The sequence below is a fragment of the Chanodichthys erythropterus genome, chromosome 8 (genome assembly GCF_024489055.1).
Source record: "Chanodichthys erythropterus isolate Z2021 chromosome 8, ASM2448905v1, whole genome shotgun sequence".
Classification (NCBI taxonomy): domain Eukaryota; kingdom Metazoa; phylum Chordata; class Actinopteri; order Cypriniformes; family Xenocyprididae; genus Chanodichthys; species Chanodichthys erythropterus.
In genome coordinates, this window is record NC_090228.1 from 32,911,401 (window position 1) to 32,982,361 (window position 70,961).

Here is a 70,961-nt window from a genome sequence, read left to right on the forward strand (position 1 = left end):
CAGTGTGATTTTTCTTTCAAAATAAGAGATTTTTGTTAAAGGTAACACCAGTGACACAACACCAGGGGACCACTACATTCATTATATATTTTATAATATTTATTCAGCATTTGTTTTTTTATGTCATTTACATTATATATTTGATGGTTATGCATACATTATTGTATTTGAAATGGTAGAAAAACCTGTTTCTGAGCTCAAAATAAAGCCCTTTCCCTCTGTACATGACTGAGGACGAGCACTTCTGTGGCACTTTGAATTTATATAATAAATCTGGGTTTATCAAGGTAAATATGTTTTAGGCTTAAGTGAACATTTTGAAATTGTGATTATGTGCAAAATAATTGTTTGATAAGTGATAAGTTATGTGCGATGAGACTGAACGCTTCCGCAGGTGGTTGTGATGAAAAAGATGAAAAGCTTGTTCTTCTATGTAAACATTATGTGCAGACAGACATCTTTTGCCTCCGTATTTCCATTGTCCTGCATCTCATGTTGTTAAAAGACCAAGCAGTTCATGAGTTAAAGGGACAGTTTACCTGAAAAATCTGTTATTTACTTTCAATCATGTTGTTTTTGACATGCATGCATTTCTTTTATGGAAAATAAAAGAAGATATTTTGAAAAATGGGGTGGGGGGTTCAGTGTTGTTTTGCACCCCTTGTTCTTATTATGGAAAGAACATTTTTTCAAGGTTTGAAACAGCATGTGGGTCAGTAAATGATGATTCTCAGGGGCAAAATGTTAATAATTTCTTGACCTTTAACATCCAGCAGTAGTTTTGATGGAAACCAGCGTATTTCACAGTCACTGTTCAGTGGGCCATAAGATTTTCTCAGACGCACCTGGCTTTCATGATACTTATTCTCACAACTTCCTAATAATACTTCAATAATAGTTTATTATATATTAAATAAAAATATTGTGATAAGAATGTGTTGATATCAACTTACTTAACCTGAGAATAATAAATTTGGTGAAGGTGTCAAGTTATGCAACATAAAACAATACACTTTTGACAAGCAAACCACTGATGAAAGTTAATCAGTGTTTTCTGAGAATGAACCTATCATTATAAAAACATACAGCAGATGAGAGTCTCATTCTTACGTCTCGTCCTGCTAGAAGTAAAAGAGATTTCAAAGCTGCTGTTCAACACAACAGTTTCAGAGGAAAGAAAGATCTACAAATATTATTTGAGGTGAGTGTTTCATCTAGGGCTCAAAATACATTGTTATCGATCAATATGGGAAACATATTGATCGATAACAATATATTTTGATATATAAACTGTTAATGCTGCCAGCTTTAACCCTTATAGGGTCTTTGGGGTCTTTTTAGACCCCAAACAACGTTTGCTCAAATAAAAAAAAAAAAGTTCTCTTTGTCCAAATGACATGAAACTTTGTACAGTTGTTAACACTTTCTAGATCTACAAATAAAAAAATGGAGTGATATCTTGTTTTTATGTTAGTGTAGAAAGTGAAAAAAATCACACTCGGGGTCTTTGGGGTCTCCAGAGGCCCAGGCAACAAAATGTAATTTTGTAACAAAATAATTGTTTTTAAAAAAAATATATATATATATATATAATTTTACTCTGTTTATTAATGTTTTTACTTCAGATTTGTGCAGTTTTTGGAGGATTTATCATGTCTTTTAAATTTCTATAAATAAATAAATATTTTTAAAAATAGGTTTTTATAGAAAAATAGCTTTTTATGTAAAATTCACTTTGTAAAAGACCCACATTTCTAACTTTCATTCATGTGGATAACATGGATTATTTGACATGGTTTAGTGTGAGATTTTTGCTCATCTTTTAGAAAATGCAGTTTTAAAAGTAAAAACTTTTACCAGTAAATGGCTGCAGAGTTCCGATTACTTGAGCTGCTCCTTCCAACATATCGAGCTGAACGAGAATGCTACTCTCCGGGAGAACTGTAATGTGATGATTGAATGCATGCATAAGATCCAGGCAGTGGTAGAGCAGATTGACAAGGAGCTGAAGGAGAAGCTGGAACCCACCCTGTATGAGAAGCTGCTAAGCCTGTCTCTGACTCCAGAAGACTTTAAACTGGTTTCAAAAGTTGTTGAAGGAGTTTGTGGTGTTGCAACTTTGGGATCTATTACTTTACTTACTCATTTAATTGATAAAGGAGTAATTCTGGCAAAAATAACAAGTAAGTTTGTTAAAATTGGAGCAGGGACATTAGCTTGTGTTGGGTTGGCAGTGGTGTTCATTGGGATCGACATGATTGTTGAGGCCATTCTTGGGAGCATTGAGCGTGATCAACTTGAGAAGGCCCTGAAAGAGTATGACGAAGCTTTGCCTGAATTCAAACCAGCGTCTTTAGAATATCAGTATAACATTATGAAGGTCCAAGTCAAAATTGAGGAAATTAAGAATTAGAAATGCTTTCTTTTTCCTGCCTGAAATGTTTGCTGGAATTATAAACTAACAATTGTTATAACTTTGTGCTTAAAAACATGCAGAAATATATGAAAATTAAGCTCAAAGTGACATTGTGAAATGATAAGTAGAATATAGATAATGAAAGAATCGAATGAGAAATAAATCAGTTATCAGTTAGTCAGTTTTTTGAGAATTAGGAAAATCTTAATTTAAAAGAGTGTCATACCCAATGTTCCCTCTAAGCTGCGCGCGTGCGCGGCCGCGCACTTCTGAAGCCGTGGCCGCGCAGAAGAAATAATTGCCACGCAGAGAACAGACATGAAAATGATTGTAGTAGTTTAAATGAGAAATAATTGCAGTGCTCTGGTCAACCGCTATAGAGTTATTGTCGCTATAGAGTTGTAACCGGTGAATGCGGTTTACAGGTTTCATAGAAAGAGAACGATTGAGAGCGTGTGAGCTGGCTGGCCCTGAGCCAAATCAGTCGCGGTAAGAATACTGTAATGTTTGCGGACTAAATACATCAATACGAGAGACAACGCGGAACGAAAAGAAATGTGAAATAAAACGTCATGTTTTAATGAAAAGTGGCGGAAGTAACGGATGATGGGCACAGAATGCTAACAAAACTCTGAGACATTTACAATCACACACCCACCACAGGTGTAGCAAGAAAACTCAAAATACATCAGTGATATACCTCCGTTTATTGTGTGTGGTGGTGCTGTGGGTTTCAGGGATGTTTAGATAACTATAAACGAGTTAACGTTCACTTTTCTTAAAAATATTTAGCTATCAGTTTAAATGCTTCAGTTTTCACTGTTTTCACTTTATAATATATTAAAACAAATGGAAGCATTTAAACTGATATAATACTGAATATCAGTTTAAATACTTAAATATTTTATTTTATTATATTATAATGTAAGCCTAATAAAACATTGATCTCACAAGGGGATTGTTTAGGGCTCCTTGCCACAAAAAATCCTGAAACCTCCTGGTATATAATATCTGGGAAATTCATTAGCAATAAACATGTAATTTTGATGGTTTAACACTGTCTGTTGCTAATAATTGACTGTACAAAAACACATTATGGTTGTCCCAAACCATCATTGTAACTGCTCATATTATATTATTGTAAAGAATTGAACTGTCCTGCAGGAGGACAGAAATTAATTTTAATAGAATTTCTTGGTAAAGACTGGTACAGTTAATACAGCAATGTGAAGTAACCTAAAATGTGCTTAATTTAGTGACTGAACTGCTTGTTTTCAAACATATTATTTAATAAATCACTAAGTTACATCAAGGGTCAAATAAAATAGAAATGGCACATTTAAAGTTAAATGTTACAGTAGCATGATAAAACCATTTTTTTGTGTGTGTGTGTGTGTTACGTTCATTGTACAGGTCTGATATAAAGGATGTTTTTGCTCAGGTGGCCAAAATGTGCGCTCAACAGAGAAAAGTTTTGCTCAGCGAGAAAAAAAAATTAGAGGGAACATTGGTCATACCCACATACTGTCACAGACACGCCAGGCTCCAGCATCCACCAATCACAGCGCACACCTTCCCCGGAGTACTAATCACCGCCACCTGCACCTCATCAGCTCACTCATCACCAGCACTATTTAAGACACTCACACACACAGTCACATTGTCCGGTCTCGTTCGTGTCAAGGAATTTACCTCTATGCTTACCTCAAGGACTCCCTTTGCTACTGACCTGTCTCCCGTGTCTCCGAACTCTCTCCTGTGCTCCAAGTCTGTGTGTGAGTGTCATCCGCCAGCATTTTCTCCAGTCTGCTAACACGTCTCTCCAGCATTCAACCTGCAAACCACAAATATTACTAGTAATGGGAAACCAAGGCTTTCTGAAGCATTTGAGGCTTTCATCAAATTGTGCCGAAAAACGGTTCATTACTCGAAGCTTTTAACACAGTGCGCATTAGCGACATCTGGTGGTCAGACTTGTTTTCTCCACCATATCTAAATCATTGCAGAGCAGATCTACGGTTTGATAAGCACATGACCAAAGCTTCAGAAGTCCGTGACATACATCTAATCTGATGTAATCTCATCTAAATTAATTTGTGACAATGAGACCACCACTCGTGTCATGTGTAACCTGGTCAACGGATTCACATATTGATCAATAATATAAAATATACAATTGTGTGATCGTAACTGACACGAGTAGTTAAAAAAAAAATATGTTGGGTGAGCTGTTTAACCTTTATGTTCTGTTCAGGGTCTCTCAGACCCCAGCAATAAAACATGATAAATGCATTTTCCTTTATGCAACTGAAGCGCCAATTTTTTCAAACCAGCTGTCTCGACTTTCCGATACTGCATGACGTTCGAAGCTTCAAACGTCATCAATCACGTGGTATTGTCATGTCGATACAAGCATCGGTACAGTGTGTGATAGCATCAAAGCCCCGGTATCAACCGTCCCATCACTAAGTATTACCATTCATTCACTCTTCATTCACTTATACAACCTCTACAAACTCACCTGTTGTCACTGTTACCTCTGCTTGTGTCCAATAAACAACCTGAATTATCTTCTGTCTCTGACTGGTACATATTGTAACACATACATTGGAGTAAATTGATTTAAAAAAATGGTCTCATTTTACAGAAAGCCCTCTAACTTTTAACACAGTGGTGGAATATTGCATATATTTTATTTTTTTTTAAATCTGTAATTTAGGATCTTTTTGGTCTATGTTCCGGGTCTATGTAAATCTACTTGATATCGCCTTCTAAACAAAAGTTATTTTGATTTTACTGAAAGGAGGAATTGGTGTCTCCAAGTGTACCTTTACCATCTCCCATTTTTGATTTCTAAAAGAACAAGGAAGGCGTCTTGCCATACATTGGAGTAAAAGGATAGAAATGATCTTATTTTACAGAAAACTCTAAATTTTAACATGGTGGTGGAATATTGCATATATTTTTTTTCCATATGTTCACAAGTTTATAATAAAAACATAGTCTATTATTATTATTATTATTATTATTATTTCTTTTCTTTTTTTTTTTTTTTTTTAGTCTGTAATTTAGGACCTGTTTTTTCCCTGCAGGGGAATTCTTTTGAATCTTCTATGTGGCCGTAAATAAATCTTTCCATGACCACCTTCACAAAAATTGAGCTTTAACTGAAGGGAGGCAATGTCTTTTCTGAAGTCTCCAAATTTCCTCCATAAACCCAAATTATTCAAAATGCAAAAACAGGCTTAATACCCGTAAAACAGTATTTATAAGAGAATGATCTAACACATTATCACCTAACTTGACCCATGTGATGTATTACAGTATATACCTGAACAAAATGAGAGTAAGTAGCAGTTCTTGTATTTCATTATTATACACAAAGATAATAAACTGCATGAAAATGTATGAAGAAAAATGGGCCAAAAGAAGTGAAGAGTTAATTTGCAAAAACAGATTTTATTTATTCTCACAAATCACGTTTTTTAATATTGTGCATTTGCAAGTAATATCAATCAAACTGCAGTTGGGTTGTTTTGATTAAGTAATAATAACTCCAAAAAATACAGGTAACTTACAAAATTAAAGTTCATTGAAAATAATAAAAGTTAGTTTTTTGGCAAAAGCAGATAACTCCACATTTCATGTTTCAGAGTTGAACAAAACCATGTAAATGCTTTGTAATTGCATTTAAAACCTATCAAACACACGCTTGTTGGTTTCTGCAGTAAAACGTAAACTAGTGATGCCTTGACCATGGACAATACCAGCTTTTCTGACAAAACGGATTTATGGTTCAGAACGTGATATATGTGGAAAATATTGCACAGTAATCAGTTCATTTTTAGTGCCGTTTATCGGATTTGCAAATTAACTCTTCAAGTGCAAAAACACAAAATACAAATCTAAGATAAAATAATTATATACAGCATATAGTAACTATAAAAATCTCAGTAAGTTGCTATAGAAAAAAAACACAAAGCCAACTTTGAAAATGAAAACTGCTGCAACTGTTGAAAAAACAACATTCTCAAGAGTGTCCATCAGTGTGACAGTTTCTAGATGGCACCAAGCACAGGGTACGCTGCACTTTGTACAGTACATTGGAGTCTATGAGGCCTGAAAGTTTGCGCAAAGCACAAACTCTCCTCCCACTTGCGACATCTGACCCGAAGTACAGCATGGCTCTCCTGCTGCTTTGGCAGATGTGGATGGCTCTGGGGCATCTGAGGTGCTAAACTGTGTGGTCAGCTCAGACACAAGCCTCTCTCTAAATTCCTTCTGCCTGAGAGGACTTTTGTTCTGAGCTTTGGAACGATGCTGCTGGAGAATGAAACTGTTTACCGCAATGGCAATAAAATGGAAAAAAAAGTCTTGTACCATTTTGTGGTTTTGTGCAGGACATTATAGTACCCAGTTAGGGCATCTGATCGGTCCCTACCTCTTATATATTTATTATAGTCCTTCACTGCCGCTGACATTGGGATTCTGCTGCTTTCCCATTCACCCTCTGGATTCTTGACACGCCTAAGAACTACATCACCATCATATGCCTTGTGCATCGTCAAACATACTCCATATAAAAGCCAGAAACTAAGCTTTTTTTTTGCACAGGCCTATCTAAAGGGTTAATGGTGGCACCTGGTGATCAACTGTAAAAATTACAAATTTTACCTCTTCCCAACAGGGAAAACCACCATCAATCAAGAATGCATGATTATATGGTGTCATGGCTTTGCAATCAAAAAATGGCGTTATAATGGAAGTCAATGGGACAAAAACAGCCATGAACAGTAAATGAGGGAGAAAAAATTAAAATCTGATGCTGCACAAAAACTAACAATGCATTAAAACCAATTTTGTTACTAATCTTTCACATGTCCAAGACTGTTATAAAAGGTAAAAAAAAATCCAGTCCACAACCACTTTTTATATTGAAAATAAGTCATTTTGTGTGTGTTTTTGTTTATCCAAAAATCAGTGACATCATTTATAAACTTGGCAATAAAAGACTAAAAATCCTGGATTTTTTTAAACATTCAGTTCAGCAGTTTTGTTCAGGACTGAGGTTGATTAACAGATTTATGCAAAAAAATATGAAAAAAAAAAAAAAATATATCTGATACATTTTTACAGCAGTTTAATTTAGTGGATGTTTTCATCCACGAACAGTAGTAAATTTGAACAATACACAAGGGTTAAAGCAAGAGGAGTACACACTCCGTCACAATACTCTGAGAATACTCAATACTCCTTAGCAGAAACAGGCGTAGCTAGTGGCAGTGATAAAGCAAAAAATCAGCACAGAACTGTGCCAACATGCCAATTGAAAGGAGGCCCAAGCTGGACCTACAACTTCAACAAACACATGGCGCCAGCTAGTGGTTTACAAAGGGGACCAAGCTCAAAGGGGACCAGCTCTAAAACCCAACAAACAGTTGTGGGTAACTAGCTTAACACAACCTGAGCTAAGTCTACACATTCCAACAGGAAATGTAACTAAACACAAACCCTAACCAACAGGGGGCACAATAACATGCTACCATGGTCTGAGGGAGGCCTGAAATGGCCTACTACGTCAAACAGACACGGGCATAAACCTGTGGCAGTGCTAAATTAATTAAGCAAAACTCATGAACATCTACCAATGTTTGTAAAATCACAAGCTAACATGCTAGAAGGAGGCTCAATTTATCAGAGCCTACAACGCCTACAGAAGCAATATAGCTGTTGTGGCAGTGATCAATGCTAAAGGGAGCTAAAAGAACCAAACTGAAAGTGAGGCTCCCTACACTCAACCTGAGTATGCAATCCATCAGGTGATGCACTCAGTGAAACACCACAAACCCTAAAGCAAGGGGAGTACAAAATAGTCACCATGCTCTAAACAGAGGCTAAACACAAGCCTGTGACAGCATTAGGAGTAAAGCTCACACATGTAGGGCAAAAAAAGAACCCAAAGCAAACATAACGCTGTATTGAACCCTAGAGAATTGGAGCTAATTAAGCTAACACCATACCCTCAAACTTGAATGCTAATTCAAGGGGCTCAGGGGAAAGACAAATTCATAGCCTGAATCAAGTTCTAGAAAGTGGGGCCTAGCAAAATATTATAAACTTATCTAGACAAAGATAAGGGCCTATCGCCTAAGACGACTGCATCAGGGAGGCTAGTGACAACCTACTACCTTAGTTGTTATCTTTAGCCATGCATCTACACTATTAACAAGGGGAAATGGGCATATTGCCTAACAACTCCCACAGGAGGAGGCCAGAACTAGGAACTATACAACCTAACAAGGGATAGTAACGATAAAGGGTGAATCATAATAATAAACACCTAATCCTAGTCCTAGCCTAGGCCACAAAGCATAGATCTGCTTTGGCTTCACTTCTGAACTCAACCAGAGAAGAGGAAACTTTAGTAAAGCAATAGGTTTGGAGAGATTTGATACTTGGCTTTCAGACACGTATGACGGTTCACGTGTGACGTTCCCCAAATGCAGTGTAGAGTTCCCTTTCGAAAGGAAATGGAATGCTTCACCACGTCCATGTACCAGAAAATATGTAAATCATCAGCGTTGGCAGTGTGGGCGCTTCACGTCACATCATTGTTGATGGTCTATCAAGCCGAGTTGTTGGAAGAGCTGGGGACTCAGATCTGGGAGGAGATCTCTAACATGACAGACCTCAATCTACGCACCTCACAGGGTGCGGCTCAAAGTTGCTGCCGTACTATGGCTCTCGCTGTTGTGGCCGTGAGGGCGCTTTGGCTTAATCTCTCAAGCAGTGATAGACAGAGGTGCTGTTTATGATGGATGGATGCACTTTCTTCAGCTTCAAACTCATTGGTCCCATTTTCTGCCTTTATAAAGCTTGGATGTGTCAGGATATTTATTAATATAACTCTGATTGTGTTTATCAGAAAGATGAAAGTCATATACACCTAGGATGACTTGAGGGTGAGTAAAGCTTGGGTTAATATTCATTTGAAAGTGAACTAATCCTGTAAAGTGAAATTGCTGAACATAAACATAAAAAAAGCTAATTTAAAAGAAAAGATGTTAGATGGACTTTTTGTTTTGTTTTTTTGCAAAAGGTTTTTGCATTGAAACTCTTCATATATAGGCTTGCTATGTACATGCAAAATTTTTCCCCCGACAACAAAATTATGTTAAATTGGAATTCAGTTAGAATGGACAAGTGTCTGTGACACACAATTTTTAAAAATACCTAAAACATTTGCTCAGTTTTAAATGTGCAAATAGTCAGTGTGCTTGTTTTCCACTAGGGATAAGCCATATTGTAACGGAGCAGACTCAGAGTAATCCATGTGCAGCTTTATTAGAAAATCGTAGTCGTACAGGCTGGGGTCAGATAACGGCAAGAGCAGTATCAGAGTCAAGACAAACTCAGTGTCGGAGACAGGCAAACAGTCAGGGCTGGCGGCAGACAGGGCAGGATAAACCAGAGAACAGGCAAACAGAACACAAGGCAGGCAGCGGGCAGAAACAGAGTAGTCAAGGCAGTCCAGGGTCATACACAAGATAAACAAACACAGGGAAAAAACGCTCAGAAATGTTGGCCGGGGCAAAACAAGACTTCGCGACTGGCTGTGGGTTCATGGATCTTTTATAGTCCAGGAAGATATGGAACAGGTGGTGAGTTAATCTGGTGGGCAAAGGGTTGTGGGTAATGGAGTCCGGGGATAGTTAGTATTCAGGTGATGGCGCCCTCAGGTGGCGATCGGAGGGAGCCACAGAGGTCGTATTCGTGACAGAGCCCCCTCCCTGCGAGCGGCTCCTGAAGCGAGGAGGCGGGCGACGCCGGGGTCTTCCACGAGGTCGAGGGGCCGGACGCTCCGGATGGGTCCTGTGGAATTCGGTGATGAGGTTGGGATCCAGAATATCGTTGCCATTAACCCAGGACCGCTCCTCCGGGCCAAACCCCTCCCAGTCGACTAGATATTGCAGCACGCGGCCCTGGCGCCTGGAGTCCAGCAGTTCGTGGACCTGGTAAGCCTCCTCGCCTTCGATGATGAGGGGAGGAGGTCTCTGGTCACCGACCCCCTCTAGGTTCTCCCCTCCCCTCGGACCACCTGCGGGCTTAAGCAGAGAGACATGGAAAGTGGGTGAGATACGGTATTCAGGAGGTAAAGCTAGACGGAAGGATACTGGAGTGATCTGACGGATGACTTTGAATGGACCCACGTACCTAGGGTTGAGTTTCTTGCAGGGGAGTCGGAGACGAAGATTCCGGGTGGAAAGCCAGACCCACTGACCAGGGCGGTAACCAGGAGCTGGACGACGAGTTCGGTCTGCTTGTTCCTTCTGACGCCTGACTGCTCTCTGAAGGTGAACATGGGCCTCATTCCAGACTGCCTCACTTCTGCGAAGCCAGTTGTCCACAGCGGGAAGATCGGTGGGTTCGCCTGACCAAGGGAACAGAGGTGGTTGGTATCCCAAGATGCACTTGAATGGTGTGAGACCCATAGCCGGCTTCAGGAGTGAGTTCTGAGCGTATTCAGCCCAGAACAGATACCGACTCCAGTTGGTCTGATTCTGGTGGCAGTAGGAGCGGAGGTAACGGATGAGCTCCTGGTTCATTCTCTCTGCCTGACCATTGGCCTCTGGATGATAGCCAGAAGTGAGGCTTATGTTGACGTTAAGCCTCTGGAAGAAGGCTGCCCACAGGCGTGAGGTGAATTGGGGCCCTCTATCGGAGACAATGTCCTCGGGAAGACCATAGAACCGGAATACTTGGTTGCACAGCTGTTCAGCGGTTTCTAGTGCAGAAGGTAGCTTGGGCAGTGGGATGAACCGACAGGCCTTCGAGAAGCGGTCCACCACTGTGAGGATGGTGGTGAGACCCTGGGAGTTGGGCAAATCCGTGACGAAGTCTATGGTAATGTGGGACCATGGCCGTTGAGGTATGGGTAGCGGTTGAAGAAGACCGGCAGGCAGCTGTCGGGGAGACTTGGTGGTTTGACAAATGGAACAGTTCTGAACGTAATGAATTATGTCTGCCTGCAGAGAAGGCCACCAGAAACGGTTACTGACCAGTTGTGCAGTGGCGGCAATGCCGGGATGACCAGCGCTGGGGGATGTGTGTATCATGTGCAGTACTCGCTGACGAAGAGATGCAGGTACGTAAGTGAGTGATGCAGGGCATTCGGTCGGTGAGGGATCTGTGAATTGAGCGTTGGTGATTTCAGTCATAATATCCCACTGAATGGGTGCCAGGACGATGGAAGAAGGGAGAATGGGTTCTTTGGTGGGCGGTGAGGCAGTAGACTCGAATTGGCGTGATAGAGCATCAGCTTTAATGTTCTTGGATCCTGGGCGGTAGGTCACAGTGAATACGAAGCGAGTAAAGAACAATGCCCATCAAGCTTGGCGGTGGTTAAGGCCAGTGTCGCCATTGTTCCAGCGCTGCCTTGATCGCCAGAAGTTCCCGATCTCCCACATCATAATTTTGCTCAGGAGGGGTTAGTTTGCATGAATAAAAGGCGCAAGGAAACATCTTGGGAGGACTGCCATGCCGCTGGGAGAGTATCGCCCCGATGCCCATGTTGGAGGCATCTACTTCTACAATAAACTCGCGTTCGGGGTCAGGATGGTGAAGAATGGGAGCTGTAGTGAACAATTGTTTCAGGTTCTGGAAGGCTTCTGAAGCGGCAATGGACCAGATGAGTCTTGAACTTCCCTTCTTTAACATCGAGGTGAGTGGAGCGGCAACCAGGCTGAAGTTTCTGATAAAACGCCGATAGAAATTAGCGAACTCTAGGAAACGCTGGAGCTCCTTAATGGTAGACGGCAACGGCCACTTCACCACTGCCTGGACCTTATTGTCATCCATAGCCACCCCATCCGCACTGATAATGTATCCCAGAAAGGAAGTGGAAGTCTGATGGAACTCACATTTTTCAAGCTTAGCGTATAGTTGATGATCGATGAGTCGTTGGAGAACAGCGCGGACCTGCTGGATGTGTTCCGTGAGGGTGTTTGAGTAGACCAGGATATCATCAATGTATACAATGACCCACTTGTTGAGCATGTCCCGGAATACGTCATTTATGAAGGCTTGGAAGACGGACGGACTGTTGACCAGGCCGAACGGCATGACCCGATATTCGTAGTGCCCAGTGGTGGTTGAGAAGGCCGTCTTCCACTCATCCCCCTCTCGGATGCGGATGAGATTATAGGCGCTCCGGAGATCTAGTTTGGTGAAGAAGCGGGCTGATCGGAGCTGTTCTAGGGCTGCAGGAACCAGAGGCAACGGGTAGCGGAATTTTACTGTTATTTCGTTGAGACCCCGGTAATCAATACAGGGTCTTAGACCCCCGTCCTTCTTCTTTACGAAGAAAAACCCGGCGGATGCGGGAGAGGTAGATGGACGTATGAAGCCCTTTGCCAGTTCTTCCTCGATATAGCGCTGCATAGCTTCCGATTCAGGTTGTGATAGTGGGAAGATACGGCCCCTGGGTGGTGTAGAATCAGGAAGGAGATCGATGGCACAGTCACTGGGACGATGGGGTGGTAGATGGGCTGCCTGACTCTTGCTGAATGCAACTGAAAGATCTGCATATTCGCTGGGTAGTTGGTCACTGAGAGGTGGAGATTCGTCTGTGTGTGGACGCGCGGGGGACTGGATACAGGTCTTATGGCACTCCTCGGACCAGTGAGTTATCTGATTTTCAGCCCAGGAGATTTGTGGATTGTGTCTGCGCAGCCATGGTAATCCGAGGATGATAGGGTTTTGTGGGTAATCGATGATGAAGAATCGTATGGTCTCTTTATGAAGTGAACCGACCTGCAGGATGACGTCATCAGAGGTGAACTTCACCTGTCCAGTCCCCAGGGGGCGTCCGTCTAACGCTGCCACTGACAACACAGAATTACAGGGTATTAACGGGATGTCTCTAGACTTAGCGAAATTGAGGTCCATAAAATTGCCTGCTGCCCCAGAATCGATCATGGCTAGCGTCTGTATGGATTCATCTCTATACAACAGTTCAGCTGGGATTTCTATAGTTGGTGAGGTAGAAGTGGAACTCACCGTAGAAGAAGTGCGGCTGGGTGGACGAGTGGGACACGAGGATCTCATGTGACCGGGCTGACCGCAGTAGAGACACAGCCGTTGTTGAATCCGCCTCTCACGCTCCTCTGTAGACAGGTGGGTAGAGCCGATCTGCATGGGTTCAGCCTCCGCTGCGGCAGGTGTGGGTAGAGGCATAGATGTGGTCGGGGTGTAACGGGCAGGACGGCGTGAGCGGATCAGGTTATCAACACGGATTGCCAGTTCGATGTAGCTGTTGAGCGAGCGACCCTCATCGCGGCATGCCAGTTCTGACTGCAATTCGGTGTTAAGTCCCTTGCGAAACAGCAGTTTAAGGGTGTCATCAACCCATGAGGTCTGTGCTGCTAGTGTGCGAAATGTCAGAGCATAATCCGCGGCAGTTTGTCTGCCCTGACGAAGTCCCAATAACAACTCACCAGCCTCTTTGCCGCCCTCAGCATGCTCAAATACCTCACGGAAGTGCTGCAGGAATTCCTCTAACGATGTAAACGAGGATTGGCCATTATTCCAGACCGTGGTGGCCCATTCCAATGCCCTCCCGGTGAGTAGGGAACAAACGAACGCTATGCGACTCACATCATTGGGGTACAGGGCTGGTTGTTGAGACAGGAACAATGAGCATTGTAGCAGGAAGCCTTGGCATCGAGCGGGTGAACCGTCATACTTTTCCGGGAAGGCTAGGCGTGGGCTGCTAGTGGTGGAGACAGGCGTGACAGACGCCGTGGGTGGCGTGGCTAATAGCGGACTGGTGCCAGCTGGCGTAGTCTCAGAGTAATCCATGTGCAGCTTTATTAGAAAATCGTAGTCGTACAGGCTGGGGTCAGATAACGGCAAGAGCAGTATCAGAGTCAAGACAAACTCAGTGTCGGAGACAGGCAAACAGTCAGGGCTGGCGGCAGACAGGGCAGGATAAACCAGAGAACAGGCAAACAGAACACAAGGCAGGCAGCGGGCAGAAACAGAGTAGTCAAGGCAGTCCAGGGTCATACACAAGATAAACAAACACAGGGGAAAAAACGCTCAGAAATGTTGGCCGGGGCAAAACAAGACTTCGCGACTGGCTGTGGGTGCATGGGTCTTTTATAGTCCAGGAAGATATGGAACAGGTGGTGAGCTAATCTGGTGGGCAAAGGGTTGTGGGTAATGGAGTCCGGGGATAGTTAGTATTCAGGTGATGGCGCCCTCAGGTGGTGATCGGAGGGAGCCACAGAGGTCGTATTCGTGACACATATAAATACACTCATATAGCTAACTATAAATCCATCTGATCCTAAATCTGATGACCTGTCAATCTGGTGACACAGACTTATAAATCATGGTCAGAAATGAATCATTCTGACAGTACTGGATTAGACTCGTGACATGCGCTCTCTCCCACAGTCATCATAACATGTGCCACACTGAAATCACAAGTACAACAGTCAACTACATCACCCAGAAATCACAATAATGATCAAATCACAGATGCCAAAGAATTTTCAATGCAGGAAAAAACTCATATCTATTAAAACTGGCTTAATTACAAGAATGGTGTGTTGATTAAGAATAAAAAAAGAATACATAAATAAAATTCAGTCCAGGTAATGGTATGGTCTTAAATGGATTGCCCCAAGTAATACTGGATTTATAGAGTGACAAAGCAGCAGACCTAAAAGGGCACCATGGAAATAGAAGCAGGTGACAACCTTTGAGGCACTTGAAGAATATACATTCAAAATACATTGAAATGTCTCAAAAAAAGTAAAAAATATTTAGTAGCCTTCCTCACTGTCAGATTCGGCACAGGAATAATTATTTCATAATTAAGAAACCAGTCATAAAGAAGCAATCAGTAACTTTAAATGGTTCTTAAAATGTGTTTGATAAAATTAAATAAGTTTTAGCCAATCTGTGTCACAAATTATATCTGTCTACACACACACACACACACACACACACAAACACGCGTGTTTATAACCACTCAAGCCTGTAGTTCAATGTGATTTTCATTGACTCAGTAATGATGGACAAGGACATTCATGCATTTTTGTATTTCATTTCATTTTATTTGTTTTTGTTGATTTTACAGCGATCACCACTGCACACACTCTGATCAGAGAGAGATGGCAGCACCTGTTTCTGCTATATTTTGACATCATATTTGTACCATGGGAAGAAGTTGATTCAGTTACCACTAGATTCTTTCTTTTTATACATATTTCAAAATGTCACTTTGACCTTTCTGAATTCGTTTTTTTTTTTTTTTTTCTAATTCCAGCAAACATTTCAGGCAGGAAAAAGAAAACATTTTAAACTTGCATTTCGTATTTTTCAATTTCCTCAATTTTCATCCTGACAAAGGTAATTTTATCCTGATATTTTTCAGATGCTGGTTTGAACTCACTCAAAGCGTCGTCATACTCTTTCAGGGCCTTCTCAAGGTTATCACGCTCAATGCTCCCAAGAATGGCCTCAACAATCATGTCGATCCCCAAAAACACCACTCCCAATGCAAGACTGGCAAATGACCCTGCTGTAAATGCTACACACATACTTGTAATGTTTGCCAGAATTACTCCATCACGTACTAAAACACCAACTACAATAGGAGATAGCGCAGTTGCAACACCACAAACTCCTTCAACAACTTTTGAAACCAGTTTAAAGTCTTCTGGAGTCAGAGACAGGCTTAGCAGTTTCTCATACAGGGTGGGTTCCAGCTTCTCCTTCAGCTCCTTGTCAATCTTCTCTATCTCTGCCTGGATCTTATGCATGCAGTCAATCATCACTTTACAGTTATCCTGGAGAGAAGATCCCTCAGTCATCTCGATATGTTGGAAGGAGCAGCTCAAGTGCTCGTTCATAACATCAATTAGTTGGTTGGTGGCATAGAAGTTGCTCTTCATCAGATCTTTAAACTCTTGACTTTTGCGGATGAGCTGCTCCCTTCTCTTGGGATTATCAGGGTAGAAGATGTCACTCCACATTTTTCTTTATATTAGGATCCTTAAGAAAGAGAAATCATTTTTAAGTTAAGTATAATTAAACAGGAATTAAGTGAATAATAAACATTAAGTTAAAGGTTTAAAAAAAAAAAAAAGACTTATATAGTGATGGCCGATTTCAAAACAATGCTTCAGGAAGCATCGGAGCACAGTGAATCTGTGTATCGAATCTGCTGTTCGGAGCGCCAAAGTCACGTGAGTTCAGCAGTTTGGCGGGTTTGAACCGCGATCCGATTCATGATTCGATACACTGATTCATTTATGCTCCGATGCTTCCTGAAGCAGTGTTTTGATCGTCATCACTAATTAGGTTGTTATTTTGTTTTTTTGCCGCACCAAAAATATTCTTGTCGGTTTATAATATTAATATTGAACGACTGTACGCACATGAACTGATTTAGATGTGTTTTTAGTACCTTTATGGATCTTGAGAGAGGAAGTGACATTACTCCCTATGAAGGCCTCACGGAGACATCGGATTTGAACTAAAATATCTCAATTTGTGTTCCGAAGATTAATGAAGGTCTTACGGGTGTGGAACGGCATGAGGGTGATTAATTAATGACATTATTTACATTTTTGGGTGAACTAACCCTTTAATTAAAAAAATACAGCTGAGCTTGACACGATTGATCACGAGAGACAATGCCATTTCACAATCAAAGCTGATGTAATGAAATTCCCGTGCCCATAGTGTCTGTACTGATGCCAAAGGTTTCTCACTGATGCCCTGCATGTCAAAAAATGACGCTAAAGAGGTACCCTGCTAAAAAGTGACGCCAAAAGGTCCTGAATAAGCATCAATATGTGACGTGTTGGAGTGAAGACGTGTAGAAATTATAAGCATTTTAAAATACTTACGGTCTGGTGCAGAAGACTCCTTCGTGGTCTGTTCTTTCTTCTAATCTTAAATTAATGCCACAGGAGGCAAATTTTGTTATGGCAATAATTTAACAGTTACAGTTTATTTCTGCAGCTGTAGAAATATTTATTGAATATTATAAAGTTCAGTATAAAACCCAAAGTTTTTCAATCAAGGGTAACATCAGCAAGGCTTCTGGATCACTTCTGGTGGTTGTGAAGCAGCATCTAATGTAACTCTTGTTCTCCCAGGTATTTAAAGATAAATTGATGACCTCCCTAGTGAAGTCATCCAAACTGGAAACGCCCGTTTATGAGTTCTCCTCCGTATTTGGCAAGTTCCTGTCTTGTCATTCTTCCTGCATTTTTGTCATTGTTTGGTAGACTGTGATTATTTCTCTATCATCATGTGATTTATTTAAAACCCTGTGGCTCGATGTATATAGTGTGTATATAGTATGAGTGGTATGCTAACTGCTAGATCATTTTATCTCAGTAAGTAAACTTTATTTATATGGCACATTTAGATACAGCAGAGATGATTTAAAGACAGCTGATTTCATAGTTTTGGTTTTCAAGCTGAGGCATGACATATGAAGAAACATATAGGAAATGAGTCAGTCATCTATACATACATTCACATGTATCCTTATCTAGTTACTCGTTCAGTCTTTTAACTCTTTCCTCGCCAGAGTTTTGTTAAAAAACGTTCCCAGCCACTGCCAGCAAAGACTACATTCAGATCAGATTCAGAACGATGATAAAAACACAGATGGAGTAGATCAAGTCCATCAACACCCCTAATGCTTCACAGTCCCAGAGCTCGTCCTGGGTCCAGTAACTTACTTATCCAGTGAACATCAGTGAGACAGTGGGAACAGATGTATATGTGTATTGAATGCAGGAACCAGTACGGGCTGGAATCGAACCTGAGTGACTTTTATGGCATTTGCAATGTGAACACAAAAAAAGTGTGAATCGGTTTCCACTTTACATTAAGGTTCACTTTCACAGGTTATTAATGTTTATAACTCATTAATTAATGGTTCACAAGTGTCCGCCCTACATTAAGGTTCACAGGTAACTAATACTGGAATTAAATTTTTCATTATTAACATCTCATCAAGTTATGGTTCTTATCTTTTATCTGTTTTATTTTCAAAATAAAGTTGGAATTTCATCTTAAAAAACAAGAAATCAGTTTTTATACACTGCTGTGGATAGGCATCATGACCTTTTTGGAGAGTATCAAGACAGAAACTTCTGGTAAGCAACATAGTAAGAAAAGAAAACCACAAATACAACATCCTTCAGTCTAATTATGATAGTCAATTAGACTAAACGGCTCACTATTTGACAGGTATTGCGTTAAAGTTGCCCTTTTTCATCATGCAGTTATAACTGCATTATTAATGATTTATAACATGTATCAATGACTTATAACTAATTATAAATGTATATAATGACGTATGACTAATTAACAAACACCTTTATAAACCTTTAACAAAGGGAACCTTAAATTTTTTTTTATCTTCTCTCACAAATAGTTAATAACTGGTTATTTTCACCTGTGAGGTCTTCAGTTATCGCCTCACATCCTTTTTCCAGTAAACTAGCAGTGATTGCTCAAGAATATGATCCTCATCTTTTAGCCTCAAGAACAAATCACACCCTTTTTCTAGGTAACATAGAAAGTAAAAAAGGCATCTGTATTTCATCTCCCCAAGCCATTTACTAAATATTTGCTAAATTAAAGCTCTTCTGGCATATACATGTTATATATTTTTCATCATATAATCAAGGCCAAAACAGCAATTATTCTCACGGTTCATAATCAATTTTGGACAATCCTTGAAAACACATGATATTTTAGGATCACTAGAATTAATGTGCCAATGCTTATTTAAAACTTTTCGAAACTCTGCACCTAATGCTGAATATTTAATCATAAAAATGCAATAATTTAAATACTGCTTTTTATTATTTTTAGCCTGTAAGTACTGAATCATCAAACTCATCAAATTTCTTTTCGGCATTATCGATCCATTCTTTGCGGTGGCCACGATTCATAAATCTATCAGTTAAATCAATAGATTGTAGAGAATAGGCTTCATTTGTGCTGCAAACTCTGCGCACACGCTTAACCCTAAAAGGGGCGACGTGACGTGGGTGATACAAACATTTGAGAGGCTGTGGGGAAACTTTGGGTCTCATCTCTTAGGTTAATGTTGAAAGGGTTGTGAATATTTAGATATATTGACTTTATTCATAAATTGTTTGTTTAGCTCACGGGCAGCATTTAAAATCAGCATGATCCCTGATAGTGGGAAATCTACTAACCTTCTGATAAAAGTTTATACATTTCACATATTTACAATATTTGGAGGGGACTTACATGTTTAAAAAGTTGTCGTTGAGTGTTAGCTTATTACGTTTATGTTGAAATTTCATGAATTTAAAATTATTAGTCAGTAAATGTTTGTATCACTCATGTCACGTTGCCCGTTTATGGGTATAAATCAATTGAAAACAGAATGCTTGTTTGTCAATGCATGTTACAACATTATAGTCATTTTTTAAAACCATTTATTCTCTCATAACTTAAACTAAACATTCTTTGTAAAATTCTGTTGAACAGTAAGTATAATGCCTATTTATGAATATATTGTATAATGCTGTATAATATTTAATACGCAAATTTCTAGGCCCTATTAATTATCTTTACGACCAAAACTTTGCTGAAAAACTTGTTTTACACAATCTACGTCATTCCTTCTGTCCTCTGATTGATAATTCATGTTTTTTCTTTTTGCTCATAAATCTTTAATGATTTTTATGATTTTTAAATGTAAGATAAACATTTACTGTACTGAAGCATTTTGGGTTTACTTGAATATTCATACTTTTTTTTATGTTAAACATTAAAAATTCTTTTGACATTTTTTTATTTTTATGTAAATGTCAAATATGACACAACAGACTTCTGGAGAACATTTATTTGTCCATCTCCTAAATATTTTTGAGGTGACTTATGAGGACATTACTCATGTCCCCACTTTTCAAAAGGCTTATAAATCACACAGAATGAGTTTTTGTGAGAAAGTAAAAGTGTGCACAGTTTCCTGTGATGGTTAGGTGAGGTGTAGGGGGATAGAAAATACGGTTTGAACAGTATAAAAACCATTACGCCTATGGAATGACCCCACAATTCACAAAAACAAACCTCTGTGTGTGTAATATGATACTCAACAATAACTTAAAAACACATGCAAAGATGTATATATACTCAATGCATGCATGTGTGTTTTTTGTTGAGTTTCATATTTATACATCAGGACGTTTCTGAATGGTTAGTTGATGAATTTATGTAGCTGATGTGGAGTTAACTATCTTCAAGTTAATTGATCAGCATATTCTGTCATGATAATCTATAAATCGTTGCTGTGGGAACTGGTTTAAGATCCTACAGAGCCAGAGTATATATGCTGCATGAAGATAGAACAGGTATAGTTTAATTACGGTTATGTTAGATTATAAATCTATTTCTCTGTGCCAACACAACAATATTCTCAGTCCCTCCTTTCACTCAAGAATGCATGGGCCCATGGAAAGAGTCATGAACATGAAGCCAGTACGTGGCGTACGTGTATGTGGCGTTCATACATGTTCAGGCGGTGGTGTAGCAACTGTCCAATGAGAATATACATCATATCAGATCATGATATAGGAATGTGGAAAGTCTTTACAGCCATAAGGACCAGGAGAGAGAAAACGGCGAGAAACAGAGAAAGAAGTCAGGCTGATAAGATTTATCTTACAGGTTATAGCTTATGTTGTCATCATATTGCTTTTATGGCATGCTATTGCATTTGTGTTATGTATCGCAATAAATGTGAAAAGAGAGCTTGTGTGTCCATAGAGGGTTGATTTCACAATTTTAATGACAACTCGATCAAAGACTTGCTGCCACCTACTGGCATAACATTTTAACAGCACTGATTGACAGTCTGTCTAATGCGCGCAGAGACAAGTCCCAGTGCTGATACTGATGACATATTATCATTATACACTCATTATTATATGGTCTTAAAATGACAATAATATCATTTATAGCAGTGGTTCCCAAACTGGGGTACGTGAGGTGACAACAGGGGGTGCGTGAACAAATGCTGAGCAGTTCATTTAATTCTACCTTAAAATAATATTAAAATAGAGCATGTATTTCTAAATGCAAAAATGTCATAAATCCAGTACATTTAATCAAATTACCTCATGTTTTGCAGTCTAAAATGACTGCATCCACACAAGCAGCATGCATATGATAGATTGCGTGCAGAATCTGTTGCCTTAAATCGCGCTATATTGCTGTCGTTCTCCACAATGCACCTTTGTAAAAGTAGAGATTTAGCACTTACTCGCATGAAGAACAAATACAGACACAGATAGTGGATAAATTTCGATTTAAGACTCAAACTTTCTCCGACACAAAACATACCTTGTGTGAGTTGTATTTAATGATGATAACGAGCAAGAATGCAATTGTTCTCACATGACTGCAAACGTGACATTATTATACAACAGGTCAAAAAATAAAATGTAAATTTTAAACACAGTACTGTCAGTATTTACTCTATTTTGCAATTAAATAATAGTTCTAACGAAAACCACAGCAGAACTACAACACACGTCTGTGTTTCGCGAACAATTCTGCGGCTTTGAACGAATCGTGAGAGTCAATGATTCAATGATTCATTCACAGCCACTTGCTTCATTACTGAATGAATGACTCGATGACTCACTCATAAAAACAGTGACTTGCTGCCACCTACTGGCAGTTTTAGTTTAATATTTAAAGGTTTTACTTAGTTTTACCATCATTGCATATTTCTCTATTGAACATTTTTATATATTATTTTATTTATTTTATAACATTATTTATTATGAATAAGTTATTCATGAAGGTAAAACTCTGCACTGGTAAATCAATTTAGGGGGCAAATATTGTCCCTTAATGGTAAAGGTGTGACTGCAGTCGAAGTGGAAGAGAGGGGGTACGCGGAAGGACGGTAATCCCTTCAGGGGGTACTCCAAGCTAAAAAGTTTGGGAACCACTGATTTATAGTGAATATTTCTGCAAATATATCACCCTGCAAACACTAGTTATTGTAACAGGGCTATATGTATTCCACATACATGTATGTGGAATACAGTCAACTCTTTATTGAAAACAGGTGTTCAGATTAATCGAACTGACTCAAGAAACAGGGTACACATAATATAACTCATGTGACACAAAGAAATTCACAGAAAATGCATGTTGCAACCAGTGTGTGGGTGACTAAAAGAATGTGTTGCCTGGGGGAAGAATTGAAATGCCTTGTTTTACACAGGAATCACCCCTTTTTTCCCGTCACATATGTACATGCTAACATCAAGGAAACTAATGCTCACTGTGTCACATTCTATAGTGAAATTCAACTGAATATTCGATTCTCTCTAACCATGTTTTGCCTGCTACCACACAGGGTTGTGTAACTCTTGACCAGCCTGTTGCTCATCTTCCCTCAAAGAAATCAACCTTTACATGCACATTCCCAAATTTCTATATATCCTAATCATTGATCATGTAATGATTACTTCCACAAGCTCATTCCTTAAATTAATTTACTAACAGTGATTGTAAATTAAATTATTACATTGTTAGCTAACTGCGTGATTATATATGTACATTTCTGAAATTACAGAATAACACACACACACATGCAATTCATTGCAAATCAATAATAATTGTTAGAGGGACAAATAAATGTTCCCCAGAAGTCTGTCGTGTCATATTTGACATTAAAATTAAAAATAATGTATGAATATTCAAGTAAACCCAAGTTGCTTCAGTATAGTAAATATTTATCTTACATTTACTTTCTAAAAATCATTAAAGATTTATGAGCAAAAAGGACTATATTTGATAAAAAAACATGAATTATCAATCAGAGGACAGAAGGCATGAAGTAGATTGTGTAAAACAAGTTTTTCAGCAAAGTTTTGAACGTAATTTTAAATTCATGAAATTTCAACATAAACGTAATAAGCTAACACTCAACGACAACTTTTTAAACATGTAAGTCCCCTCCAAATATTGTAAATATGTGAAATGTATAAACTTTTATCAGAAGGTTAGTAGATTTCCCACTATCAGGGATCATGCTGATTTTAAATGCTGCCCGTGAGCTAAACAAACAATTTATGAACAAAGTCAATATATCTAAATATTCACAACCCTTTCAACATTAAACTAAGAGATGAGACCCAAAGTTTCCCCACAGCCTCTCAAATGTTTGTATCACCCACGTCACGTCGCCCCTTTTAGGGTTAAGCGTGTGCGCAGAGTTTGCAGCACAAATGAAGCCTATTCTCTACAATCTATTGATTTAACTGATAGATTTATGAATCGTGGCCACCGCAAAGAATGGATCGATAATGCCGAAAAGAAATTTGATGATTTTGATGATTCAGTGCTTACAGGCTAAAAATAATAAAAAGCAACATTTAAATTATTGTATTTTTATGATTAAATATTCAGCATTAGGTGCAGAGTTTCGAAAAGTTTTAAATAAGCATTGGCACATTAATTCTAGTGATCCTGAAATATCATGTGTTTTCAAGGATTGTCCAAAATTGATTATGAACCGTGAGAATAATTGCTGTTTTGGCCTTGATTATATGATGAAAAATATATAACATGTATATGCCAGAAGAGCTTCAATTTAGCAAATATTTAGTAAATGACTTGGGGGGAGATGAAGTACAGATGCCTTTTTTACTTTCTATGTTACCTAGAAAAAGGGTGTGATTTGTTCTTGAAGCTAAAAGATGAGGATCATATTCTTGAGCAATCACTGCTAGTTTACTGGAAAAAGGATGTGAGGCGATGACTGAAGACCTCACAGGTGAAAATAACCAGTTATTAACTATTTGTGAGAGAAGATAAAAAAAAATTTAAGGTTCCCTTTGTTAAGGGTTTATAAAGGTGTTTGTTAATTAGTCATACGTCATTATATACATTTATAATTAGTTATAAGTCATTGATACATGTTATAAATCATTAATAATGCAGTTATAACTGCATGATGAAAAAGGGCAACTTTAACGCAATACCTGTCAAATAGTGAGCCGTTTAGTCTAATTGACTATCATAATTAGACTGAAGGATGTTGTATTTGTGGTTTTCTTTTCTTACTATGTTTCTTACCAGAAGTTTCTGTCTTACCCATGATACTCTCCAAAAAGGTCATGATGCCTATCCACAGCAGTGCATAAAAACTGATTTCTTGTTTTTTAAGATGAAATTCCAACTTTATTTTGAAAATAAAACAGATAAAAGATAAGAACCATAACTTGATGAGATGTTAATAATGAAAAATATAATTCCAGTATTAGTTACCTGTGAACCTTAATGTAGGGCGGACACTTGTGAACCATTAATTAATGAGTTATAAACATTAATAACCTGTGAAAGTGAACCTTAATGTAAATGTTTTGTTGTGTTCACATTGCAAATGCCATAAAAGTCACTCAGTTTCGTACCATTCTGATGAAGCTGTGATTTTGAACAATTCAAAACAGAAAATGTTTCGGTCAAAAGTGACCGAAGAGCATCAGAGAGTTTCTTCTACTGGTTTTATTTCTTCAACAGTTTTAAGTTTAAAGCACTTTTGTGTTTTATAGCTACAGGCCATTTCACATTTATTTTCACTGTGCCTATATTAATACTTTTCAGTCTTTTAATCCATATAATTTGTGTTGTCATTAATAATGTCTGTGCGCTTATAGCTGTACTTGTAACAGCATAGAGAGAACACAAAGTAACCCCAGTTTTGCGTGGTCCATATCTGTTTGGTGACACAACAGGTAAAACCAGCGCTCTTGTGTGACAGCGATCCGGGCAACCTGGGCTCGATTCCAGCCCGTACTGGTTCCTGCATTCAATACACATATACATCTGTTCCCACTGTCTCACTGATGTTCACTGGATAAGTAAGTTACTGGACCCAGGACGAGCTCTGGGACTGTGAAGCATTAGGGGTGTTGATGGACTTGATCTACTCCATCTGTGTTTTTATCATCGTTCTGAATATGATCTGAATGTAGTCTTTGCTGGCAGTGGCTGGGAACGTTTTTTAACAAAAACTCTGGCGAGGAAAGAGTTAAAAGACTGAACGAGTAACTAGATAAGGATACATGTGAATGTATGTATAGATGACTGACTCATTTCCTATATGTTTCTTCATATGTCATGCCTCAGCTTGAAAACTATGAAATCATCTGTCTTTAAATCATCTCTGCTGTGTCTAAATGTGCCATATAAATAAAGTTTACTTACTGAGATAAAATGATCTAGCAGTTAGCATACCACTCATACTATATACATTGAGCCACAGGGTTTTAAATAAATCACATGATGATAGAGAAATAATCACAGTCTACCAAACAATGACAAAAATGCAGGAAGAACGACAAGACAGGAACTTGCCAAATATGGAGAACTCATATACGGGGCGTTTCCCGTTTGGATGACTTCACTAGGGAGGTCCCCAATTTATCTTTAAATACCTGGGACAACAAGAGTTACATTAGATGCTGCTTCACAACCACCTGAAGTGATCCAGAAGCCTTGCTGATATTGCTTTGATTCAAAAACTTTGGGTTTTATACTATTCTTTATAATATTCGCTAAATATTTCTACAGCTGCAGAAAGAAACTGTAACTGTTAAATTATTGCCATAACAAAATTTGCCTCCTGTGGCATTAATTTAAGATTAGAAGAAAGAACAGACCACGAAGGAGTCTTCTGCTCCAGACCGTAAGTATTTTAAAATGCTTATAATTTCTACACGTCTTGACTCCAACACGTCACATATTGATGATTGCTCAGGACCTTTTGGCGTCACTTTTTAGCAGGGTACCTCTTTAGCGTCATTTTTTGACATGCAGGGCATCAGTGAGAAACCTTTGGCATCAGTACAGACACTATGGGCACGGGAATTTCATTACATCAGCTTTGATTGTGAAATGGCATTGTCTCTCGTGATCAATTGTGTCAAACTCAGCTGTATTTTTTTAATTAAAGGGTCAGTTCGCCCAAAAATGTAAATAATGTCATTAATTACTCACCCTCATGCCGTTCCACACCCGTAAGACCTTCGTTAATCTTCAGAACGCAAATTAAGATATTTTAGTTCAAATCCGATGTCTCCGTGAGGCCTTCATAGGGAGTAATGTCACTTCCTCTGTCAAGATCCATAAAGGTACTAAAAACACATCTAAATCAGTTCATGTGCTTACAGTCGTTCAATATTAATATTATAAACCGACGAGAATATTTTTGGTGCAGCAAAAAAAACAAAATAACAACTTATTTAGTGATGGCCGATTTCAGGAAGCATCGGAGCATAAATGAATCAGTGTATCGAATCATGATTCGGATTGCACGTCAAACTGCCAATGGCTGAAATCACGTGACTTTGGCACTCCGAACAGCAGATTCGATACACAGATTCACTGTGCTCCGATGCTTCCTGCTTCACATGCGCGAGAGAGTGAGGAACAGCTGCAGTTCACTTAATGGCCACCGGTGTCACTAATAACAAGGGTTTTCTAATTCTTACAAACAGAACCTTTAACTTAATGTTTATTATTCACTTAATTCCTGTTTAATTATACTTAACTTAAAAATGATTTCTTTTTATTAAGGATCCGAATATAAAGAAACATGGGGTGGAGTGACTACTTCTACCCTGATAATCCCAAGAGAAGGGAGGAGCTCATCCGTAAAAGTCAAGAGTTTAAAGATCTGATGAAGAGCAACTTCTATGCCACCAACCAACTAATTGATGTTATGAACGAGCACTTGAGCTGCTCCTTCCAACATATCAAGATAACTGAGGGATCTTCTCTCCATGATAACTGTAATGTGATGATTGAATGCATGCATAAGATCCAGGCAGAGATAGAGAAGATTGACAAGGAGCTGAAGGAGAAGCTGGAACCCACCCTGTATGAGAAACTGCTAAGCCTGTCTCTGCTTCCAGAAGACTTTAAAGTGGTTTCAAAAGTTGTTGAAGGAGTTTGTGGTGTTGCAACTGTGGGATCTACTACTTTAGTTGGTCTTTTAATTGATAAAGGAAAAATTCTGGGAAATATAACAAGTACATTTGCTAAAATTGCGGCAGGGACATTAGCCTGTTTTGGGTTGGCAGTGGTGTTCATGGGGATTGACATGATAGTTGAGGCCATTCTTGGGAGCATTGAGCGTGATAACCTTGAGAAGGCCCTGAAAGAGTATGACGACGCTTTGAGTGAGTTCGAACCAGCGTCTATAGAATATCAGTATAACATTACCTATGCCAAAGTCAAAATTGAGGGAATAAGTAAATAAGAAATGTAAGTTTAAAATGTTTTCTTTATAAACTTATTTTTCTTTTTAATTAAAAAACTAATAACAGAAATTCAGAAAGGTCAAAGTGATGTTTTGAAAAAACATGTATAAAAAGAAAGAATGAATATAATGTAAATGAATCACAGTTCTCCTGCTATTAAAGGGTCATAAAACCATGAGTGATTGTCCACTTCTTCCCATGGTACAAATATGATGTCAAAATATAGCAGAAACAGGAGCTGCCATCTCTCTCTGATCAGAGTGTGTGCAGTGGTGATCGCTGTAAAATCAACAAAAATAAATAAAATATGCATGTATGTCCTTGTCCATCATTACTGAGTCAATGAAAATCACATTGAACTACAGGCTTGAGTTGCTATAAACACTCTGTCACTAAATAATGTTTGTAACTTTAAATTAATTATAAGGATTTACCTATTTAATATTTAAAAAGGGACTATCCAGTATTATTGTACATTTGATTACTTTATTAAATATCTGTAATAAGCATCTCTGTACCTGAATACTGTTAGAACTACTAAACTCAAGTGGTTCAACCAAACATCTCTGGTTCAAACACACGCTGGAGCTTCCATGTTATCTGAACCATATGATCTCATGTACATCCGTTAATCAGTGTTAAAAGAAAAGAAATGTCTACATTAGATCGTTTGAATGATGCACGTGTTGTCTTGTACAAGTCAGGATGAGCAAGTGACAGATGCTGGCAGGGTTTGATGGTTCTTCATTTCAAAGTAATACCAAATTATACATTTACTCCTCTTATTATTAAGTAGCTTTGGGCATGTTGAGTGAGATTCAACTGCTTTATCCATTTTGTTCCTCTATGTTGTCACATTTGTCAGTTTGAGTACCACACTGCTACCTAGTGGTGAACTTTGGAACAGCAGCTTACACCAAAATGAGCAAAATCATGATCATACCATTTGAAATTTATCATACCATGCATCCCTAGTGTACGGTTGTCTAATCTGAAGATACTGAACAAAGTTTATTTTTTACAGGGGTAAAAATTTCACTTCACCCTCTCCATTTAGCATTAAATAGCTTCTTATCAATTTTTGAATGAAAAGTTTGATTTGTTATCTTTAATTTGTGCTCTAAAAATAGGCAATAACATGGTGCTCTTCAAGGTTATTGTGCAATTTATACAAATGTGTGGGGTGGTCATATTGGTATTGCTTTAAAAAACTTAAAAAAAAGCTTTTTTTAACATTAGCATTTTCAGACCCCCAAAACTCCACAGTTATTTAAATGAACTGTCAAAACGCATTAAATTTTTCACCTGTTGTTTGTTAATTATCTCATTAGTTCCTTGTTTGGTCTTGTGTATATAATTACAGGTGTAACAGTACACAAAACTGACGGTTCGGTACGAAACTAAACATAACATTGCTTTTGTTAGAAAACAGTGGTTTTCTGAACAAACTGTGTCTCTGTCTTTAAATATATTCAATTATAATTAAAAGTTGCTTAAAAATATATAAACTATATAGGGAGCCCTTTCTTGCACATTACTGTAATATTACAGATTAATAACACAGCCCAAATTATTTGCCAAAATTCAGTTGCTATTTATTTTTAGATATAATAATCAACACTCAAATAACAAATTGTATGTAAAATCTGCATATAAGGCAGTTTTTGCATTAACTTAAATCTAATTATAAAATTATGTTTTTACTTTAATTCATTGTTGAAATATAAACATTTACACAGTGGCTGTCATTTTCATGACAGATTTATTTAGACATACATTAAATAATCAAGACATCACTAACAGGTTAAGTAAAACAAAGAAAATATAGTGCATATATTTAGCAAAAGAGTTCATTTCTCTGGCGAACTAACAAGCTGTGGGCGCTGAATGACTTGCCTGAGGTAAATGTAATGCTACGTGACATTGTTTACAAGCAGTTTTAATGACGTCTTTCCACCGTTGAAACACTTTTAAGATTGTTTTTGAAGCTCTCTATTTTGACAACTCTCTCTAGATTTATTTTTGTCAAAGGTTTAACACGGGCGAATCGTTGTCAGTTAGGAAATGGATCATATGAGTGATGAAATCGAGAACGCGATCTTTTAAAGACTAATTGTGCAGCTTTGTGCACCTCTCCCTCCCTGCATTGATATATATGAGTAGCGCGAGGGCACTCATTGTTATAATATTCATTAAGGGGAGAGGTTTCTATTAAAGGGATACTTACCTGACTCCTACCTGTGTTCCTGCCTGTCAGTCATCTGTGTTTTTCAGCCCTCATCTTCAGCTAATTGGATCCTAGAAAAGGAAAGAGACTTTATTATCACTCAAGCTTTGTGTTGATCTGAACTTTGCTGTGACTTACCTGTGTGCTTCAGCTGATCTTCCTGTTTACCTGCTAATAAACGTTCTCCTCTTCTGCTGCTGACAAACTCATACAGTGAAGTCTGCAGTGTTTTATTCTTACATTTATTCAATTTATTGCTTGAATGCTACGGTTAAATCCATCTACTGTAGCTGAGAAAAATTAAGCACTGTTCATTTGTAAATTAAGTCATTTTTACACATTCTTACACATTACTCATTCTTTTTACTTATATATTTTTACCTTGTAAGGTTATTTTTAAAATAAAGGAAAATTAGTGTGGCTGTATGGCTCAGTCACTTGCAAAATAGTAAAACAACATAAAAAAGAAGAATTGTGATCAAATCTTTTTTTTTTTTTTTCAGGAAAATCATAATTTATGATACAATTTTGCCATGTTGCCCACCCCACCCTACAGTAAATAAATAAACAGTGTGTCTGAATCAGACTGTATAATAATAATGATGGAACAGAAAAAAATTAGCTTATTTATATTTCTATCTCTACAAAAATAAGAATTGTGTATATATTTAATCAATTATAATTTATTATACATTATTATTATATTACTGTTTATAAGTTATTGTTTTAACAAACATTTTAATTTTTGAAGGTTGCAAGGTTGCATAATGATAATAAAATGGTAAGTCTAAAATGATGTTAATTCAACATACAGATCTTGTTAAAATTAAGTGTGTTAGCTTTAATTCTGAAACAATAGCTGACACTCAATCAGCGTTTAAGGTCGGTCATGTGAAACCCGGTATTAAATGAGCCCTGGGGCTAAATTAAGAAAGACCGCTGAACCACTGTAGGCCTGTGGTAATCATATATTATTTATTATATTTTGGTTTTTGGCTTCCAAATAGAATAAAAAAAAAACATTTGAGGTAAAACTATTAATAACTAGCCGTTATTATGTCATGTAGCCCGTTTTCTTCATTTCACAGAGGTGCGCGTTCGTTCCTCCCTAAAAGCCCAAATTTAACATCAGAATTGATGATAGTTGTAAAATGCAGTTTCTACTGTTACTAAATTGCGGGACTTGTTTGATAATAAAAAGCATTTAAAAGCACAATAATTCGCACAAGAGACGCTGTTTCAAAACTTCAAGGCGGCTCTCTGTTTGTGTGCTCTGAAACAGACCGCAAGTAGATAAACAAATTATACTTTAGGCTTCATGTGTGCATCTAAATTATCAAATGCACACAAAAATGTGTCAAAATGAATAACTTGCTTTAATAAGCATTAATCTATCAAGTGAAAACAGTGAAAACTAGTGTTATTTGATTACTTTATTTGATTTCTTTTATGGGCCAACCTTCCTGAAAGTAAAGCATTGTTTATTTAATGTATCTTTGTTTTGTTGTATATTTACTGCATTAATGCAGTTAAATCGACGCCCATCCCTAGTTGGGCGGTTCATAAGCCACACGTTTAGATGAGAACTGAATGACAATGCAATAAATCTGTCTTACTGTTATTTTCATTATGGGAGAAATAATAAAATCATTCTCATGATCGATTCTTTCAGTGAACCGTGTTTAAATGCATTTAGTTTTCTATTAGAATTAGGTTAAATCTTTAAAAACTATCCTGTAGGTCTATGAAATGTCCTCATAGGTTGATAAGTAACACTGTGTGTATTTATAGCCATTTAACCATATTTTGGGCACAAATTTGTACTCAAAAGTGAGCTAAATCTGGCAAAACCTCATTTTGGGGACCTCCTCTTTTGTAAAAATGGGTAAATTAAGCTTTTTTATAATTATTGATATAAAATGAAATTTCCCCTTTCGTGTGTGTGTCAACCAAAAGAAAAGTTTATAATAACTGACAAGTAACTCATGTTAAAAATGTAATTATTTATGTAATTATTATTTAAGTAATTTACCCTCCCTCCCACCCAATAAACAAATTATACTTTAGGCTTCATGTGTGCATCTAAATTATCAAATGCACACAAAAATGTGTCAAAATGAATAACTTTAGCTTTAATAAGCATTAATCTATCAATTTATACAGTGAAAACTAGTGTTATTTGATTACTTTATTTGATTTCTTTTATGGGCCAACCTTCCTGAAATTAAAGGAACACTCCACTTTTTTGGGTTAATTTTCCAATAGGAAAAATATTGAAACTCTTTGGTCATTTTTGAGCGAGACGCTATTGGTCTATTGCGTGCGCAGCCTCAGAAATGTTTAGCGTCCTCATGTTTAGTGTAGCAGAGAGTGCGCCTTCAGCGCAGCAGCTGGAAGAGTGAGAATTGGATTAAAATTAGGGATGTTCATTTCGGTGAGACCCATTAAAAATACAAAAATGTTATTTTCAAGGCTTTAGTTTTATACATGCGCAAATACGGCATATAAAACAACAGAATATGAGTATCCACACGTTACATACCCGCAGCGCTTGAATGGAGAAATCGCGCCGGCGCCTTGCACACATACACAACATAGCCTATCAGTTCTCACATTTTTAACTTGACATCACAGCCTGTTTATTATCAAAATAAAATAGTCAATCAAAGTTATACACTGCTCAATGTATAGGCTGTACAATCTGTGGCATTCAGCGCTATAGACTCACTTAAAAAGCACATGTGAAGGGTGTATTGTTGGAGCGCGAGCAAAGTACAAAGTCTATAATTTACATAATAAGTAATAGTTTAGCATTCAAATACTTCACGAATATGGAAACATTTGGATTTGTGCCGAAATGGAGAGGTAGGCGACATGTTCTGTTATTTGTCGTTATGGTTCTGTTCTGAATAGGCTACCGTTTATAGGATTATGTTTATAGTTTGTTTTCTTTTTAAACCGTCTAACCGATAGTATTAATTGGTCCAACTTCTTGGTTAACAGTTAACTAGTCAATTATGAGCATCCCTAATTAAAACTTTCCAATGCAGATGCCGTGCTTTTTCTCTCACGATTCTCTGTCTCTATGAGAGTGTTATTCTGGCTGTAGCATGTTGTCTCGCTTTTCATTTGAAAATAAAATGACCATGTTCAGTGGTGAAGCTTTGATTTTGATGCACAGCTGTGGTGTAAGGTAAGACAACCTGTAAGTTTGTTTTTAAGCCAGTTTTGTTTTTGTTTTTTTATTTTTCCGCACGCTGTTACGAGCAGCAGAGCAGCCCGCCTCAGCTTGTAAAAAAGTAGCTTTTTACTGTGGTAGTGCTAATAAACGTTTAAACTAACATTGTGATATGTTTATATGAGTGTTTTATATCTATGGCTTTTATTGAACAAGTGTTGATTTGAGAGTCTAAATCGATCAAACGTGCTCAACTCACTGTCGGCCGCTGCGGTCGTCATTTTAAGAAACAAACTTCAATTTAATAAACAAAGAAGTGCTCCAAACATTTTTCTAAATTAACTTAATAAAGAAATGAAAAGGATTACAACTACTTTGCAATTAAAAACAAAACTGAACATTTTAATGGTTGCAACAAAGGCTGCGTTATGGAGAGGATTAAAAAAAAGAAAAAACGGGCTCGAGTCGGGCTCGGGCCAAAAATTCTGACAAGCTGACGGACACAGGCCGGGCTAGGGCCAAGATTTGTGGCCCGTGCAGGGCTCTAGTACCGCCAGACCCGAGATCGGCTGAATGGATTTGAAAACGGTAAAACTCAACTGTTTAACTCTAGGGGAGTTGGAAAATGAGCCCATTTTCAAAAAAAAAAAAGAAAAGAAAAAAAAAGCCTTTTTTAATTTAAAGGAGTGTTCCTTTAAAGCACTGTTTATTTCATTTATCTTTGTTTTGTTGTATATTTACTGCATTAATGTGACCATTTGTTTGAACTTTGTTTCTTTGTTCTTATTGTATCTTTTAAGTTTTCTATTAGAATTAGGTTAAATCTTTAAAACACAAGAGGTCTATGAAATGTCCTTATAGGTTGATAAGCAACACTGTGTGTATTTATAGCCATTTAACCATATTTTGGGCACAAATTTGTACTCAAAAGTGAGCTAAATCTGGCAAAACTTCATTTTGGGGACCTCCTCTTTTGTAAAAATTAGTAAATTAAGCTTTTTTATAATTATTGATATAAAATGAAATTTCCCCTTCTGTGTGTGTAATAATAACTGACAAGTAACTCGTGTTAAAGATGTAATTATTTATGTAATTATTTAATTATTTATGATGTAATTAATTTATGTAATTATTATTGAAGTAATTTAAACCCAATAATTTAAATAAATATAAATATTAGGAGCAGTTTGTGGAGCTGGGAGGAACAGTCATTGTGATCTTGCAGGATAAGTTCTTTTTTTGCACCAAGTACATTTTCTGGGGCGCACTAAATTTGCTGCTCCTATTTATAAAAGACTGCGACTAAATGATTATATTTTATGACCTTTTTTCTGCCGGTGCGACCTCATTTTGTTAGAGGTCGCAGTTGTGCAACCCCCCCCCCCCCCCCCCCACTTTATATTTCACATAAACATAAAACGACAAACGAAACCGCGCTGCGCCTCTAAGCTTCGCACCATGGACCGTTTATCAGCTGTTCATTTTACCGGGATTTGCATATCTTATTGAGCCTCTGAACACTGGGTTATCACTTGTCAAACACTTTCCTCTTCGTCTTTTGTACCTTATCACAATATGTTAAACAATAACCGATTCACAAGTACAAGTTTATATCTGTGCTCTGTGTGGATGTAGTTTTCATGTTCTGTTCTGGTGAAAATATCGCCTATTTTATCTAATTGTGCTTGCAGGGGTTGTTAATTATTTTCAGAGGCATGTGACCATGCCAAAGGAAAAGTCTCCAAGAGAATTCAACAGGGGTCTAGATGAGAAGAGTCCATCCAGAATGTATTATTCACCTGTGACCCGCAATAAAGTTTCTTACGTTGCTAGAATGATCTGTACTGTTAATCAGAACCTGTAGGTATGACGTCAGCTGATAACCCATTTGACTGTAAGTATCAGTGTTTCTGTATCCCAAGTTAGTTTGAGGCTGGATCCTCTTACTCAAATTAAGCTTTGACTCGTGGTCTTCATTGAGTCTCTTTATGTGGTTTAACTGTAACCACCCAACAAATGTTTATTGGTTTTTAACAAGAAATATACAGAATATTACATATCAAGATAATATACATATATTTAAAAAAAATGGGAAAAAGCATTGCTTAGATACATGTTAAACAGCAGCTCTCATAGGAGAGACAATACGTGTTTATACAATTATTATTCTTATTTTCTGATGTATTTACTGTAGATAATATATTATATATAATGGTTTATTATTTTGCTTATTTCCTGGAAAAGCCTTATATTGGCAATTATGTAACTGTTACATACAGTGGGTACGGGAAGTATTCAGACCCCCTTAAATTTTTCACTCTTTGTTATATTGCAGCCATTTGCTAAAATTCATTTTCAGTTCCTTTTTTTTCTCTCATTAATGTACACACAGCACCCCATATTGACAGAAAAACAAAGAATTGTTGACATTTTTGCAGATTTATTAAAAAAAGAAAAACTGAAATATCACATGGTCCTAAGTATTCAGACCCTTTGCTCAGTAATTATTAGAAGCACCCTTTTGATCTAATACAGCCATGAGTCTTTTTGGGAAAGATGCAACAAGTTTTTCACACCTGGATTTGGGGATCCTCTGCCATTCCTCCTTGCAGATCCTCTCCAGTTCTGTCAGGTTGGATGGTAAACGTTGGTGGACAGCCATTTTTAGGTCTCTCCAGAGATGCTCAATTGGGTTTAAGTCAGGGCTCTGGCTGGGCCATTCAAGAACAGTCACAGAGTTGTTGTGAAGCCACTCCTTCGTTATTTTAGCTGTGTGCTTAGGGTCATTGTCTTGTTGGAAGGTAAACCTTCGGCCCAGTCTGAGGTCCTGAGCACTCTGGAGAAGGTTTTCGTCCAGGATATCCCTGTACTTGGCCGCATTCATCTTTCCCTCGATTGCAACCAGTCGTCCTGTCCCTGCAGCTGAAAAACACCCCCACAGCATGATGCTGCCACCACCATGCTTCACTGTTGGGACTGTATTGGACAGGTGATGAGCAGTGCCTGGTTTTCTCCACACATACCGCTTAGAATTAAGGCCAAAAAGTTCTATCTTGGTCTCATCAGACCAGAGAATCTTTAAATATTTTAGCAAATGGCTGCAATATAACAAAGAGTGAAAAATTTAAGGGGGTCTGAATACTTTCCGTACCCACTGTAGGTATTGTATTTATAATACAGTGAATATAACATTCATATCATGTCCTATAGTACACGTTTGTTGGGTTTTGTCTAATCAGTGTGTTACCCCTGACGCCGTTGGTTGTGGTTTGTTTTCTCCCAAGTGAACATGTTCAATTAGCGTTTGTTGGTGTCTGTGTGAACATTAGTTATTTTTCATAAAATTCTGAATCCAGCAGCCAACTTGTTTGTTGGCGTTTGTCTGTTTGCCTTTAGGCTGGAGAGCACTGCCAAGTTAAACATTACGTGTGTGCAGAAGCGGCTGTACAGAGTTGAATTCAAGGTCAAAGAGATAAAGGAGAAAACCAGTGTGTGGTATAACATATTTTGTTAAGAATATGTTTTATTAAGAAAAGAGACACCACACTTGTTTTATTGAGAAGGTGGTTTATTAAAAAAAAGACACTGTTTGTTATTAATGCTTTTTTATTAGAAATGTGGTTTATTAAGAAAGAAGCTTGCATTAGAAAGAGCACTAATAAGAGGGAAAAAAAGATAAGAGAATCCAGTTGCAAGACAGGCAGCAGCAAGAGAAGCTATACAACCTATAAGATCTTTTTTTTTTTGGAGGACAGTCGGATTGATTGTTATATGTTTACACTTATGAAAAATCAGATTTACATCTGTATTCATGTTGTGCAACTGAGTCATTCTATGAAACGGGTGCCATTTGGGTCCGCAACATTTGATCAGATGCATAAGGCACAAAAAATGTCCCAAAGTTTCCAAAGCTTAAAGTTATTAATTCAAGTGTTCTTTTTGGCATGATATAAGATTAACATACTATTTTTAATCAGTTTTCATTATTACATAGCCAATTTCACATGTCCGTGTTAACAAACATGACACTTGCATCTAAAATATCACCAAATATATTATATATTTTTTTCAAACATGTACTATTTTCAGGATTATATGTGTGTCCCTGTTTACACAAAATATATTTATTCACAATAAACCTTATTTTTTTTGTATTTTTATGATTTGTGCATGTCTCTCAGTTTGACTTACCACCCCGTCACACTAACTTGTTTTATCTATAAATAATACATTGTTTATTTATTGCTTTTTCATGTTAGGCAGGGCCCGTCAAGCTTAAACTTACCACCCCGTCATGCAAAATAGATAGGGAATACTGTAAAATATTTTTTTTTTACATTATCAATACAAAGATAATCATATTTCAGATTGAATGCAATGTAAGCTAGTTGAGAAACTTGACCACATGGGAGATTTGCGGACATTTTGGGATGAAATTTACCACCCCGTCACATACTCACACATTCATCCCAAAATGTCCCTCGATAAAAATCACGTTCTTGGGGGTAACATTTTTTTGGCAGGGTTCCCTTGGTAAAATGTGCATTCCAAGGGCTAAATATCATGTTATTTGGCCTCGCTTCAACCCGTGGACATGGAAAAACAACTCACGGCAACAGTGTAAAAGTAGCCTAGCCCAATTTCGCAGTGTTTGGCAACACTGTTTCGTTCATTAATTCACTCACTCATTCACTCACTCACTATATCACTCACACACTTTATACTCAATTTGAATGTCTCCCCTCTCCAGTTTTTAAAGTTTAAAACCAGCAGATCATATAGAGAAACACTTTGTCCATACCACCCCGTCACATTTACCACCCTGTCATAGGTAATTTTGTTAAAGGTTTATGGAAAGAAAATATTACATAAATTAATGTTGAATGATGTTCTTGTTGTGTGGACTGATCAGATAAATGTAACTTTATTTGTATTTTTTAAGTAAATTAATTTTTTCAGTACAAACATTGAGGTCACTGAAAGGTCAAATTTATGTTTCATGAATAAAAATCTAAAAATAAAAAATATATATATATTAAATTACAGACTTTCTATTGATGGTTTCTAAAAAAGGGACATTTTTCTATTAGGAAAACATTAGATTTTCTTCCTTGCCTGAATAAAAAGGATAACATTAATAAAGATTTTGTGCCTGAGGTGGGAAAATATGTTTTTTGGAGGATTAACATATCTTTCAATTTGTAGGTTTGTTTAAAAAAAAAAAGTTTCTTCATAATGAAAATTTTGAAAAATGTGGAAATCGCACCCTTTTCGTAGAATGACTCAACTAACTTTACGGATTTCATAGTTTATTGTGACATTGTATTATGACTGTCCTCCAAAAAAAAGATCCTATAGGGCGTTTTTTCAAGCACCTATTGCGATCTATATTTACGTTTTAAAGGTGACCTATTATTTAACAAGATGTAAAATTAGTCTCTGATGTTCCCAGAGTTTGTATGTGAAGTTTTAGCTCAAAATACCCCACAGATAATTTTTATAGCATGTTAAAATTGCTACTTTTAGTGGTTGAGCAAAAACGAGCCGTTTCAGTGTGGTCCCTTTAAATGCAAATGAGCTGCTGCGATCAGGCTAAGAGGGCGGAGCTTTAAGAGCTCGTTCTCCCCTGTCAGGATTCAGTGAGGACGCACTATAATGTCAGAAACTGCGAATATATGCTGCATGGAGATAGAACAGGTATAGTTTAGTTCAATTACGGTTATAACTTATATTGTCTTCTTGTTTTTAATCCACTATATTAGTACAGGCCTGTTGTACCGTCTGAATGATGGCCAAAACTATACAGATGAGTTTAATGACGTTTATTGTACACAGAAAAGATGAGAGCTTAATAAAACACTGCAAGTGTGATTTAAAATATTATCCATAAACTCTCTCTTTTTTCCTTGTATTATCATCAACATACATAGCGAAGAACACAGAAACACTCGTTACAACTAACAGTAAACAAATATATAAAGACCTTATGCCTTTCGGGTGGTGCATAATAAACTTTATACCTGTAAATCAACTCTGATGAACTGTAATAAAGTGCTCTCACCTTCATTACTGTCATATCCAGTATCACTCTGGAGGCTTTAAGCTGGATCACGAACAGTTTCGGATCAGTTTTTACTTGTGTATCCTCCTTGAGTAGCACATTTCTAGCACAGTCTCTGTTTTGTATTGTCCCTTTGTATTGATATTCGTTCACTAAGCAGTCCGGTGTGAAATGATTCGAATTTCAACAGAACTGAAGGAGCATTTTCCTGGTAAACCAAATTAATCCACCTTGTTTTCAGCAGCTCAGATTTAGGGAGTAAATGAAGAGAGTTATGTGGATTAATCCATCCAGCTACAGAACACCTAAAACGGGAGAGATTCTCGTCAGTGCAGCAATGGCGTCTCGCTGTGAACAACTCGCTCAGGGCGGGTCTATGTTCAAACTTAAGTGTCAGTTAACATTGTGGGCGGGGCCTGTGGCTTTTGTGACGTCACACTGCCAGGGATCTGGAAACAGTTTGTTCTGACACACTGCTTATGATCTATGGGGATTAAAAAAAGGAGTGGGTGGATTTTTATCACTATAGAGTGGTTGTGTACACACACTGCCAACACACATTTATGTCCAAACACCATGCAAAAGTGAATTTTGCATAATAGGTCCACTTTAAAGTCATGCATCCTCTAGCTGGCGTGAAAATAATGACAATGTCGTATTTCGTCTGTCGTCGTGAAATGATGTATGATTGTTGTTTAGGGCTGGGCGATATATCGAATGCTTTTGTCACGCGCATTTCGTCAGTAAAGCCGGTTCCCTGATTACTGCTAAATCGCCATCACCTGCTTTCAAATGGAGCGACATTTAATAGACAGAGCCGTAGTTCACTGACAAGCCACGCAATATCGCGTTCAATATCGATATGAATCGCCGTCGATATTGAACGCGATATTGCGTGGCTCCTGAGTCTATCACAGGTTATAAAATAATATTAAGCAGCACAACTGTTTCCAACATTTGTAATAAATCAGCATATTACAATGATTTCTGAAGGATCATGTGACTGAAGACTGGAGTAATGATGCTGAAAATTCAGCTTTGATCAAAAAAATAAATTATATTTTAAAATATATTAAAATAGAAAACCATAGTTTTAAATTGTAACAATATTTCACAATATTATTGTTTTTTCTGTAATTATTTTGAAATAAATGCAACCTTAATGAGCATAAGAGACTTGTTCAAAAACATTAAAAACAGTAATGTTTCCAAACTTTTGACTGGTAGTGTATTTTAACAAGAGAGTGTTCTGTATAATAAAAAACGAAATGTACACCGTGTTCCAATTTATTATGCAAATTATATCTTTCTCTGATTTTCATAATTAGTCAATGCAAATGACAGTCAGTATAATTTTCAAGTCATCAACCATTAGGGTATAATTCAAATTTTATATAACAAACTTCCTAATGATAACAGTATTTATTTAAAACATAAACTGAAAATTCACTTTTCCAAATTATTATGCACAACAGAGTTAAAACATTTTATAGGTTGTAAAGAACTGAAAACGGGCATTTGCTGAATTTGCAGCATTAGGTGGTCATATTTACTAAAATCAAAAGATATTTCAATCAAAAACATCCTAACAGGGCAAGTTACATCTTAACATAGGACCCCTTCTTTGATTTCACCTTTACAATTCTTGCATCCATTGAACTGGGGAGTTTTGGGAGAGTTTCTGCTTGAATTTGTTTGCAGGATGTCAGAATAGCGTCCCAGAGCTGCTGTTTTGATGCAAACTGCATCCCACCCTCATTGATCTTTTGCTTGAGGATGCTCCAAAGGTTCTCAATGGGGTTGAGGTCAGGGGAGGATGGTGGCCACACCATGAGTTTCTCATCTTTTCTGCCAATAGCAGGCAATGACACAGAGGTATTCTTTGGAGCATGAGATGGTGCACGGTTCTTCTTTTTGTACCATGGAAGAAAGTGGTCTGTCAGAAACTCGACATGCTTTGCCGAGGTCATTTTCACACCTGAGTGACCCTAAAGGGGACTACCAGCTCTCTCCCCATGATTCCAGCCCAAAACATGACTCCATCATCCCTTTGTTGAGGTTGCAACCTTGTTGCGACATAGTGGCCATCCGCCAACCATCCACTACTCCATCCATCTGGACCATCCAGGATTGCAAGACACTCATCAGTGAACAAGACTGTTTGAAAATGAGTCTTCATGTATGTCTGGGCCCACTGCAACCGTTTCTACTTGTGAGCATTGGTTAGGGGTGGCCGAATAGGTTTATGCACAACTGCAAGCCTCTGGAGGATCCTACACCTTGAGGTTCGCAGGACTCCAGAGGCACCAGCAGCTGCTCTGCAATGTCATTTTAGCAGCTGCTCTCATAATCTGATGAATTAGTCTGTCAGAAACCTTCCTTGCTCTGCCTTTATCTGCAGTCGTCTGTGCTCCGAATCAGCCACAAATCTCTTCACAGTACGATGATCACGCTTAAGTTTTCGTGAAATATCTAATGTTTTCATACGTTGTTCAATGCACTGCACTATTTTAGTGGCCTGCTTAATAATGTGGACCATCCTTCTTAAGTACTTTTCCTTTAATTGGGCTCATCTGGAAAACGAATTATCACAGGTGTCTGAGATTCATTTCAGTGATCCAAAGAGCCCCGAGACACGATATTATTCATGAGTTTAACTGAAAAACAAAAAAAATTAATGTTTATGACACTTACATCCAATTTGCATAATAATTTGGAACGAGGTGTAGTGGTGCTGTATCATAATTTAATGATGAGCATGTCCAATTTGTGAAAATTTTATTCAAGTTATCATCAGTTGTATACAATCCACATCAATGGTGATGTGCTTCAATGCATGCTGGATACTGTGATAGCAACTGTGTCTGCCACCGGTGTTGCCAGATTGGATGGGTTCCCTTTCAATTGACCCTTCGCAAAGACCCGCCCCCCTTAGTTACTGTTGCTTTGTCCGACAAGCCGTGGCGCTGACACACAGTGATAAATGCATCACGGAACAAAGAGGATACTGACCACACATCGACAGACAAGACAGAGCAGGTTACTTATGACATTAAACAAAGTCCCAGCTTTCAAACTGTGTAGTTATTAAAGAAATTCAAACAATAAAAACCGTTTTGTGGCTCTTTAATGTGTCGTGACCATGATCGTGACAGATTGCTGGAGCGCCTCAGCTCAAGAGGCTCATAAACCGATCATAGTCCATTTATAGCATCAAATAAACATGAATGAACATGAGAATGAATGCTGTTTCAAATGCGGAAAGACGTCAATATACACACTTTTTGAAGTTTAACCCCACCCAGGTTAATCTTCTAACTCCTGACTGCTTTGTCGGACAAAATGGCGGATTCGGCGCTCTGGTTGGTTAAATCGCTTGTCAATCAAACGCCCGGCGAAGGGTCAACTGGGTCAATTTGGGCTGATTTGGGGTCAGCTCAGTGGTTTTCAAACATATAACTTTTATAGTGTAGCTCAGGGATGGGCAATTGGCGGCCCATCTTTAAATACGGCCCACTGGACATTAAAACAAGTAATGTAAAGATCGCTTTCAGATTATAATGTTAATACTAAATCAATCCAGGAGAGGTCACTATTTCCAGCCGATCCCTGTATTAATAACAGTGTAGGATTTGCATGTTAATGTGAAAGTTTACTAAAATTAGCAAAAATAAAGGAAAAACCGGCAAATAGGTCTGCATGGGCATTAGGACGGGGTTGTAGACCTTTAGTCTGAGATTGGGTTACCTCTGCACAAGTTTTGGTCATTGCATTGACAAGATCAATTAAAAAAAGGAAAATCATCACTTAACACCACATCATATGCCAGTTGTCAATCACCCCCACCCTCAGCAAATATGCCTGTTCATCAATAACCATGGTTATTTATAGGTCTTTATGTAACATTCAGTCTATAAATTGAAAGTTATATACTTCACTTTGTCACAAAATGAATGACACTTTTTAGTTCTCATGGTGTGTGTGAAATGCCTGCTAATTACGTTGCCTATTCCAATACCTTATATCGGGCTCGTTTTGCACTTAAATTGGCTTATTCTTACTCTGGCCCATCATTAAGTTCACCAAACGAGAGATCTTTCTGGTTTCTTTAATAGCACACTTGCAAGCAGGCCCATGTATCTACACAACCTAAAAAATGGGAGAGGTGGGAGTAAATGATAGCAACTTAATTTGTGTGAGATTGCATTTTATGGCCATATACTTCATCTCAGAAGCTGTGAAATTTTACTAGGATTTGCATAGCCAATTCTCTGAACATTGGGTTATCACTTCTCAAACACTCTCACCTCCTTTTGCACCTTATCATAAGGCTCTAGTCAGGTAACATTTCTAATACACAAAAATACAAGGGGTTATATCTATGGATACGGTGGTCCAATACAGACTTGTTTTTTTCCCCCGGATAAGGTATCGGTCAGACAGCACCTAAAAGTCGATTCTGTGCTTTTGTCCAAAAGGACAAATAACTATTATGAGAGCACAATAAATGTTTTTATTTGAAGATATTCAATTGTGAGAAACACATAGTTATTGAAGTTTAATGGAAAATCAAATGTTATTTTCCATCTAGAATTGAAACAGCATTTTGCATTTGTTTATGACAGTCAGCACAGTAAAATTTCCTTCACAATGTTTCAGTGTTCTCAATATTATACATAATCTGTAAATAAAGGTCTGTGTTTTTTTTTTGTTTTGTTTTTTTTGCCGGAGTGTGTTGCCGTTTCTTAATGGCTCTTTTATTCAGAAGGCAGGACTTATTCTGCCATATTGCACATTGCACCTTCTCCCATTCATAGAAATATGAATGGACTGTCTTGGTATATCTACAGTCTCTCCGAATCACAGTGAATATGTCAAAATTTGAAATTGCTCACTGTTTTTCATTCACACTCCCTGCTGAAATAACGAACTCAACTGCTTTACTGTAACTTTCTGGCTGTATTAATGTAACCAGCCCAATTCTGGCTACTGTTCAATCTGCGTTGTGTGACAGAAGACAAGGAGACAACTGGAAATGCTGCTGCTGTGGAGTTTATTCTGGCCCTCTGGATGGATTAAAGAGCAGAGTATGAGAAATACAGTCTGTCTGTGATTTTTATCTCCTCTCAGCGCGCTCAATGCGGTCTAAGCAAACATTACAGTGATAACAAAATGCACAAAACATATAAATAACATTAAGTGCAAAATTAATTGTTACAAACATTCAAAATAAACTAGTTTTCAATCGATTATAAATTGGAAAAAGAACAAATTAATACAAAATGAATACATTGGAAAATAAGAACAAATGTAAATCGTACCTGGATGGATTAAAGAGCAGAGTATGAGAAATACAGTCTGTCTGTGATTTTTATCTGCACAAATTAAAGGCAGTTATTTAATTTGTTAATCACCACGTTCTGCTGGCGCACACACACATATACGCACACACATACTCAAACCACTTTACATGGCAACTACTAAACTACTAAATCCAATCCATCCATACGCAAAACATTTCTCAATACATTTATAACACTGAACAATTATATTAATGCATATTACTGGCTTAATCAGACTTTTAGAACTTTTATAAGTCTATATTGAGAGAGCACCATTGACTGCCTACCTCCTCTCAGCGCGCTCAATGCGGTCTAAGGAAGCAGCGCGGGCTGAACAGAAATGATGTCACCACGTAAGAGAAATATAAAACTTTTTTCCAAAAATAGCAAAAATAAGGTATAAAACAAAATGATGAGGTTTTCGTGGACAAATTAATACTAAGAAAATCAATAAAAATTGAAAGAAAGGATGATTAGTGAAATACATTAAAGTATTTACATAAAGTACATGTACATACTTATTAACATCCGTCACATTCACCCCTCCTGAATTTCACTAATATCCTGACCAAATGACAAAATTGATCCCAGAGAACCAGATTTTCAATGAATCTCATTCACAGTTCAACATAGTAAGTTACCCGCTTTACAGGTCAAGAAAAGTCCAAGGTTGATCAAGTCTCAGACATTCTCAGAACAGTATGCTGCCTTGTACAACATACAACAATCTGGTCTATATCACACTTCATGAAATTCATATTTTGTAAATATTCTTACAGTTTTTTCATAGGAACAAATATCTTTTAAAATAAAGAAAGAAATGACCCTGATCTCCTTGCTACAGATGACCCCACTTTCTGACCATAAAATGGTTTCTGCGCCATTGACTCAATTAAACGGCTAACCCTTTTGACCACCCTTCCTGCACGGGTTCTAACACCCTGTGTGTCAGTAGAAATTTGTGCTTGTGTGTCAGGAATGCTGTTAGCATGAGAGTCGTTCACAGTTTCTATTTGAGGGTCAGGATTACTAGTAGGGGATTCAGTCTCTATGCCAGATACTTGATCAAAACCCACAACAGCCTCATTATCACTGGGATTTTGGTCACAGACACTCAGACCGTGGACTGAATGATCAGATTCCAGGACATCATCATCCATAAACTCTTGACCTCCAATCTCTTCTGATCATCAAGCACCCATGCCCTCGTTCTTTCAAAAGAACTCTCCTCTTCCAATGAGTCAGACAACTCAGACACGCGAGATTCACTCTCCATATTCACGGCATTAGACTGTATGTCCTTGTCATCTTGAGGTGATTCAACAGGCAGGAAGCTGATATCAAGAATCAAATTTCGATGCACCACTTTGGATTTTCCTTCCTCGTCAGTGAGTTTATATATGTTGGTTTGAAGCTGTTCCATCCTTTACAGTATAGACAGTTGGATCCCACTTGTCAGCAAGCTTTTTCTTTCCTCTTTCACTCTTGTTTGCAAGGAGCACTCTGTCTCCGATGTTCAAATATTTACCCTTTACCTTTCGATTATAACACTTTGCTTGCTTTTTCTGTTCTTTTTCAGCATGTTTCTGGGCAATGTGTGCTGCTTCATGGAGATAAGACATGAGTGTTTTCACATAGCTACCATGGTCAACAATCACAGAGTCATGCAATACCTGCCCAAACATGACATCAACAGGAAGCTTTGGAATGCGGCCGAACATCAGCTGGAATGGGGCGTAACCAGTGGTCTCGTGTACTGTGGCATTATATGCAAACGTCAGAGTCTGTATCTGCTCAGGCCACTTGTGTTTCTCTTTGAGAGGCAGAGAGCGAAGCATACTACCCAGAGTCCGATTAAACCTCTCTGTCCCACCGTTTCCCATCGGGTGGTACGCTGTAGTGTGTGACTTTTCAATGCCTGCCAGCTTGAGCAGTTCTGCTATGAGGGTACTTTCAAAGTTGGTTCCTTGATCCGTATGAATGCGTGTTGGGAAACCATAAACACAAAAGACGTGATCCCACAACTTCTTCGCAATTTGTTTTGCTTTCTGGTTTACACACGGGAAGGCATGGGCCAACTTTGTGAAGTGATCCGTCACAACTAATACGTCTACAGAACGCTGCTTGCTGTCCTCAGCACTCCAAAAATCCAAACACACTAACTCCATAGGGGCAGAAGTTCTTATGCTCTCAAGTGGAGCTCGAGCAGATGGCTCTGTGTTTTGGCCAATACACATCTCTGGCAACACTTGACATACTCCCTTATGTCACGCTCCATTCTAGGCCAGAAAAAGCGATTTCGGGTTAGCTGGAGAGTTCTTGACTGTCCCTGATGTCCAGCCAGATCATGTACACCAGTTAAAGCTTTAGCCTTGAGACTAGAAGGAAGTACAAGCTGGAACCTCTTGTGATGGCTTAGAGGATCTTTAGAGACACGATAGACTACTCCATCTTGAATCTTCAGCCGATCCCATTGCTTAAGAAGAACTAATGCCCTGGCATCCATTCCAGCCCTCTCTCGCCTTGATGGTCGCTTCTTTTGTCTCAGGAAGGGCATAATTTTTGAGATTACTGGATCTGACTCTTGGTCCTGTTGGATCTTCTCAAGAGGGATTTCTGAAATTGCATTGCATCCGGGCATTACTGCATCCTGAATGGACTGAACTGCCTGGATGGCCCTTAGCTCAGTTACGGTCTCCCACTGATTATGGAGATTCAAATGAATTCCAACTGCTGTATGATCACAAGACACTGGATAATTTGGCTGCGATGACACAAGGAGACTGTTTACTTGCAAACGGAAAGTGTCTTGAATTCCATTTTCATTAATACCTTCAGCCTCAGTGAGTAAACTGCCATACTGCTCGGTGATGAGTCTGTGACTGACTGTTTTTGCAAAAGGATCCCGACTCAAAGCATCAGCTACGGTGTTCTTTCTTCCAGCAATATGCTTAAGATCAAAGGAGTAAGCCGCAAGCTTAGACACCCAACGCTGTTCGCAAGCATCGAGTTTAGCCTTCGTTAGTATATATGTGAGCGGGTTATTGTCCGTCCACACGGTGAATGTGTGGCCCTTTAACCAATGACTGAATTTTTCACACACGCTCCACTTTAACGCTAAAAACTCGAGCTTGTGTGCTGGATACCGCTTCTGAGAACTGCTTAAAGATTTGCTTGCGAATGCAATGGGACGGGCTTTCTCCTCGCCTGCTGGTATCTGCGATAACACAGCCCCGAGTCCATCAAGAGAAGCATCAATTGACAGGATTAAAGGAAGAGAAAAGTCGGGGTGTACTAGAACCACACTATGCAGTAAGCTCTCTTTAGTTTAAAGAGAGCGTCGTCACACTCTGAAGTCCAGTCCGTTGGCTTGAGCTTTCTGTATGTGCCAGCCTTAGCCTCGGTTTTGACCTTTGCTCTCCTTTTCTGCCCAGCTGTTAGGGAGAAGAGTGGTTTGGCTATGGAGGAGCAATTTGGGATGAAGTGCTGGTAATAGAGGATCATTCCCAGAACAGACTTAATCCTCCGTACAGATGGAGTACAGCCATCTTCATCCATGAGGTCAGCTTTTGACAGTTTGGCTATAGCTTCAACCTTTGATGGATCAACAGAAACACCATTCCCATCAATGATGTGGCCTAAAAACTTAACAGAGGCCCGCATCAGATGGCACTTTTTTGGACTTAACTTGAGATTGTGGTTCCTCAATCGTTGGAATACTACCTCCAACCGCTCCAGAGCTGCATTCTCATCAGGTGCAAACACCAGTAGGTCGTCTAAGTAACACAGCAAACTACTAAAATTCAGATCTCCAAAGATACTCAACATCATACGCATAAAAGATGCTGGACTATTGCACAGCCCCTGAGGCATCCTGTTGTACTCATGGAGTCCTACTGGAGTCGTAAATGCTGTGTACTTCTTATCTTCTTCAGCCATGGGGATGTTATAAAAGCCTGATGTTAAGTCCATAGTACTGAAGAGAGTGTTTCCACCCAAGGCAACCAGACAGTCAGATTGGTGTGGGAGTGGGTGTGCATCTTTAATGGTTCTGGCGTTCAGCCATCTAAAGTCTGTACAAATCCTCAAGCCGCCGTCTTTCTTCCATACTAGAACCAAAGGCGAAGCATACTCGCTCACTGATTTCCGAATTATTCCTTGCTCTTCCATTTCGGAAAGAACTTGGCGCAACTTTTGATAGTGACCAGGTGGTACTCGACGGTATGGCAGTCGAAATGGACGCTCGTCTATTAAGCGAATGCGATGGACAAAATCCCTGACTTCCCCACAATCCAGAGCATGTTTGGAGAATACATCATTGTAGTTCTCAAGAAGCTGGACAAGCTTTTCTTTTACTGTAGTCTTGACAGAACATAAGTCAATATTAATGTCACTGAGGCCTACAGCCTTTAGTCTCTGTTTAAGATCAGCTGAAGCACCAGCTTGAGAAGACCTCTCAGATGTTGGCACTTGGGCATGACTGAAACCCTGCAACAGGTCAAAATCTTCTACAGCTAGACACGGGAACACATCTGCAAGCTTACGATTCCTCTTGAGGGTGACTGGTTTGTCTGAAATGTTGGTAACTTTTAGAGGAACCCAACGGTCTCCCCACAACGGTGTAACAACGCGGCCAATGATGATGTCCCGTGGCATGGATCTAGAAGAAGTGGCCTCCACGATTACAGTACTTCCTGGTGACATAGCAGCATTACTCGGCAGCCGTCCCCAGACAAGGTGCTCTTGTTTGGCCATTAGTGTAACTGACTGCTGAAGCTTAACAGTCCCAACCTTGTCGGGTGGATCTTCACCTCTCCAACGGCAAGTATTTGCCATAACATCCAAGAATTGTTCACAGGATGATGATGGCTCCGAGACACGGTTAGACAAAATCCTCCAGTAATCATTGCTGATCTTCATCCTATGCATGATGAACTTAATTACGTTGGTACCAATGATCAAATCATCTCTTTGTCCTGGCACGACTAGAACAGGTACTAAACATCTCTCACCATACACCTTCAGCTCAACTTCATACATGCATTTGGGTTTAGTTGCTTTACCTCCACATCCTATTAAAATTATTTCCTGTGGCAATGGTGTAGGCTTTGGCAACACATCTTCGCTCAGCATTCTGCTCTCTACTGCTTCACTGAAAGTACATGCCATAGATCCTGAGTCCAACATTCCCATCATCTGAAATTTGTTGTCGACACAGACGGGTGCATAAAACAATTCATCAAACACTTCAAGAGTTTGCATATTCTGTGCAATCACTTTAACTTCAGCTGGAGCTTGTGCACATGCACTTTCATAAACTTGCTTAGGGTCTGCATTTTCGAGGGTTTGTTCCACTCTACCCACACGTCCCCTCTCCAGGTGTGGGCCGACTATTTTAAAGTCTGTGAACTCTGAGGCGGCTGTACAAACTGCTTGCCATTGCTGGGTTGGATTTTTGCACAATCTCTCTGTATGTGACCGGGTTGGAAACAGGCAAGGCAAAGTCTGTGCCGTCTACAATGTGCTAGAGTGGAATGCTCAGAGGAATGGCACACCTTGCATGCTCTCATAGGTGGTTGGCTTGGACGAGAGTGCCTCATTTCTGCTTGACTATTCTGGGAAAGAGCACGATCAAGTAGACTGATGAGCGTCTTCATGCAGTTATCATCATTCTGTAGATGAGATGGGGTGCTAGAGTTAGTGTTATCAGATGACACAACAGGAAAAGTGCTGGTTGCGACCTCACCCTCCATAGGTGACTGAGTGTGAGCTGCAGCATTTCTCACAGCAAAGTTACGCTTGGATTTGACTGCTAACTGTTCCTTTTGTTCAGTCTGATATCTGTCAAGATGTTCTTGTACCTCACTCGCAGTCCACTTATCAGGTGCTTTTAAGCGGAAAATGGCTGACAGGGCTGGATCCGGGCAATGCTTGACAAACATCATGGCTGCTTCCTGGCACGGATTATCCATCTGTCTCCCAAGCCTGGTCAAAGCCTCCTCTGCAACATCGACAGCCTTATTTAGACGGACCCAGTACTCAACTGGATTTTCTCCCGCAACAGGTACTGTGCTGTAGAAATCAGCTAAGGGCATGTAAGAATATCTGACCTCACTGAAATGCTGTTTCAGGATATCAAATATCACTTTGGGGTTTTCAGAGGGTCTCAGGGAAGTGTTACTGCGAAGGGTAATTCTAACAATGTCTTTGGCTTTACCCATAAGTCTTGAAAGGATTTCATTATAGTGTTCCAACAATGGAATGCCTCTTTTCCGCAGGTAAGTGTCCATTAAATCCTCCCACTCATGCACACTGAACTTATCTGTTCCATCTCCTCGGAAGGCAGGGGGCTCTTTTGCTTCGGACTGCATGACTAATTTAACTCCCGTCAAATTAAGAGAGGGTGCCTCTGAGAATGACTGACCTGCACCTAAACTTCGAGTTTGTGCATTGTTGGATTCTCTTTCCCCATACGCTACCCCACTTTGAGCAGAAATTATAGTCTGTCCTATTTCCTGGGCAATGTGCGTTATGAGATTAAACCATGCTGGATCACTTAAGTCTGGGCAGACTGATAATGGATTACCTCGTAACTGACTAGGTGTTTGTTCAGTTACTCGTGTGGAACAAAATTCAGGTGGCGTTTGTTCTACATGACCCCTCCCAGTAACAGGTGTAAATGTACGATCACTGAAAAGTCTCCCTCTACCAAAACTTGAATCAGACATGTTACCATCAGCATTAAAATTGTCCATATTGTAACCATGTGCCATCTTTTCTCATTAATGTAATTCAACAAACAATGAGTAATGTAGATCTCAAATGAAAAAGAAAAAAAAAACTCATTGTAAACACAACAAAATGATTAAAAGATATAAAATGAGAAAAAGTAAAAGTAGTGACACTAATCATGTAGTGAAACGTCCAGTTCAATGAAAATGAACCACTTTGTACTAATCATGTAGTGAAATGTCCAATTCAGCAAAAATGCACTACTTTGTGTTACTGTTCTTTGAAACCTTGACTGAAGTGCAGCGCCCACCGGCGACCAAACGACATTGATCCTTGGACGAAGATCTGCAGCGAGCTGATCTCCATCCGGGTCACGGCACCAATGTAACCAGCCCAATTCTGGCTACTGTTCAATCTGCGTTGTGTGACAGAAGACAAGGAGACAACTGGAAATGCTGCTGCTGTGGAGTTTATTCTGGCCCTCTGGATGGATTAAAGAGCAGAGTATGAGAAATACAGTCTGTCTGTGATTTTTATCTCCTCTCAGCGCGCTCAATGCGGTCTAAGCAAACATTACAGTGATAACAAAATGCACAAAACATATAAATAACATTAAGTGCAAAATTAATTGTTACAAACATTCAAAATAAACTAGTTTTCAATCGATTATAAATTGGAAAAAGAACAAATTAATACAAAATGAATACATTGGAAAATAAGAACAAATGTAAATCGTACCTGGATGGATTAAAGAGCAGAGTATGAGAAATACAGTCTGTCTGTGATTTTTATCTGCACAAATTAAAGGCAGTTATTTAATTTGTTAATCACCACGTTCTGCTGGCGCACACACACATATACGCACACACATACTCAAACCACTTTACATGGCAACTACTAAACTACTAAATCCAATCCATCCATACGCAAAACATTTCTCAATACATTTATAACACTGAACAATTATATTAATGCATATTACTGGCTTAATCAGACTTTTAGAACTTTTATAAGTCTATATTGAGAGAGCACCATTGACTGCCTACCTCCTCTCAGCGCGCTCAATGCGGTCTAAGGAAGCAGCGCGGGCTGAACAGAAATGATGTCACCACGTAAGAGAAATATAAAACTTTTTTCCAAAAATAGCAAAAATAAGGTATAAAACAAAATGATGAGGTTTTCGTGGACAAATTAATACTAAGAAAATCAATAAAAATTGAAAGAAAGGATGATTAGTGAAATACATTAAAGTATTTACATAAAGTACATGTACATACTTATTAACATCCGTCACATTAACATACGACGAAGAAGATCAAAGACTTTAACAGTATCCACAGGTAAATCCTAACATAGGCAGGCAAACACAACCATCACATACACAAGACCAGGCAACACTGAACTGAGAACTTGAATACACAGGTAAATGAGGATAATTAACATCACACCTGAACTGAATAACTAATCACATTAGTGTCCATGACGACAGTTTGCAAAACAAACACAAAACACAAAGAAAGGGAAACTGTGAAACATACAATATATTGGGATTAGTAAGAGTTTCAATTTCAGACACAGCCAATGTCACTGTGGAGTTTTGTACTATTTGAACATCACAATGCATTGCTGCATTAGTCTGAAAATGAGTTTGTAGATTTTACCATTGTATTCTGAATTTTGCGCTCATCATGAATGGTTTTTTTTTTTCATTCCTTGTTCTTTTCAACAGTGCTGCACCAGAATTAAAGGTGCACTCGAATGAAAAATTGAATTTACCTCTGCATAGTTGAATAACAAGAGTTCAGGAAAAGACATACAGTGAGTCTCAAACTCCATTGTTTCCTCCTTCTTATATAAATCTCATTTGTTTAAAAGACCTCCGAAGAACAGGTGAATCTCACAGGGTATCCGCGGGGTCTTGAAAAGTATTAAAAGGTGATAAATCAATTTTGGGAAAATTAAGACCCTTAAAAAGTATTTAAAAGTCTTATCACGGCTTTATAAAGTCTTAATTTTTTTAATTTTGTCATTTTTATTAAAAAAATGAACAGGTACATAAACTAGGCTATTGTGGGTGCGTTCGTAAAATTACTGCGAAAATGTTTTATGTATGTTTTATGTTTTCTAATACGTCACCGACGGAAGGGTCCAGCGCTGCGCGGCGCCATCTGTAGGACAAAGCTCAGCAAAGATGTAGGAATATCTGATCAGAGTTGTACACGGATACACATTTTTAAATAAATCTGCCGTGGCAAAGCTACTGAAAGTGATTTTCGGTGCTGGTAATCCATATATCATTTGCTGAAACAAACTCGTCATAGAGAGCGCGTCTCATGGTTGCGTAGTAACGACAGACGCTACCGCAGCGCCCGAGCGCTTTGGAAAGAAGAAAGCGGCGCCGACGCGTTTTCCATGCGTTTTTAGACGCGACATATGAACGATCCCTAAAAGAGTTCAAATGGCTCAACGCACCAAATGCGAGTAGAATCAGCGCTGAAACGTGTTCGGTAACTTGGGATTAAATATATAATTTGCAACGGCTGTGATTTATTAAAATAGCATGCTTGCTGTAGCAGGTGTGGGTTTTCATTTTCGATTAACTGTAAATGCTACTTTGCTTGTGATGTTTAAATTTGCATTTAGAATGATTTTTAATTCTGTTGTTTACAAAGAGAAGTTTCAGTATCGCATGATTCTTCAGAAATGCTGATTTGCTGCTCAAGAAACATTCACTATTAATATTATTAAGGTTAAAATGCAGTTTTTGCTGCTTAAAATTGTGGAAATCCAATTTAAACATTTCTGGTAAGATTTAAAAAATACAAAAATTAATACTTTAATCTGTCATACTTTAAAGTGATAAAGTGAGTGAAGAGTGAAGACATTTAAAATGTTACAGAATATATTTTAATAAATAATATATTTGATAAATACATGTAATATAATTTCAAATAAATGCTGTTATTGAACTTCCTGTTTTTCAAAGAAAACGAACAAATATCACCGTTTCCACAAAAATATGAAGCAGCACAACTGTTTTCAGCATTGATAATAATCATAAATGTTTCTTGAGTATCAAATCAAATTGTAATTGTTCTGAAGGATCATGTGACACTGCAGACTGGAGTAATGATGCTGAAAATGATCAAAGGAATAAATTACATTTTACAGGACATTTCGCAGGTACTTCAATAATAACAATTATATACACACACATATAAAATAATGTGTGTGTTTCCATCGTAGGTTAGGTCTTAAATTTCATGTAAGGTGGTATTAAAAAAGTCTTAAAAAGTCTTAAATTTAACTTGTTCATATCTGCAGATACCCTGTCTCAACATAACACAGACTGTTACGTAACATTCGGGATCATTAATATGTATGACCCCAATATTTGCATTTGCCAGCTCATGTTCAAGGCATTAGACAAGCCAGTATTAACATCTGGATCTGTGCACAGCTGAATCATCAGACTAGGTAAGCAAGCAAGGACAACAGCGAAAAATGGCAGATGGAGCAATAATAACTGACATGATCCATGATATCATGATATTTTTAGTGATATTTGTAAATTGTCTTTCTAAATGTTTAGTTAGCATGTTGCTAATGTACTGTTAAATGTGGTTAAAGTTACCATCGTTTCTTACTATATTCACAGAGACGAGAGCCGTCGCTATTTTCATTTTTAAACACTTGCAGTCTGTATAATTCATAAACACAACTTCATTCTTTATAAATCTCTCCAACAATGTAGCATTAGCTGTTAGCCACGGAGCACTATCAAACTCATTCAGAATCAAATGTAAACATCCAAATAAACACTGTACTTACGCGATTAGACATGCTGCATGGCAAACACTTTGTAAAGATCCATTTTAAGGGGATATATAAGCTGTGTAAACTTTGTTTGTTTAAGGCAAGCGCAAGCTCTGGGGGCGTGGAGCGCGAGATTTAAAGGGGCCGCGCGCTGAATCGGTGCATTTATAATGATAGGCAGTTAAAAAAAAATAATTAAAAAAATCTAGGGGGTATTTTGAGCTGAAAATTCACAGACACATTCAGGGGACACCTTAGACTTATATTACATCTTTTGAAAAAATGTTCTTCGCCACCTTTAATTATTTAAATACAGTGATTATTGGCAAATTAATGAATGAAACTAAGATATTATCTGCAATAATATAATCAGCTAAATACTTTTCTGTGTGAAAAGCTAAACAGCGTTATATTTTTTATTCTGGCATTATTATTATTAATTACAGTTTTTTTTATTTTCACCCACACAATTTGGACCATCTCACTCCCGCAATACAGATAATAAACACTGAAATGCCATCTGGGACTTCACTGAGGTCCTAAACACCAAGGGTAACCTCTTAAAAGGTAAAAGATGTAAAGGTACAGAAATGAATTAATAATTCCCCACTGAAAAGCCATTGTACCCTTACAAGTACAAGTTTTGCCTGTTTTTTTCTGACAGTGCAAAATGTTAAGTTTTCCTTGCAGCTCTGCCAACCAAAATAGGATGAATCATCCAGGTGTTGCGAAGGTGTGGCCAATGAGCTTCCTATAAAATCACTGGATCTGTGCTGTTGATCTCAGAGGCTTCTTCTGAGACTCGTCGACCTACAAACCAACACCAGCCTGTTGACCGTCCAGCTTGCTGACCAAGCAGACCATTTCTTCAACTTCAGGTCTGTCTTTGAGTTTGTTGAGGTTTTACTAGTTCACATTTTACATTCTTTTATTTTGCAGACACTTTGTCTAAAGGGACACAAATCAAATACTATCATTTTATACTACCAGTGGCCAGTTGCATAAACTGCTTAGACTAGTAAAGTTAGTCATCTAATTTTTTTCTTCAAGACTGGTTCTGACTTTTTAAAGTCAGTTAAATAAAAGGTAGATCTGTCTAAGTAAAAGTCTTAACATAGTAGTTTATGCAGCTGGCCCCAAGACTACAGTGTTTTTTTTTTCTACTGCAGAACTCTACTTGTGGTACTACTTTAAATGTTAAATAATGAAAAAGTTAAGACTGCGTCAAGTGGCTCCACACATCTGTTTTAAATAGTTCTTGCAAACTAAACTGAAAAACTAAAGTAAATTGGGCAGAAGTTCTTGAGTAATTTGGGAATTTGTTAGTTCTATGTATTGTATGTTGGTTAGAATTACAATTAAAAGTAAAAGCTTCCCACAAATGAATGCAGCAAATTTACCATTACATGCAACACAATATACACATGGTATTTGCAATAATTTAACACGCAAATAAATGCACTGCTTTTCACATTTTGTTCTCTGCATCGAATACGAACATGCAACATGTTGCATTTTGATAACTTTTGTGACTTATTTTGTGGCGATTTTATAAGCCATTTGATCGGAACAAACAAACTCTTACAAACAAACTCTAAGAAACAATCGTTTTTGACCCATTAATGCATCTCTAGCTTATTGTATGATCATTTCAAGCGCCTGTCAGAGGATGAATAAGGCTTCACAATAATGCATTGACCAGTACAGGGAGCCTAGTTTACCTTGAAATACCATTCATTGACAATACTGTGGAGAATTCTTTTTTTTATACCCAAAACTGGCAATGTTTACTGGGAGATACATACATTTCAATATTTGGAAACTAACAGCAACATATAACTTATTTTTCTTTTTCAACATCTTAAGACAATGCTCAAAATTAGCAGGTGTTTTGCTTTTTTTTTTCTGAAAAAAGCATGATTAATATACATTTACTTTTCACAAAGTCTGAATGTCCTGCACCAATGGTGCCCATGTTGGGTTAAGGTCAGGCTGACTAATTGATCGCAGAAAACTTGAAACAAATCATGTGACAAGCATACTCAAGATATGATAAATATCTAAAAAACTATGATAAATGATAAAAGGATTTGATGAAAAAATCTTACCCACTAACCATAGAAATGAAATAGTAATTACTTTTTTTGGTAACTGTAATAATGCAGCACCTGTGATGACTTGGACCCGGGTGTGTCTCATACGTTCTGAAAAGTGAAGCCACGGGCTCTTTGATCGCCCCCTGGAGGCTGGATGCATATAAAAACGGGGCGTGTCATCATGATTCGAAGTTGATTGACAGCTTGTCTGAGGACTGTCGGCGCTTCGAGGGGAGATTGAAGATGTATTAACTAACTATTAATTTTCGATTTCTTTGTTATTTAACACCAACAAAATGAGTTGTTCAGCAGTAAACTGTACTAACCGACCTACAGGATCTGACGGATCACTGAACCTTTTTCTGTAACATCAAATGTGGGCGTTATAAGCGAATTAATAAATGTTATTAGCAGAGGTGTAAAGAGTACCTGAAAGCCATACTTGAGTAAAAGTACAAATACCTTACTGTAAAAGTTACTCCACTACAAGTTACAAGTCACCAATTTAAATATGACTTGAGTAAAAGTCTTAAAGTATCCCATTTTAAAAGTACTTAAGTATTTTACTCGTACTGAATGTTGGCTCAAAGATGCACTAGTCCTCAACACAAAGAGATAGTGTAGGTCAGTGAAAAACAAGAAAGTTTATTTATGAGGTTTTACTTCCTAATATAGAAAAGAAATCAAACACCTCAATATTTCGACATGGCAGAACAAAAACACAGATTAAACAAGTCTGTCCAAGTCAAACTCAAGTGCTCAAAAAAGGCATAAGTAAAACATTTTCAAAAAAGGTCTCTTCAGTAAAATGGACAAAAAAAAAAAAAAAAAAAAAAATCAAATCAGGGCTGACTTTGATATGATGTACCTCTCAGTCTCAGAGAGGGGCAATATTTTTATTCAACTTTAACAAAAGCTGGTTCTCAAAGTTCTTGGAATTTATTTTAGCTCTTTTTGGACTGAAAATGAGGCCAGCAGTGCTAAAGAGTCGCTCGCAAGCAGCAGATGCAGGTAGGGGAGTGTTGAGCCTTAATGACAACTTTAATAGAGGTGGGAAGGTTTTCAGGACACCCATGTCATCACCAGCACACGTCAGATAGCCATCAAGCACTGCTGGGCCTTGTTGTGCCTGGGATGACTTCAATGGCTTGAAGAAATCCTCTTCCTCTGAAGAAGTGGCATCACTTGTATGCTGAGAGGTCTCCTCCATATTTCCCTTTATGAAGTCAAGACCTACAATATAATACACATTTAGTAATGTTTCTGCAACAATTTAATTCAAAAGCATTTTTAGTGCTTTTAAAATCATAAAGCTTATATGTACTTATCCAGTTTAAAATATATCTCAGCATTCCACAGCTCAAAAAAACAAAAACAAAACATATTACTGATAAAAGTAAATAGAATATTCCCAAATGTCCCAAAAATTATATGCAATACTAGAACACCCATTATTCCATCTAAATATTTAAGTTCTAAAATCAGTTTGCAATCATTTAAAAAAAACAAAAACAATTTTTTTCTGTGTATTAACTTGCACAGATTAATTGTTCACCACAAGACTAGTGATATGCACTAACAAAGTAAATAGGGTCATTTTTTTCATGCTGACTTTAATGTTCATCAATTACTTACATTAATGCCCTGTTTATTATACTTTCCTTTAATTATTTCTCTTCTTAAGGATCCTAATATAAAGAAAAATGTGGAGTGACCTCTTCTACCCTGATAATCCCAAGAGAAGGGAGCAGCTCATCCGCAAAAGTCAAAAGCTTCAAGATCTGATGAAGGGCAACTTCTATGCCACCAACCAGCTAATTGATGCTATGAACGAGCACTTGAATTGCTCCTTCGATTATATTGAGCTGGATGAGAATGTTACTCTCCAGGAGAACTGTAATGTGATGATTGAATGCATGCAAAAGGTCCAGGCAAAGATAGAGCAGATTGACAAGGAGCTGAAGGAGAAGCTGGATCCCACCCTGTATGAGAAGCTGCGAAACAAGTCTCTGTCTACTACAGACTTTCAACTGATTTCAAACATTATGGAAGGAGTTTATGGTGTTGCAACTTTGGGATCTACTACTTTAGTTAGTCTTTTAATTGATAAAGGAGTAATTCTGGCAAAAATAACAAATACGTTTGCTAAAATTGGAACAATAACATTTGCCAGTGTCGGGTTGGGAGTGGCGTTTATGGGGATTGACATGATTGTTCAGGCCATTCTTGGGAGCGTTGAGCGAGAGCAACTTAAGGAGGCCCTGGCAGAGTATGACAAATCTTTGAAAGAATTTGAACCAGCGTCTTTAAAGTATCAGTATAACATTATCAAGGTGCAAGTCAAAATTGACGAAATGAATGAACAGGAAATGTAAGTTTAAAATGTTTTCTTTTTCCTCTCTGAAATGTTTGCTGGAATTAAAAAACTAATAATTGTTATTACATCTTTATGCTTAAAACATGCAGAAATTCAGAAAGGTCAAAGTGATGTTTTGAAAAATGTATAAAAAGAAAGAATGTAGTGAGAAATGAATCACAGTTCTCCTGCTATTAAAGGGTCATAAAACCATGAGTGATTGTCCACTTCTTCCCATAGTGCAAATATGATGTCAGAATATACCTGAAACAGGTGCTGCCATCTCTCTCTGATCAGAGTGTGTGCAGTGGTGATCGCTGTAAAATCAACAAAAATAAAATGAAATGAAATACAAAAACACATGTATGTCCTTGTCCATCATTACTGAGTCAATGAAAATCACGTTGAACTACAGGCTTGAGTTGTTATTAACACTCTGTCACTAAATAATGTTTATAACTTTAAATTAATTGCAAGGATTTACCTATTTAATATTTTAACAGATTTTATCCATCCTTTAGAAAACAATAGTAGAATTTGTTTGCTTACTATAAAAGCTAGAAGTGTTGTGAGGCACTCTAGGCCTCTGTAACTGTAAGGGTCAGACAAGTTTACTTGAGCATATTTTGTTGGTAAATTTCCACCAGACAACAGGTGGCTGCGAAATGAACAAGACCATCATTAAAGGGTGTCACGTGAAGGCTTCTTGCCTCTGGGGTGTATTGACTGGTTTGATACAATGTTTCATTTGGCCAATGGGAAAAGGGTTGACCCTCAAATTGGCAGAAGGCCATGAGAAATGAAAATCAAAAGATGTACAGTAGCTGGAAGCTGGTCACCCTTACTAAGAAAATTCTCTTGCATAAGAAACACCTGTAATTATATTAGTCAAATGACTATGGCAGAAAGGTCGGGGAGTACATGGGAAAGATATGTGGGGGGAGAGCACCTGTAAGTGAGAATATGGGAAAATGTAAGGGTGGATATTACCAGCCAATGATATTACTTTGTTATGTTTTTTAAGAGATAAGAAAAATGTATAAAACTGTGCCCCGGCTAAGAGAGCCTCAGATGCGGAGCTGGCATCTCACTTTGTTGCTTGATGATAAAGTTAAATACTTCTGAGACCTGGAACTTCGACTCTGCGAGTTTTTCTTCGAGACCAGATCTAAAGGGACAAAGAGACATCAAATCTGCCATGACACTATCCAGTATTATTTTACATTTGATTACTTTATTAAATATCTGTAACTAGCATCTCTGTACCTGAATACTGTTAGAACTACCAAACTATGCAAATTTGATGTTTATCTGCTTACCCCCAGCGCATCCAAGATGTAGGTGACTTTGTTTCTTCAGTAGAACACAAATGATGATTTTTAACTCCAACCGCTGCCGTCTGTCAGTCTTATAATGCGAGTGAATGGTAACACAATTTATAAGAGTCAAAAATAATGCATAGAGAAATCCAAATAAAACCCTGCGGCTCATGACGGCACTCGCTAAGTGAGGTCTGATCGCGCTCTGACAACGGCAGTGATGTCTGACACTCATTGAAGTTTATGCGCGAGACATCACTGCCGCTGTCAGAGCGCGATCAGACCTCATTAAGCGAATGCTGAACGAAGTTGGACATAGTGGTGTATTAGAGGTAAAAAATGATATAAATACTGTTCTGTTTCTCGCACAAACCGATCATTTCATTTTTTAAGACATCAATGTGTCGTCACGACCCGCAGGGTTTAATTTGGATTTGTCTGTGCATATTTTTGACTCTTATAAATTGTGTTACCATTGACACCCATTATTTGGCTGACAGACAGCAACGTTTGGAGTTAAAAATCATCATTTGTGCTCTACTGAAGAAACAAAGTCACCTACATCTTGAATTGATATTGAAAAATTTTCATTTTTGCATGAACTATCCCTTTAAGTGGTTCAACCAAACATCACTGGTTCAAACACACACTGGAGCTTCCATGTTATCTAAATGATATGATCTTATGTACGTCCGTTGATCAGTGTTAAAAGAAAATAAATGTCAAATTTAAATAGTTTCAAATGATGCATGTATTGCCTTGTACAAGTCAGGATGAGCAAGTTAAATAATCAAACATTAAATAATCAAGACATCACTAACAGGTTAAGTAAAACAAAGAAAATATAGTGCATATATTTAGCTAAAGAGTTCATTTCTCTGGCGAACTAAGAAGCTGTGGGCGCTGAATGACTTGCCTGAGGTAAATGTAATGCTACGTGACATTGTTTACAAGCAGTTTTAATGACGTCTTTCCATCATTGAAACACTTTAAGGTTGTTTGTGAAGCTGTTTGTATCTAAACATGACAACTCTCTCTAGACGCGAACACAGATTCGAATGTTGTGATTTTATTTTTGTCAAAGGTTTAAAACGGGAATCGTTGTCAGTTAGGAAATGGATCATATGAGTGATGAAATCGAGAACGCAATCTTTTAAAGACTAATTGTGCAGCTTTATGCACCTCTCTCTCCCTGCATTGATATATATGAGTAGCGCGAGGGCACTCATTGTTATAATATTCATTAAGGGAGGATACGATCCTCACACTTTGATCTAGATAAGAACTGGTTCTCGATTCCCAACCCTAGTCACCACTTCCCTCCGTTATGCTCCACTGGCCTGAAAAAATTCACAATCTTCAAAATTCACAAGTGGATGTTGTGGAGGAATATAAGTACCCGGGGAAAGATTTTTGATAAGTTCAAGTTTGAACAAAATTCTGATGCAATTATTAAAAAGTCACACCAGATACTGTTTGTGCTGAGAAAGCTTAATTCTTTCAATGTACAGAGTGGTATCCTCAGGTCATTTTACAATTCTTTGTCTCTTTCTTTTATCTGTTGGTTTTCATTACTGTCTACAAAGAACAAAAAACGTTTGCAAGGTATTGTTAATATATGTTCAAAAATCATGTGAGTTCCTTTACAAAGTCTTACATATTACTACGAACAGCAAGTGTTAAGGATGGCGCACAAAATGATAGGAGATTGGACTTAAGTGGATGCAACGTTTAATTTAATTTACTTTTGTGCCTGAAGCAATTTGCTTATGTAATAAATTTAGATGATTTTTATTGTTTTCTAATGTATTTTGTGTATTTTAATGTAAATGTATGGAAGTAATTTAATGCCAAATGTTTTTGAATTAAAAAGCTTAATAATTGAAAAAAATATGAATTGCATTAACCATGCTTGCATTTTAATGCATTTAATTTTTAAGTCTTGCATTAAATTCAACATGGTTGTATATTTAAGCAATGAATATTTCAGTTCAAAAAAATTCAAGAATCCTATTCACCTTTCATATTTCACTTCCAAAATATTCAAACTGTTTAAAAATACAACCTATAATATTCAACAGGCAATTTTCGGTCCATTTTATTTCGCTTTGCAAATTCGCTTCCACAAATTCAGTGGTTCAAATTCGACAGTAAATTCAACCTTTCACATCCGGGAACAGCAGGAAAATCAGTAGATTACCGAGCACAATCTCATCTGCAGTAAGTCGTCTTCGCCAGCAGGAGGTGCAAGCACGTCTTGACAAGCACCAAGCAATAGAGACGAGAGGCCTTCATAACACGTCATTTGCCATAATGGACCGAGCGGTGAGTAAAAGTTATGATTTTATTGGTCATTATACTGTATTTATATGCGTAAAAGGTTGATTAAGACCCAAATCATTGTTTACTCAAGTGTCTAAGTGATTCCTCTTTACCCCGAGTACAACAACACTTTTTTTACTGTAAAGGTGATATAATGTGATAAATATAAATCCAGAATTCTCTTGCCTTTGGTTTTTATATACATTTTTAGTAAAACCACTGTAATATGCTGAAACAGAGAGTATATTATTTGGTTATGTCACTATTACAGGATACTAAATAGCACCATTTTTATATAGCACCATTAAATACAACCCAATCGCAATTATAAAATAAATAAATATAAATAAATAGGACTTGTCTCTGCTATGACCAGGGCTTTGTTTCTCAAAAGCATCGTAGGCCTAAGTTGATCGTAGAACCATTGTCAACACTCAAGATGCTTTAACGATGTGTTTAAAATAATCATTATTTAAAAGTGTGTTTATTAAGTGCAGTGTTTGTTCATTGTAGGATATTATTTTACTTTCATGTATCTGGCCAGCAATACGGAGGTATTTAACATGTCATTTTATATAATTCCCTTTAGCAATTGCTTTTGGATTATGTTTTGGAAAGAGTAGTTCACGCTTGGAAAATGCCTGCCCCTCAACATGGACTACCTGGAGTTTATCTGCTCTCAAGAATTGGTCTTTTTAAGTGCTGTGTCCAATTTAGTTACCATCCCACCTGGTATTTTTGAGGGCATCACAGAACTGCTCAGACTAGTTCGACTAAACTTGTCAGACGGGGAGACGTGCACTTCGACTATTCTGCAGGAGTCAGGGTCGATGGGACAGCCACGTCTTCTAATCTCCCCGAATTATATCACCAATCTCCTGGACATGAAATTTCTGCTCCAACCATTGCTCGCATCATTGGAGTAAGTACACGCACAGTATTCAGATTAATGGCTGAATGTAACCTCTCCATTCGGGCACGATATAGCACTCTCACGGACGAAGAGTTAGATGATTGTGTGACAGATGTAAAACAACACATGCCTCAGTGTGGATACAGAATGATGAGAGCAGCTTTTTTCAGAGGAAGTGTGCAGAAAGCAGTGGGAGAGTCTGGGACACATAAAGGAGCGGGAGAGCCCCTCTCATCTTCGCGTCTGTTGTGAAGGGTTTTTCACGCGCGAATGAAGCGAGTAAACTCAAAATGTTCAAGCGTCCAACTACGATTTATTCGTGCAAGTCGCGTCTGGTGTGAACGCAGCATAAGGCACGAAAGCAACGTTTGCGTTTATATTTGGGTTTTTTTTAGCGGATACTCTTTACACGTGTACATGTAAACAACAAAATTTGCTGCAGCGTTTGTTTCCTTAACTTTCAGTGTCTAGTAGCCTACAACTTGCTGCCATACTGGATTTGTCCTCTTTTACGTCATACTCCGGGATTCCTCCTATTTAAGGCACATGCACATCAAAATCTATTATAACGCTTTGTAGTCTGGCCACAGATTACGTGTAATTAAGTATAAATTAATACTTTTCAGACAAAGTAAACATTATGATTTTATTTATTTGTTTGCAAAACTACATTTAGGCTTGATTTCACAGATTAAGTCAGAATTAGGCCTCAGTTCAATTTAAGCAGCTTTTATAAATGTGACTTAAAAAGATCAAACATTACTGTTGTGAATCTTAAGACAAAACAGTGGCACTGACATATGTTAAGATATTCAAGTGCAAGTTGCTTTCAGTTTAAACAGCTCAAATATTTATTTTAGTCTAGGAATAGATTAAGCCTTGTCTGTGAAACTGGGGCTTATGTCTATGAATTTTACATAAATTAATTTAATATTTCTGAGTAATTAGTTGCAATCTCTGTGCTTAGGGTACGAGGAGATGAGGGTGTCGAAAATGTGGACGTGGCTCGCCTGATGTTCACAGTTCGTGGGACAGAAAGGGGAAGTTTTATTTCAGGAAAGAGCGTCCACAATCAGCGGTGAGTTAAAATTGTGTTTTGTTGAAAATCAATTTATTTTATTTTTTTTTTATGATTTATCAACTTGTACATAACATATGCCTAAAAATGTTAGATTCAATTGACATATAACTTTTCATTTCAGTATTGAGAGGTTGTGGAGAGACGTCTGGTCATCAGTGACAAATGTCTACTACGATGTTCTACATGCTTTGGAAGAAGGTGGCCACCTTGATATTTCTGACCTTACTCATCTGTTCTGTTGCCACTATGTATTTCTCCCACGGCTTCAAGATGATCTCAACCTTTTCCGAAACACCTGGGACAATCACCCAATACGCACAGAGGGTAATATGACTCCTAACCAGCTGTGGGTGATGGGAAGTGTCCGCAATGCTGTACCTGAGCCTGACATAGAGGTATGTTTGTGGATTTTTACAGTAAAGAAAAACAAAAACAAAACAAAAAAACAACTTTGAATAATCACACTGTATTTAATACAAGATATTCAATACAGTTTTTATACTGTATTGATGCAACTTATTCTATGTTGATGCAGAAACTTGGGAAAATGAGATCCAGGCAGTAGATAAAGTTGATGGAAAATTATATATTCATTACAATTAAATTTAGCCTCACACGCAAACTTTAATCAATAATGAAAATACTTAATAAAACCAAAAGGTAAAATAACAACTATAAAGAAGCAGTCACTAGTTAATAATAAAAGTTAGAGTATTATAAAATTTAGAGTATTGTATCTAATAGATGAAGATCAAAAAGAGCAATAATTAAGAACTTTGCAGATAAGAGACAAGAAGCAGAAGCCAAGGAGAGCAAAGGAGGGAAAAAGCTGAATTATCAATGACTTGATCAGCTTTATACCATGAGCATATAGGGAAATTTACATCCCACTCAAATTGATGTTTTTGTTCTAAAAGAAAAGGTTCATTTCACTCATTACGTCATCTACTGGTCCAGTGTCAAAAATAGAGAAAAAAGTTCTTTTGACCCCCTTTGGGGAATTTTGCAAATTTTACCCTTTTAAATGTCATCAGGAAAAATAACAGACATATTTTGATCAGATTCAAATTCAAATGGTTAATTCTGCTGGTGTCCAATGTCTAACCACAAACGTGTCAGCGTGACCCGTCACATTGGAACACTTGAAGAACAATTGAACATAGCAATCATACTCTTAAAAGCAGAACTAAGTAACTTTTTTTACCTTCATAAATAGTTTTCTAAGTCCTTACGATGGTTAATTGACTTGTAGTGGTGTGTTTGAGGCGAGCACTAACCCCCTCTGGCACGTCTACGCCAGAATACAGCACTTGCAACTTGAGCTGCATCGACCCGACACAATGAATGAATGAAAGCATTTATTGTCATTGCATTTGTATACAACGAGATTAGGAGCACTACTCCTGACTGGTGTAGACAAACAATATACAAATATTCTATATAAACAATAATTATCCACTTACACCTCTTAGTGATTTACTATCAGACATTGCACATTGGACATACTGCACATCTTACAGAAGCAGCAGTATAGACAGATTTAAAGTTACAGTATAAACATAAAGCAAATAACTTGACTGGAATATCTTTAGTCCATATTTGAATTTAATGTCCGGATTGCAGCTGGAAAGAAACTGTCCTTAAATCTTGTGGTCCTAGCTCTCAAGGACCTGTACCTAAACAGATGATGCCCTGGGTGAGTTATGTCCCCAATGATACTGTTTGCTTTTGAAAGAACGTGAGAGTAGGCAATACTTTCCAGGGAGAGAAATGAACGGCCAGTGATTTTATGGGCTATATTGATTATCCTTTGAAGGGCTATCTTGTCTGCTGCAGTGCAACTGGAATACCACACTGTAATGCAGTACATTAACACACTTTCAATGGTGGAGCAGTAAAAGGACACTAATAATTTACGGTCTAGGTTGTTTTTCCTGAGCACCCTCAAAAAGTGCAGCCGTTGCTGTGCCTTCTTAATTAACTCCAAGGTGTTAGCAGACCACGAGAGTTTATTCGAAATTTGAACTCCTAGGAACTTAAAGGTGTGGACCTTCTCCACACAATCCCCATTGATGTAAAGTGGGGTTGGTTCGCCCCTGCTTTTCCTGAAATCAAAAATAAGCTCTTTTGTCTTCGAAATGTTCAAGGACAGGTTATTTTTAGAACACCATATCACCAGTTTCTGAACTTCATCTCTGTAGGCTGATTCGTCTTCACCAGAGATAAGTCCAATCACTGTGGTGTCATTAGCAAATTTAATTATTTTATTGGACGAATGAATAGGATTACAGTCCACTGTGTACAGGGCGTACAGTAAAGGGCTCAGTACACACCCTTGTGGAGAGCCGGTGCTGAGCGTAATGATGGATGAGAGGTGAGAGCCAATCTTCACCGTTTGTGGGCGATTTGTCAGAAAATCCTTGATCCAGTAGCAGATGGAGAGGGGGAAGCCCAATTTAGTCCGTTTATTGACTAAAATATCTGGAACCATTGTATTGAATGCTGAGCTGTAATCTATGAAGAGCATTCTTACATAGGTCCCCTGCTGCTCAAGATGGCTAAGTGCAGTGTAAAGTGCTACGTTGATAGCATCCTCTGTAGACCGGTTTGGTCTATATGCAAACTGGTATGAGTCAAGGGTGGAGGAAAGACTGGATTTGATGTGCTGTGAGACCAGTTTCTCAAAGCACTTCATGATAATTGGTGTTAATGCAATTGGTCTGTAGTCATTCAGGTTATTTGTGGATGCTTTTTTAGGAACAGGAATGATGATTGCCGATTTTAAACATGGTGGGACGATGGCAGATGTCAATGAAAGGTTAAAGATCTTTGTAAAGACCCTACCAAGTTGATTGGCACAGGCTCTGAGTACAAAGCATTGGTCGTAAGTGCAGTAACAGCATCTAATAAAAGTGTACATCACTGTGTAACAAATGTAACATGTACATATGTCTGAAAATTACACATGGCCAAAACCATACTTGCAAGTGCCAATGCACATCATCAAGTCCTTTGTGAAGGACTGGAAATTGTTGTAGTGCCCTGGTAGTCGGAGAACACAGAAGCAGGTGGAGGATTTTGGGAGATCACTTTTCACAATTTCCACAGTCATATTTGCCTCCATCCACTCCCATCCGACCCAGAACTTCAGAAGGTTTTTTAAGTCCTTGCTGGATGCTGAAATAACGGATGTTATAATTCTCTTATCGTTTACTCACTCTTTCAGAAAATCAAACTGTTGTGATATTTGTGATAAGATCTATATAATGGAATTTCAGAGGGTCTAAAGATGTAAGTTTCAAAACAGGACACAAAAAATTGGGTAACACTTTATAGTAAATGTAATAAAACCTAAATAAACATTATATAAAGATGAAATCATGAACTCACATAGCTAGAAATATGAGATGTGCTTATTAAAGGGATAGTTCACCCCTAAATTCAAACTGTTCATCATATAAAGCGACCAAGCCCCTTGAACTAAACCGCTTTATTCCTATGGATTAGTTTTACGATCTCTATAAACTTTTTGAAGCATCTAATTGGTAGTTAAATAGATGTCAGCAGAGGGACAGAAATCTTTCAGATTTCATCAAAAAGATCTTCATTTGTGTTTACAATATGAACTACAGTGTTATGGGTTTGGAACGACATAAGGGTAATTAATGACAGAATTTAAATTTTTGGGTGAACTAAAACTAAATAATGATCTATTAATAAATCAACATGTAATGTTTCATAAGTTTATTAGTTAATGTAAATTAAAATGCTAACATGTCATTAAACTTCCAATTCATACACTCTAAAAAATGCTGGGTTAAAAACAACCCAAGTTGGGTTGAAAATGGACAAACCCAGCAATTGGGTTAAATAATTAAACAATAGTTGAGTTAAAACTACCCAGCAGGTTGGGCAAACATTTAACACAACCGCTGGGTTTGTCCATTTTCAACCCAACTTGGGTTGTTTTTAACCCAGCATTTTTTAGAGTGTATGATTAGCACTTCTTGTAAATCTACAAATGTAATTAAACTCTAGTTCATATATTACCTAATGCACTTTTTTACACTTACAAATGTACAAATGCAAAAAGGTATTTTTATAGCTATGAGTGATGTGGATGTTCAAGAGAAAAATTGAAGAATATAAGAACGACGGGTCACACTTTATATTAGGTGTCTTAAACTACTTGTGAACTTGCGTTGTTGGGGAAAAACAGTTTAGGACCCTTGAAACCAGATATGTTGAATAAAGACCCGGAGTCAAAGTTTTTAAAAAAAAAAATAAATTGAAGAAATATTTAATGAAGAATAGTTTGCAGTTTCATCAGCAGAAGCCAGCTTCAAGTTTCACAAGGGGTTCGTAGGCCGCTCTGCGTACATTCACATTTCCACAATAATTATACTCTAACAGAGTCAACCAACTACGTCATTACTTCAGGTTGGATGATTCTGATTGGCTAAGAAAAATAGACAAGATTAGAAATTTTCCACACGTGGACAGATAGTAAGAAGCATATCTCCCTTCTTCACGGTGATGATGAGGGGGACCCTAGATTTAGGTACCGGATGTCCTTTTGGGGTCATGATGTGGCATCTGCTGGTCTCAAGCAAAATGCCAGTTGTCCAGTACAAAGGGACCTGCACAAAACACTTAGCGCACATACACAGATACACATGATTCACAGCTTCTTCAAGGCTGAAGTTGATCTGAGCTCTGCTCTGAGCAGGAATCTTTCCCCAAAACATACTGATAACATGTTCTTTTCTCTCAGTGAGAGGTACAGAGGAAAATAAATGCTTTAAGATACATTGAAGAAGTCATTCAAAGAATTTAACAGAAATATAAATGTTGATTAATAACTTAAAAGATATATATTGAAGCGGCAGTGGATTCCAGAATCCACCCCTTCAAAGCTGAGGCATGACATATGAAGAAACATATAGGAAATGAATCAGTCATCTATACACACATTAACATGTATCCTTATCTAGTTACTCGTTCAATCTTTTAACTCTTTCCTCGCCAAAGTTTTGTTAAAAAATGTTCCTAGCCACTGCCAGCAAAGACTACATTCAGATCAGATTCAGAACAATGCTAAAAACACAGATGGAGTAGATCAAGTCCATCAACACCCCTAATGCTTCACAGTCCCAGAGCTCGTCCTGGGTCCAGTAACTTACTTATCCAGTGAACATCAGTGAGACAGTGGGAACAGATGTATATGTGTATTGAATGCAGGAACCAGTACGGGCTGGAATCGAACCCGGTTGCCCGGATCGCTGTCACACAAGAACGCTGGTTTTACCTGTTGTGCCACCAAACAGATATGGACCACGCAAAACTGGGGTTACTTTGTGTTCTCTCTATACTGTTACAAGTACAGCTATAAGCGCAGACATTATTAATGACAACTATTGATGACAGCACACGTTGAGTGTGCCACATACACCTTTAACATAGAAAGGGATAAACCTGGAGAGAAATGATCTTGCATAAACTCCAGCACTGTACCAACCGGGCAGTTAACGGGTCTAACACCATGAAAAGGACAATCTCAATTTATCCTAAAGTTTCCTTGTGGAGGAAGCTCTGGAGTAAAGATTGGTCTCAATAACCTCAGTTGAAAGACCAGCTTCCATAACTCTGGGTGGGCGTGAAATTTTGTGCCCCCCTCTTGTGATAGAAGGTTCCTCGTGATCGGATCCAAGTGGAGCCATCGAGGACGGATATCTGGTCCG

General features: G+C 37.9%; 4 protein-coding genes across 4 annotated transcripts; 3 read left to right on the plus strand and 1 right to left on the minus strand.

Moving 5' to 3' along the window:
- The first annotated feature begins 1,963 nt into the window (after nucleotides 1-1,963).
- On the plus strand, nucleotides 1,964-2,413 carry LOC137025153 (single-pass membrane and coiled-coil domain-containing protein 3-like). Its single transcript, XM_067393185.1, has one exon. The coding sequence runs from the start codon at nucleotides 1,964-1,966 to the stop codon at nucleotides 2,411-2,413; it is 450 nt and encodes a 149-aa protein (XP_067249286.1).
- A 13,370-nt stretch (nucleotides 2,414-15,783) lies between these two features.
- On the minus strand, nucleotides 15,784-16,461 carry LOC137025154 (single-pass membrane and coiled-coil domain-containing protein 3-like). Its single transcript, XM_067393186.1, has one exon. The coding sequence runs from the start codon at nucleotides 16,459-16,461 to the stop codon at nucleotides 15,784-15,786; it is 678 nt and encodes a 225-aa protein (XP_067249287.1).
- A 10,649-nt stretch (nucleotides 16,462-27,110) lies between these two features.
- LOC137025155 (single-pass membrane and coiled-coil domain-containing protein 3-like) lies at nucleotides 27,111-27,776 on the plus strand. The gene has a single exon (XM_067393187.1). It carries the CDS (start codon nucleotides 27,111-27,113, stop codon nucleotides 27,774-27,776), a length of 666 nt encoding a protein of 221 aa, XP_067249288.1.
- Nucleotides 27,777-58,932: 31,156 nt separating this feature from the next.
- Nucleotides 58,933-59,604, plus strand: LOC137025156 (single-pass membrane and coiled-coil domain-containing protein 3-like). The gene has a single exon (XM_067393189.1). It carries the CDS (start codon nucleotides 58,933-58,935, stop codon nucleotides 59,602-59,604), a length of 672 nt encoding a protein of 223 aa, XP_067249290.1.
- The last annotated feature ends 11,357 nt before the right edge of the window (nucleotides 59,605-70,961 follow it).

What these genes read in the sequence shown, in the direction of transcription:
- LOC137025153 (XM_067393185.1), top strand. Translation starts at nt 1,964, where the DNA reads ATGCATAAGATCCAGGCAGTGGTAGAGCAGATTGACAAGGAGCTGAAG.
- LOC137025154 (XM_067393186.1), bottom strand. Translation starts at nt 16,461, where the DNA reads ATGTGGAGTGACATCTTCTACCCTGATAATCCCAAGAGAAGGGAGCAG.
- LOC137025155 (XM_067393187.1), top strand. Translation starts at nt 27,111, where the DNA reads ATGGGGTGGAGTGACTACTTCTACCCTGATAATCCCAAGAGAAGGGAG.
- LOC137025156 (XM_067393189.1), top strand. Translation starts at nt 58,933, where the DNA reads ATGTGGAGTGACCTCTTCTACCCTGATAATCCCAAGAGAAGGGAGCAG.